Source organism: Rhinoderma darwinii, chromosome 1 (genome assembly GCF_050947455.1).
Source record: "Rhinoderma darwinii isolate aRhiDar2 chromosome 1, aRhiDar2.hap1, whole genome shotgun sequence".
Lineage (NCBI taxonomy): Eukaryota > Metazoa > Chordata > Amphibia > Anura > Rhinodermatidae > Rhinoderma > Rhinoderma darwinii.
Window position 1 is genome coordinate 268,995,232 of NC_134687.1, and position 72,089 is coordinate 269,067,320.

Sequence of the window (72,089 nt, forward strand, 5' to 3'; positions counted from 1 at the left end):
GACATGGTGCCTAAAATATATTAGAATAAATATAAGGCCCCAAAATCCACTAGGTGCTCCTTTGCTTTTGATGCCGGTGCTTCAGTCCACTAGCACGCTACGGCCACATGTGGGATATTTGCTAAAACTGTAGCATCTGGGCAATAAATATTTAGTTGCATTTCTATGGTAAAACTTTCTGTGTTATAAAGAAAATTGGATTAAAAATTAATTTCTGCAAAAAAATATGACATTTGTAAATTTCACCCCTACTTGCTTTAATTCCTGTGAAAAGTTTAAAGGGTTAAGAAATTTTCTAAATCCTGTTTTGAATACTTTGAGGGGTGAAGTTTTCAAAATGGGGTGACTTTTTGGGGGTTTCTAATATATAAGGCCCTCAAAGCCACTTCACAAGTGAACTGGCCCCTGTAAAAATAGCTTTTTAACATTTTCTTGAAAATGTGAGAAATTGCTGCTAAAGTTCAAAGCCTTGTAATGTCCTAGAAAAATAAAAGGATGTTCAAAAAACGATGCCAATCTAAAGTAGACATATGGGGGATGTTAGTTAGCAACAATTTTGTGTGTTATAACTGCCTGTCTTACAAGCAGATACATTTAAGTTGAGAAAAATGCAAATGTTTGCAATTTTTCGCTAAATTTTGGTGTTCTTCACAATTAAATACTGAACATATCCAGCAAATTTTGCCAGTAACATCAAGTCCAATGTGTCACGAAAAAACAATCTCAGAATCGCTTGGATAGCTAAAAGCATTCCGACATTATTACCACATAAAGTGACACATGTCAGATTTGAAAAATGAGGCTCTGTCAGGAAGGTCAAAAGTGGCTAAAGAGGGAAGGGGTTAAGATATTGTATTACGGTCTGTAGCCTTTGGGGGGAATATATTAACCTTTCTACAACAGTTTACTAGCGTAGAAAATTCACAAATTGCACAAATGTCGACATTTTTGGGGGCAAAAAAATGGGCGGGGCTTAGCAGAAATGGCCAACAATTTTACTATCATTTACGCCAGTAACTGATGTAAATTATAGCAGAAATCTATATATATAGTGCGGCCCAGATTTATCTCTGGGGGGTGTAACAAGGCAAAGGTCCGTGCCAGACCCATACCTCCCCCCAATCAGACTGTTTGCCCCCCCCAATCAGACAATAAAATACATTTTAAAAATGTACTTGCCTCACCACTCCGATTCTCCCTCCCGGATTCCCTCAGGCTCTTACAGTAGGCCGCAGCACGTAGAAAGTACTGATGACAGGCCGCGTTGCAGCTAAAAGAGGCAACACATTTATTAAGAGTCGTTCACCTGTTAATAAATGTGTTGCATCTCACTCCAGCAAACTGTTTAATAGGACTGGTGTATGAAACGGCAGTATTAAAGGGAATGTGTCGCTAGAAATTTTATTTTATTTTTTTCAGTTAAACAGTTAGTATGTAAGTGATTACACATTGTTTTAATTTTCAGGAAATACAAATTAGATTCTAATTTATAACATTTCCATGTGCTGGTCACTAGAGGGAGCAATTCCCAAAATTGCTGCATTGGCATGTGGTAAAGCAACCTCATTGCCTTATGCTGCAAATTTGGAGTACACACACTCGCTCTAGTGTCCTCTCAGAATCCCCCCACCTTTATCCTGGCTAGTGCCAGAAGAAAGGAGGGGGTTGAATGTTCAAACCTCCTACACTGTGTGCCGCCATTTTCTGAGCGAATGCACAGTGTAGGAGGATTAGATACAGTGCTCAGCAGACAATATAACACTAACATACATACACATCACATACACAAACATAATTTACCTGTTCCTGCTGCCTCCGCCCTGCCGCTCCTAGTCCTTGCGCCTGCGCTGCCTTCAACATATGGCCGGAAGCCGCGACCGGAAGTCGTTATTTTACTGTCCGGCAGTGGCTTCCGGTCCACATGAAAATGGCGCCGGATGTCGCTTTACCAAAGACCTTCCTTTTGGTCTGTGTGGGAGCGGCGCATTCGCCGTTCCCACACAGACGGCGTACGCTATAGTGAATGGAACGGCTCCCGTTCGCATTCTCTATGGGGATGTATGTGCCGTATTCCATCTCTGTATGTGTCGTTAATGGACAGATACAGAGATGAAAAAAAAATGGCAGCCCCCATAGAGAAGTAAAAGAAAGAAAAAAGTACAACACAAATAAATACAATTTATTTTAATGACATACTAAAAGCAATATTATATAAAAAAATTCGTGACACCTTCCCTTTAAAGGGGTTTTCCACTTTCTGACAACTGATGACCTATCCACTGGATAGGTCATCAGTATATGATCGGTGCGTGTCCGACACCTGGACCCCGCACCGATCCGCCACTCCAGCTGCCTCCGAGCATCGGACAACACTGCCGGAAGCAGATGGCTCCGGTCAAAGAATAGAGGCCGAGCTGCAGTTCTGCCGAACGGCCGCTATGCAGAGGTCGGAGTCATCTGCTTCCGGCAGTGTTGTGCAGTGCCCGGAGGCAGCTGGACTGGCAGATCGGTGCGGGGTCTGGTGTAACGATTGTTTTCCCCCATACATTACCGATGATTGCTTGTTGTGACACGCTGTATCGTCGATTGGCGCTGGTTTTAATGGTCACTATTGGGACGTCTGAAAGGACCTTTATTTCCTGAGACACCACCATCACTAGGCATTGGAACCAACCCTTCCACCTTAGCGGGTAAAGATTAACCATCTAAAAGGTTCACTATATACACATAAGGGCTAAAGGTGAAAACACAGAGGTGCTCACCATATATCCAGCGTATAACTGTGTCCTCCAAATCTTAGGAGTGCACAGAGCAGGAGTTGTTCTAGATTCCTGTTTATATCCCAGACACGTTCATACCATTTTAGACAATGAATCGACATATCGCAAACTTGTGGCGAAACCAAGCACCGCATGTAAAGAATCTTTAAAAAATCTGCTAGAAGAAGGAATTGGATTAGGAGTATTAGCCAAGAAACAGGCAGAATACTTACTGATAGAATTCCCTATTGTTCCCATATTCCATGGGATGCCAAAAATCCATAACTTTGCATCGTCTTGAAGCTTGGGTTATCTGTGACGTAGTTGGCTAGTACCCCTGCAAACAGGCCTGCCATCAGGGTAGTACCGCTGGTACTGCTGTCAGGGGCCTGGCCACAAAAGTAAAATAAAGTGGGCAGCTGCCGCTCATCAAGGTTATTATCAGCGGTAATTGGTTTGTACAAAGGAATGGGACCCATGCAGGGGCCAGAAGCAGGGGCCAGCTCTGCAACTTGGTGAGTGACTCTGTTTTAAAGCAGTAGATTCAGTTTAATTATTTTTTTATGTTGCCCCTTCTCTCCCACCTTCCCACCTGCCTCTCTCCCCTTCCCACCGGCCTCTCTTCCCTTCCCACCGGTCTCTCTCCCCTTCCCCTTCCCCTCAGACCCCGGTCAAGCGTCATATTCACTCTGGCCCAATTCCCGCCTCGTCCACCTTCCGTTCTCTTAGCCTACTCCTCCGCCCGCGCACAGAGTCCCTGGCACTATGTGTCCTACTCCGATCCCACGACTTTCCGTTGCCACCTCTCCAAATCCCCTAATAATGGGGGACCCAGATGTATTTCCTCAAATGAAATTTCACTGACTGTATGAAGCCCAGAAATTTCTGATGGCGGGCCTGCCTGCATACCACATATTCCGGAAATCAAGGCAATGGAATTCCATTTGAGTAAATACACCAGGTATTCCAAATGTCTACAAGAATTTCTTTTAATGTCAGTGGAGTATCTGCGCTCACATAATTACTTCTGCCTTGATAGTTTTATTTTATTGCAGATAGAAGACGCCCTGATGGGGTCAAAATTCTCCCTCTCCATGGACAATTTGTTTATGACTTGGTGGGAGAACAACATTTTTTCAGCCAATAATCCCTTTTACGAGTGGATTGTGTGGGATGAACGCTACATCGATGATCTTTTTTTGTTTAGGAGTCGTGATGTGGCGTCTGTACCACCATTTATGGAATACAATAAAACCAATACATTTAATTTACAATGTTACAGGCTCGGCATTCATGGATTCTGTTACCTTCTTCGAGATTATGTTACAGGGGAATTTTAATACAGAAAAGGAAACATTTTGTGAACCCTCTTCGGGCACTACCATCCTTAATGCTAGGAGCTGTCACCCAGCTCACACCATCTAGGCAATACATACAGGGGAGCTTATAAGAACTAGGGTAGCCTGCTCAAATGACAAGACATGTCACAACCAATGTATAAATATTGACCGTGGATTACATCTTACAGGATATTAACAATGGATGTTAAGAAGGGCATGAAAACAAAGGACACAAGAATCCATCTTGTTTAATAATAAATACTGAAGCACGAGAGATCAATTACCAGTTTCTTCAACGGCATAGAGCCTTAAGTTTGGAGAAATATCAAAAAATTATTCCGAAAAAACGAACCCATGTTAAATCCGGATCCAGTCCTAACACAAATTGTGGGTAAAGGCTGCCCTTGGGTCACCTAGAGGATGAGATCTCTTAGTTACATGTTGTCACAAGTCTTTTCTACAGTGTCGCTAACAACAAAACGTGACTTTTCCAAAAAGTTTTTTCTTTTTTAAAAAGTACTTACGATATTGATGCGTTTATAAAAATTGTACTAAGCATCATGTAATTTATGCCATTAAATGCAAACAATGTGATCGCGTGTATGTATGGATGTAGCCATCTTTATCTTGACTCGAATAACTTGCTGCAGCGTCATATCACACCACAAAAGTCATTAAAAAGTCATTGAAAAAGACTGCCACTGTGTATTTAATGCGTTGAAAGTCAAGATAAAGCTGGCTACATCTGTAGAGCGCACGATTAGAAAGTTCAAAATGCGCAATGTAGAACACATTTCAGATACAAAACAAAAAAAACATTAATGCCTCTCTGGTGCAGAAAAACACTTCTTAGAAACACATAATGGTAATTTTTAAAGCTTATAGGGTAAATGTATTAACCTTTCTACGCCAGTTTTCTAAAAGGGGGCTTCCCGAACGGGGGCGGGGTGACAGCAGCTCAACAAATTTATAATAATTTACACCTGGTGTAAACTACAGTGGAAATCTACACCTGCTAATAATTGGCAAAAATGTCACTATGTGGAGCGTAGCAAGGTAGAGGCCCATGCCAGGCTCCTCTCCGTCCCCTCTATCGGGCAATTAAATAAAAAAATGAATTCTCACCTCACCACTCCCCTTCTGGTCCCCTCATGTTCTCTCCGCAGGCTGCGGCTCATACAATGCAGTGATGACGTTGAGTGCATTGTCGCATATAAAGAACCTGACGCTGCTCGGTGTCAGTGCATTGTATGGGCAGCAGGGAGCCCTAGGGGATCAAGGGGGAAGAAGAGAAGCGGAGAAAAGATTATACTTATTTTTTATTTTACATTATGTCCGATGGGTAGGGGGAATGGATGGAGCATGGCCGCGGTCGCTGCATAACGATTGTGACACAGGAACGGCCAAAAGATGTGACACATTTAATAAATGTATTGCATCTTACTCCAACTTTCTTTATATTAAGACTGGTATATGAAATGCCATCTTAATAAATTCCCCCCCCAATGTTTTTATGGCCTTGAACAAGTGAAGAAACCAAAGACGGGTAGATATTGGAGAAGACACTTCCTGAATAGGGAGGCGTTCTGCGAACTGCAGTTTCATACAAGATTCCCGAAGGGTCTTAATTGGAGGAATGATCTGTTATATGTTTACTTAAGTGGAATAACACTTAATACACAATGTATATATCAACGACATAGCATAACAGTCATTTTTCTCTGATAAAACGCAGTTTGACAACTTTAAGATGGTGATTTGTTTTTTAAATATTGCATATTTAAATATGGTGCTAAACTCCTATTAAATAAAGATTCAGCTTCTCCGCTACTTGAGCTGTGCAGCACCTGCACAAACTTGAGAATTTGCCGCTCTGGTCAGAATGTGATCACAGGTCCTGCACACATAACACAACAGCACTACACAAACTATTTATGCAGTTTGGTCACTAGATGGCAGCAAAGCACTGAAATTATATACACATACATGTTTACATAGGCGTCGTGCTTGGTTCTAAACTTGTAAATAAGAACACAACAATTAAAAGAAACATCAACACATCAACTATAAATTTATAATCCATGCCCACCTGCGGCTGCTGCTACGCATATCCTCACCATTATGGTCGGACAGTCTGAAGGCGACAGTGGAGAGGATTATTTTCAGACACTTCTACACTGGTTTGGACTGGTTCACTGGTTTCCCAGTTTGGTCGGCTGCTTGTCTCATTTGAATTAAAAACCTCCTGAGCTCAGGACAAGGGGCAAATAGCAGAAAAAGTCTTTCTCCACCTCCAGCAAAATGGACAAAGTGGTTCCCCCCATTCCTCACACTGGCCCCAGATGAAACTGCTATGGCGAAACTCCAGTTGGCGACATGTTGTCAGCAATCCTGTATTTAATAGAAGTGCATGTTCAGCACTGTGTGACCGAGGCCTAAATCTTTTCATGCATATTTTGAGCTTTTCTCAGATTTTTCAGGGACAGATTATACGATATGTACCAACGTGGCGTTTCCTTCGAGGATTCTTACAACATTTAAAAAACACAGGGAAATATGCTGTCCAATTATTTATAAAAAAAAATGACATGGGGTCCCCCACATTTTTCATAACCAGATGGTCGGGTACTGGATCGTACCCGGCTCTTCCTGGCACCCCTTGTGGCGGTGGGTACCAGGGTAACAATGGGGGTTAGTGTTAGCCTTTTCACCAGCTAACACTAAGCCCCGCCTTAGTAATGGTCGCTGTCAATCTGTCAGCGGCGATTAGTAAGTTGGCAGTGATAAAGTTAAAAAAAAAATACAAAGACATAGAAAAAATAGATTTATTGAAATAAAACACCCCCACACAACCCTCTTTAACCATTTTATTGAGAATAAAAAAGCCATCATTGAAGTAGTCCTCGAATACGACGTAGTCCAACGACCGAACCTGTAAAAAAAACACTAAAAAAACATTAGTAAGCGCCTGTTCACATCACCGCTGCCCTTCCGTTGATGGGTTCCGTCGGGTTAACCCCTCAACAGAAAGGCAAACTGAAACCTACGCTTCAGTTTCCCTCACCATTGAGCTCAATGGTGACGGAAATGTTGCTAAAGATTTCCGTTTGTCACCGTTGTGGCAGGGTTCCGTTGTTTTGCATTATCGACTGCGCTATTGATTCTGCCAAAACAACGGAACCCGTTCACAACGGTGACAAACGGAAACCATTAGCAAAGTTTCCATCACCATTGAGATCAATGGTGATGCAAACGGAAGCTAAGGTTTCCGTTTGCCTTTACGTTGAGGGGTTAACCAGACGGAACCTCTCAACGGAAGGGCAGCAGTAATGTGAACAGGGACTTAGATACAGGGCTCTAGATACACGGCCCATGTGCATGTATGATACTGTTTGTTGGACCCTGTATCTAAGCCTAATGTAGACTTATATACAGGGTGCAGCAGACAGTATTCTTATGCAGTATAAGCTGGGGCCCTGTATCCAGTGGCCCCCGTTGCCATACAGCATATTTCCTAAATAAATCATCTGTGCCGTGAAGCCGGAACTTCCTGGTTACGGTCACATGGTACACTTAGTGTACCAGGTGACCGTGTTGTCACGTGACACGTCTTCCAGACAGAGCAGTGGAAGAGTTGATGCGGAGGACTCCAGGTAAGCTGCAGTCTGTAATGTAATGTATTGTATTGTAATGTAATGTATTGTGATGCAATGTGTTGTATTGTGCTATTTGCGGTGGAGAGGGGGGGGGGCGTTAAATCACAGCCCCCCCTCCTCTCTCCACCGCAAACTGCACAATACAACACAACACAATACAGTATAGTAACACATGACTATGAGAGCGGGGCTGCGGCTGTGTGATATATGTGTAATACAGTCACTGCCCCGCTCCTCAATGCTGACATGTGCGCGCCGTCAGGATGATGTGATGCGGCCGGCGCTGCACTAATGATCTGCGGCACTGAAGACAGAACATGGCGGGCGCACTACAAAACACCCCCATGTTCTGTCTTCTGTGCCTGAACCGCCACTCATTAGTGCAGCGCCAGCCGCATCACCTCATGCTGATCGTGCGCACTTACTGTCAGGAGCGGGGCAATGGCTGTATTACACAGCCGCAGCCCCGCTCTATGACGGAGGAGATCAGAGAAACCTCTCATCTCCGCCGCTATTCCCGTGAATGCCGCGATCACATCTGACTGCACCATTCAGTGGAAAATGAGAATGGGGATGCCCCTGGATCGTGTCACAGGGAATTCCTGTGACGCGATTAAGGGAAATACCATATATGGGCAGACAGCCCAGGGTCCATTGAAGGACCACAGGACTGTCCTACCATATTTCCTGTTGTTAGGGCATATGGAGGTATGTCCTAACAACTGCCTGTGTACTATCAGTACACAGGCTAATGTACTGGCATATAGATATATGCCAGTACATTAAAGTTTAAAAATAAAGTAAAAACAAAGTAATGTTAAATTAAAAAAAATACACATACACCTTTTTTTACAATAAACATTAAAATAAGTCTCAATACATAAAATATACACATAATCGGTATTGGCGCGGCCGTAATAACCTGCACAACAATTTTTTTGCATCATTTATGATGTGTACGCTGTAAAAAAATAAAACAAAAACTGCTTTCTATCACTTAGGCCCCATTCACACGACCGTGCCGGCAATCATGGCCCGCGATTGCGGGCACGGCCGGCCGCCGACTGCCTCCCGCATTTTCGGGCCGTGCTCCCATACAAAGTATGGGAGCACGGCCCGCAAAATGGAAAAGAACGGACATTTTCCATAATTTTCGGAACATTTCTACGGCACGGACACCCATCCGTAGCGCTACGGAAATGTGTCCGCGCTCAATGAAAGTGAATGGGTCAATTTTTGCGGACCGCAATTGCGGTCCGCAAAAACGGAGGTTATTTACGGTTGTGTGCATGGGGCCTAAGTGTGAGGCACAAGGTGCGATGATGAATTTAACCTCCATGTGCCTCACATTAATAGTAATTAACCGCATCATGTACCTTACATATTAACCCATTATGACTGAGAAACATGATGGGGTTAATTACTATTAGGGGGGATTCACACGAGCGTGTATTCGGTCCGTGCGGGCTGCGTGGTTTTCACGCGGCACGCATGGACCAATACAAGTCTATGGGGCAGTACAGACAGTCCGTACTTTTTGCGCAGCGTTTGTCTGCTGCGCAAAAAGCGCGACAGGTTCAATAACTCTGCGTATTTCGCGCATCACCCATTATGACTGAGAAACATGATGGGGTTAATTACTATTAGGGGGGATTCACACGAGCGTGTATTCGGTCCGTGCGGGCTGCGTGGTTTTCACGCGGCACGCATGGACCAATACAAGTCTATGGGGCAGTACAGACAGTCCGTACTTTTTGCGCAGCGTTTGTCTGCTGCGCAAAAAGCGCGACAGGTTCAATAACTCTGCGTATTTCGCGCATAACGCACCCATTGAAGTCAATGGGTGCGTGAAAATCACGCGCACCACACGGAAGCACTTCCGTGGGACGAGCGTGATTCGCGCAACAGCAGTGAAAAGGATGAATGAAAACAGAAAAGCACCACGTGCTTTTCTGTTTCCAAGCATCCAAACGGAGTGTCTTTGCGAGGAGCGAACCCCGACAACCGAGGCAAACTTCACCGGGTTCGGCCAAACTCGTTTTGGCCGAACCCGGCAAAAAAATTTCCGGTCCGCGACGTCGGGAGAGATTCACTGTGCATGGTGCTGAAAGAGTTAAACTGTTTCAGCACCATGGACAGTGACTTGCGATCCCAAAATACATGCACCTGTAAAAAAAAACGAAGTTCTAACTTACCGATTACTCCTGTCTCCTTCCTGCAGTCCGACCTCCCGGGATGACACTTCAGTTCAAGTGACAGCTCCAGCCAATCACAGGCCAAGCACAGGCTGCAGCCAATCACAGGCTGCAGCGGTCACTTGGACTGCCGCGTCATCCAGGGAGGTGGGGCCCGATGTCAAGAGAGGCGCGTCACCAAGGACGCGTCACCAAGGCAACGGCCGGGAAGTTCTCGGTAAGTAGGAACTTTATCTTTTTTTTTTACAGGTTTTTCGCTGTTGTGTTCGGCATTCACTGTCGAGGGTGCTGAAAGAGTTAGCTCTTTCAGCACCTTGGACAGTGACGGGCGTCGACAAGCCTCATCTCTATGATGCCGGCTGCGCGAAAATCACGCAGCCGCGCATCAGACACGCATGACACACGCAGCTGTCAAATGGTTTTTGCGCTCGCAAAACGCCGCGTTGTTTGCGCGCGCAAAAACGCAACGCTCGTGTGAATCTACCCTTAATGTGAGTCACATTCAAAATTCATCATCACACCACGCGCCTCACATTAGAAAACGAAAGAACTTTTTATTTTTCTTATTACTGTTGGCAAAGTAAACAAAGTATCGGTATCTAAGTCCAAATTTTGGTATCGTGACATCCCTACACTGTGGGTAGCGTCCACCTGGGGGTTCGTGTGAAGATCTCCGGGGGGTCGCGAGTCACTCACCGAGGTCCCGATTCCATTCAATCCCGGAGCAAGGAGCTGACGTCTCCTTGATCCAGCATTCACTGTGCCCTGAGCGGCTCGACGCAGGCAGGAGTGATGGAGCAACATCATCGCGCCTGCCTGCACTGAGTCACTCATAGCACACACCGGAGGAGGGGAAGGATCCTCCACCCGACGTGGGAATGGGGATAGGTAAGTAATTATGCTATTTTTATATTATGCACATATGGGGGCATTATACTGTATTGGGGCTGATATTGCGGGCGGGGGGGGGGGGCATTATACTTCATGGGGGCTGATATGGGAGAATTATACTGTATGGGGAGCATTATACGGTATGGGGCTGTTATGGGGGTCATTATATGTTATGGGGCATTATACTGTGTGGGGGCAGCTATGGGAGCATTATACTGTGTGGGGGCATTATACTATGGGGGCTGTTTGGTAAGGCGTGTGGGCATAGGCGTGCGCAGGGGTCTGATGATGATGGTGGTGTTGGGGAGTGGTAGGGGGGCCCAAGCAGAATTCTTGCACCCGGGCCCATGAGCCTTTAGCTACGCCATTTCCTGTATCTAAGCCGTAGTTAGGCTTTAAAGGCTGTCCAGTCCCTAAACATTGATGGCCTATCTTCAGTATAGGCCATCAATAGCTGATGAGTTGGGGTCAGACACCCTGGACCCCCGCCAATTAGCTGTTTTGAAGGGGTTGCAGCCGCTCGTACGAGTGCTGCTTCCCCTTGCTCACACTGTGAATTGCTGACACGTCCGTTTCGGAGATTCAGTGTGAGAAAGTGACCGAAATGAAGGGGAAGCAGCACTCGTATGAGCGGCTGCAACCCCTTCAAAACAGCTAATTGGCGGGGGTCCCGGGTGTCTGACCCCAACTCATCACCAATACACTAAAATTGAACTTACCTCCTCTTCAGCCGCAGGTCCTCACTCCATGAAGTGCCGGGATGCTGTGCGCGGCGCATAGCATCGTGACGTTATGCGCTTCGCACAGCGCTCGAAAATAAAGAACCTCTGATGCGCTCCAGGAAGAAGGAGGTAAGTACAGTCAGTTACTATAGTAACAGGGGCCCGTGTCGTTTATTACATAGGCCCCAGTTACTATAGTAACTTTTCATTGATGTGGTGCGGGGGGCTGCGGGCCCCCCTGGCTTCTGGGCCCGGTCGCAATTGCGACCGCTGCGACCCCTATAGCTACGCCACTGTTCCCATTAGTGGAATGAAGGGAAAACTTTTTCCATAAGGGAGAGATTTGGGAAGGTTTTTCCTGCTCTCCTCTGATGGGATCAGATACAACAGCGATCAAACTGACCTGACAATACAAGCACGTGAAAAAGCCTGGAAAGGAGAACATCAGTATATTGTAAAGGTTTTTTTTTTTTTTTGTAATGTTTTGTGGCCATATAAACCCATTTAAATGTTCCTGGAAAATTCCTTGAAATATGTAGTAAATTTCATTTAGTGTTAAGTACACTGTATTATTAGGGCGCGGTACTACAGCCAGCGGTATTGTATTGTATGGTGCTAATATTGTCTGACACTTATTTTTGCTCCCTGCAGTGTGTTCGGGTCCGCAACAGGAGCGCCAGACCCAGCAGCACTCCCAGTAACTTTAGAACCTAGCGCAACAGCCCCAGACACCGAACCGTACCACGCCGCCACAGGAGAAGGAGCAAGGGGGACCACAGGTGGTGGGACTTCACGCTGCACCAAAGCCTCTCTAACACCAGCCAGTAATTGGGCCACTACCTGTCCCAAATCAGACGCAGTCAAGCTGGGGGGCTCCTGACTAAGGTGTGAGCAGGGCTCAGGAAGCCTTGACCTCCTAGCTAGTCTTGACTTGGGGATTAGCGGCATATCCCTGAGCACCCCTGATGGTAAGTCTATGACTTAACCTTTACCTAACAATGTCCACCACCCCAGTCTCGTTTGCTCCATGGGATGTTTCTTTCCTCCCTGAGGTCACCTCAGGAGCAGGACGTAGAAGAATATTTCTCACCGCTTAACTGCAGTAACTCTGCTCAATCTTTATTAACACCATAAAGCAGTACAAAATGTAAAAAAAAAAAAAAATGCAGCTCACCAAAAGACAATTAGGAAACAATGAGAAAGGTTAAAACAACAAGCAATAGACAGACGACAATTACAGATAGAGAAGAAAAAAATGGAATGGTCGGGCACTACAGCGAGGTAGCAGAGTGGAGGGAGTTAGCGGTCAACTACTCAGGAAATGCCTGAGATTACTTCAACAATCGGCAGAGTTGCTGGATTCTGAATATCAGTGAATGTGGCCAGACATTTAGATTTGTACCGGGGAATTGTAGACTTCCAATGTCTAGGCACAACCTAGTCTGAATAAATGGAGGAGAACCTTCTTCTGGAAAGAAATAGATCTGGAGAGAATGGAGCGGAGAGGGCATGTTCGAAGAGATCATTTATTGCCAACCAAAATGGTGCGATGTGCCTACAATCCCATTAGATGTCAGTATGTGTACCTACCATTCCCCCACAGATCCAACATGTCTCCAAACACTCCATGGGTAAAGCCCATGGAGGACCACAAGGAGTCCTGAACCAACATGTATGTGAAAGTTTTTCTAGTTTTGCACAATAAAAACACTTTTTAATTTTTTTACAAAATAATTTGTTTTTGTGACGCTGCATTCGAAGATGAACTGCATAGTTTTTCAATGCAACAGCACTTCATAGGGTAGGAAGGGGTTAAAACCCACTCTCTGAAGCCCCCCTTCAAGATACATTTCAACTAATCTGGTCCCCATGGCAGAAATATGTCTTTCCATCTGGCACCTCCAGCAGACTCCTTTCAGTCTAGTTTGATTTCTTTTACCTCAGAGTTCCTCTTTTTACCTTTTTTTAATTTCTTCTCTCCCCCTTTTTTTGACCTATTTCTAACAGGGGCTGTGCAGAATTAGAAAAATATGGCTGCTTTCTTCCAAGAACAGCACCACACCTATCCACAGGTTGTATTTGGTATAGCAGGTTTGATCCATTGAAGTGAATGGTAATGAGCTGTAGTACCACACACAACCTATGGACAGGTGTGGTGCTGGTTTTTGGAGAAAGCAGACAAGTTATCTTATCCTGGAGAACTCTTTGTCATGGATTGTTCTTGTGTGGAGATGCTCCCTGCATTATCCCTTTTCCTTTATGGCCGCTGATATGTTCTATTCAGCTTTATGGCCTCTGTGGTAAGTACACAGTCATTAAAGGGTTAACACTTCAGACCACTGTGGGTGACGTCACAATGAACGTGGCGGCAGTGGTAATAAACTCCTGTAGTAATGATGATGAATGCGCTGATGTCATAAATACAAATGTTTATGACATAAAGAAGATTCCATATTAGAAGTTCTTACTGCCCCGTTCAGCACCATGTTGGATGGGACTGAGGACCTTGAGCTTGACTTCCCCACCAATGCCAACCTGATGTCATTTGTAGGTTTTAGCAGGAAAACCCTTTACCCAAGACCACTTCTTAATCACAGTGATGCCATCCTCTTCATACGGGTTGTCTGTAATAGAGTGGGGTTTCCAGCAGGAGATCCCCCCCTATTAGCCAGAGCGGAGACAGGTGCCACAAGGCGGCATCTGGAGGACCCGTCTCATCCGTGGATCGCCTATTCATTTTAATGGGTGCCAAGGGGGTAAGAAGACATCCGCCTAGCCAACCAGATCAGCCGAATTATGTGTTTTATGTTGTTCGTTCATTGTATTGTCTTTCATTGTAAATCTTATAAAATGTACAAATTCTGTTACAAATTATATTTTGGCACCTTCTAAGCCCAGAGGAAGGCCAATCCTCCAGCCATGGTTTCCCTAGAGGTTTCCCCCACAGGGGGTTTTTCCTTTCCTGCGTGCTGGAGGGTGACTCTTCGTGAGTCGGAGGTTTGCCATTTTCGGTTGGGTCATATAATATAATAAAAGCTTTGACCATTTAACACCCACTAATGGTTTGTGTCTTTATTTTGCATTCTTTGGTGCTTGGGATTCCGGGTCCATCACACATCACAAAATCATAAGGCCAGACATCTGCTTCCCACACAGGAAAATAACCTTCCCCATGGAGGTGTTTTTGGTCCAGTGGTTGCCCCCACACTGACATAGAATGGAGACAAGAAGCGTTGCTGCACAATTAACACTAGTGTATACATCCTTACATTAAGGCCCCATGCACACGACAGTAAAAAACATCAGTTTTTGCGGACCACATAAATGGACCCATTCACTTTCATTGAACGCGGACACCTTTCCTTAGCGCTACGGTTGGGTGTCCGTGCCGTAGAAATGTTACGGAAATTATGGAACATGTCCGTACATTTGCATTTTGCGGGCCATGCTCCCATACTTTATATAGGAGCACGGCCCGAAAATGCGGGTGGTAGTCGGCGGCCGGTCGTGCCCGCGGGCTGTAATTGTGGGCACGGTCGTGTGCACGGAGCCTAAGATATTGTATTACTGTCTGTAGCCTTTGCGGGGGAATATATTAACCTTTCTACGACAGTTTGCTAGCGTAGAAAATTCACAATGCGCAAATGTCGCAATTTTGGGGGCAAAAAATGGGCGAGGCTTAGCAGAAATGGCCAACAATTTTACTATAGTTTACGCCAGTAACTGTTTAATAGGACTGGTGTATGAAACGCCAGTATTAAAGGGGTTTTCCACGTTCTGACTACTGATGACCTATCCACTGGATAGGTCTTCAGTATATGATCAGTGCGTGTCCGACACCTGGACCCCGCACCGATCCGCCACTCCGGGCACTGGACAAAACTGCCGGAAGCAGATGGCTCCGGTCAAAAAATAGAGGCCGAGCTGCAGTTCTGCCGAACGGCCGCTATGCAGTAGTCAGAGCCATTTGCTTCCGGCAATATTGTCCAGTGCCCGGAGGCAGCTGGACTGGCGTATCGGTGCGGTGTCTGGGTGTAGTAACGATTGTTTGGCCCCCCCATACATTACCGACAATTGCTCCTTGTGACACGCGGTATCGTTAATTGGCGCTTGTTTTCATGGTCAGTATAGGGCCGTCTAAAAGGACCTTTACTTCCTCAGACACCACGCTCCAGTCTACAGACACCACCATAACTAGGCATTGGAACCAAACCTCCCACCTTAGCGGGTAAAGATTAACCATCTAAAAGGTTCACTATATACACATAAGGGCTAAAGGTGAAAACACGGAGGTGCTCACCATATATCCAGCGTATAACTGTGTTCTCCAACTCTCAGGAGTGCACGGAGCAGGAGTTGTTCTAGATTCCTGTTTATATCCCAGACACGTTCATACCATTTTAGATAATGAATCGACAAATCGCAATCTTGTGGCGAAACCAAGCACCGCATGTAAAGTATCTTTAAAAAATTTGCTAGAAGAAGTAATTGGATTAGGAGTATTAGCCAAGAAACAGGCAGAATACTTACTGATAGAATTTCCTATTGTTCCCATATTCCATGGGATGCCAAAAATCCATAACTTTGCATGGTCTTGGGTTATCTGTGACGTAGTTGGCTAGTACCCCTGCAAACAGGCCTGCTGGTACTATTGTCAGGGGCCTGGCCACAAAAGTAAAATAAACTGGGCAGCCACCGCTTATCAAGGTTATGATCAACGGTAATTGGTTTGTAGAAAGGAATGGGACCCATGCAGGGGCCAGAAGCAGCGGCCAGCTCTGCAACTTGGTGATGGACTGTTTTAAAGCAGTAGATTCAGTTTAATTATTTTTTTTTTTATGTTGCCCCTCTGCTCCCACCTTCCCACCTTTCTCTCTCGCCTTCCCCTCCCCAGACCCTGGTCAAGCGGCGTATCCACTCTGGACCAACTCCCACCTTGGCCACTTTCTGTTCTCTTAGCCTACTCTTCCGTCCGCTCACAGAGTCCCTGGCACTTTGCGTTCTGCTCCAATCCTACGACTTTCCGTTGCCACCTCTCTAAATCCCCTAATAATGGGGGACCCAGATGTATTGATGTATTTCCTCAAATGGAATTCCACTGACTGTATGAGGTCCAGAAATTTCTGATGGCGGCCCTGCCTGCATACCACATATTCCGGCAATCAAGGCAGTGGATTTCCATTTGAGGAAATACACCAGGTATTACAAATGTTTACAAGAATTTCTTTTAATGTCAGTGGAGTATCTGCGCTCACATAATTTTTTCTGCCTTGATAGTTTTATTTTATTGCAGATAGAAGACGCCCTGATGGGGTCAAAATTCTCCCCCTCCATGGACAATTTGTTTATGACATGGTGGGAGAACAACATTTTTTCAGCCAATAATCCCTTTTACGAGTGGATTGTGTGGGATGGACGCTACATCGACGATTTTTTTTTGTTTAGGGGTCGTGATGTGGCATCTGTACCACCATTTATGGAATACAATAAAACCAATACATTTAATTTACAATGTTACAGGCTCGGCATCCATGGAATCTGTTACCTTCTTCGAGATTATGTTACAGGGGAATTGTAATACAGAAAAGGAAACATTTTGTGAACCCTCTTCGGGCACTACCATCCTTAATGCTAGGAGCTGTCACCCAGCTCACCCCATCTAGGCAATACCTACAGGGGAATTGATAAGAACTAGGATAGCCTGCTCAAATGACAAGACATTTCACAACCAATGTATAAATATTGACCGTGGATTACATTTTACAGGATATTAACAATGGATGTTAACCCCTTAATGACCAAGCCATTTTGCGCGTTAATGACCAAGGATTATTTCTTGTTTTTTCACGGTCGCACTCCAAGAGTCGTAACGTTTTTTTTATTCCGTTGACATAGCCGTATAAGGGCTTGTTTTTTGTGGGACGAGTTGTAATTTGTAATTGTACAATTTTTAGATGCTTATATTGATTAACTTTTATTAACTTTATTTTAGGAGAGTTGAAAATAAGCAGCTATTCCAGCATTGATTTTCACATTATAAATTTACGCCGTTTACTATGCAGCGTAAATAACATGTTAACTTTATTCTACGGGTCGGCACGATTACGGGGATACCAAATATGTAAAGGTTTTATATGTTTTCCTACGTTTGCACAATAAAAAGCCTTTTAGAAAAAAATTACTTGTTTTTGCATCGCCTCGTTCCAAGAGACGTAATTTTTTTATTTTTCCGTCAATGTGGCTGTATGTGGGCTTGATTTTTGCTGGCCAATGTGTAGTTTTCATTAGTACTATTTTGGAGTACATAGGACTTTTAGATTAACTTTTATTAAATTTTTTATGGGGGGAATGGGAGAAAAGGGAGAATTTTGCCGTTGTTTTTTGCGTTTTTTTTGGACGCCGTTCATCCAGCGGTTTAATTAATGTGTTCATTTTATTGTTCAAGCCGTTACGATCGCGGGGATACCATATATGTGTATGTGTTATTTGTTTTGACACTTTTACTAAATAAAACCACTTTTTGGCCCAAAAAAGTAGTTTTATTTGACTTTGACTTTTCACAAACTTTGTTTAACTGATTTACATTTTTTTTTTAGTCCCACCAGGGGACTTCACTATGCGATCTACTGATCGCATATATAATGCTTTGGTATACATTATTGCCTGTCTGTAATGACAGGGGTGGGGAGACAGACAAGTGAGCCCTAAACTACCCACCACTCAGTCCCTGCCTACTTGCAACAACCCGCCCTAGGCGACTGGGTACAACTGGGCGACAGTCCATACGCTCAATAAGTGCACGACAGACAAACAGACAAGGGTACACAGAGCTAGGGGGAGTAAGGGGCAGTTGCCCACGGCAACACCGTGAGCAACAAGAGAAGTGAACAAGCCGAGTCAAACCAGGAGAGTACGAGGTGCCAAACGCAGAGCAGAAGAGTAGTAAACAAGCCGAGTCAAACCAGGAGTGTACGAGGTACCAAACGCAGAGCAGGAGAGTAGTCAGCAAGCCGGGGTCAATATGAAGCAAGGACAATGGTACAAGAAGCTGCAGCAGGGCCAGGAAACCAAACGAGAAGAATCACAAGCAAAGGAGGAACAGGAAAGGCAGGTATAAATAGACAGAGGGCGGGAGCTAGCTCCGTCTGGCCAGGCTGTGATAGGTTCTCCCACTCCTAAGCCTGCCACCCTGAGTGGTGGAAGATGGAGTCAGTCTCACAGACATAGAAGCAGGTGCAGACTGATTATCTATGGGCGTTAACCCCGAAGCTGTGCCTGGCAGATCCTTTACACTGTCAGTGTAAAACTGACAGGCAATCTATTAGGCCATGCCTCCTGCATGGCCTAACAGGAATTTGCTGATGGCAGACCTGGGGGTCTTTGTTAGGCCCCCGACTGCCATGAAACCCTACGGCGACCCGCGGTTTCTTTGCGGGGGCGCCGATGGGGTGACAGAGGGTGCTCCCTCCCTCTGTCAAACACAGTAGATGTCGCTGTCACTATTGACAGCGGCATTTAATGGGTTAAAATGCCGGAATCGGAGTGCGCTTCGATTCCGGCAGTTTCGGCAGGAGCCAGGCTGTGTATAACAGCTATGCTCCTGCCGCTGATCGCGTGGGTACAGTGTCAGTACCCGCGCCATCACAGGACAGATATATCCATCTTCCTGCACGAATTAGCAGTTGCAGAGGACGGATATATCTGTCCTTCAGCGTTAAGTGGTTAAGAACGGCATCAAAACAAAGGACACAAGAATCCATCTTGTTTAATAATAAATACTGAAGCACTACCGAATTTATCCAGTCCCTTCGTGTGGGGGCGGTGACCTGAGTGGCGGTCAATGGGCATAATTCTGCCGCTGTAGATATTTTTAGAGGCACCAAGCAGGGATGCCCCCTGTCCCCCTTCTGTTTAATCTTTCCATAGATCCCTTACTGCGTCACCTTTCCAAAACCTCAACTTTTCAGGGCCTTCTTATACGGGACCTAGAACTAAAAGTAGCTGCTTTTGCGGACGACATTCTGTTGGTAGTTGCGGACCCTAAGCGGACGCTAAACCCCCTTCTTGAGGAACTACATCGGGTGGGCCGACTATCGGGATACTATTTGAATAGGGAGAAGACGGAGGCACTGTTGTTGCGAGGCCCTTCCAGACCTCTTTGGGCGGCCGCCTTTCCATTTAAATGGAACACTCAGGCGATCAAATATTTAGGAGCCCAAATCTCCAGACAGCCTGCTAAACTCTACAGACTTAACATAGCACGTTATATAGAGAAATTAGAAAACACTCTCTCAAATTGGAAACACTTCACCCCCTTTTCATACCTAGGGAAAGCCAATCTTCTTAAGATGACGGAGTTTCCTCGTCTTCTATATATTTTCCATACCCTCCCAATATATCTCACCCCTAAAGATGAAAAACGTATTAACTATTTATATAGGACATTTGTGTGTGGGGGGGGGGGGAGATCCCGCATTGCCTACCAGATTCTACAACAACCAAGAACCAATGGGGGCATTAATTTCCCCGACATTAGGCAGTATAACTTGGCGGCCTTGTTCCGTTATGTTTCGGACTGGCTTGGCAACACCTCGCATTATACTTCGTACACTCTGGACTCCAGATTATTTTCTGGACGGGCTTTGTCGGCTCTTCCGGACCTCCCATATGAGGGATTATCTGTAGAGACTAGAGCTAACCCATTTCCTTTTGCCACTTGGAAAGCCTGGCAGAAGATCCGTCGTCATCACCAGCTTTCTCCTTTGTTATCTCTCCACTTGCCACTAATCTGTAATAATCATTTTCAGTTTGGTAATCCACGGGCAATTTTCCACAGATGGCACACATTGGGAATCACCTCCCTAAAACAGCTGGTACATAAGGATGAACGTCGGGCTCCTACACTTTCAGAACTCCGTACTACATATCCAGAGTTACCCGTTGATCACTTCAGTTTTCTTCAAGTTGACAGTTCTATAAAAAAGGTTTTACCGCAGTTGTCAGGCCTGGAACGGAATCCTTATTATCTCCTAAAATTCTTCAGTCCCAACTCCCCGAAGGACCAAATAACTAGAAACTACCAATTCCTTCATGTTCCCCTTGATTACTCACAATCCCGGACTCCTCTAACTAAATGGCAGGGTGAAGATCAGACTCTGACTCCTACCACGATACTGGCGGCTCTAGAGCAGGCACATAAACTTCTTCCCCCTGCCCGCTTTCTGGAAATGCGACTTAAGCTTGCCCATAGGTCGTATTTGACTCCAAGTGTGGGGTATAAGATTGGTATCTACACATTGTCGTGTTGTTTCAAATGTCAAGCACCCGCAGCCAATCTCTACCATTGTCTGTGGTCGTGCCCGCACATTCGTACATTTTGGTCTCGCATACGCACATTCACTACTACTCACCTCACCAATTTTGTCCCTGATACGATACTGTGGGCGGTGTTTGGGTACATGGACCCTGAAGTTCACGGGTGTTCCCCCGGGGCACACAAATTGTTGCATTATGTGGCGGCGGCGGCGGGAACAAAAGCCATATTACAGACCTGGCTTGCTAATCAGCCCCCACCTTTCAAATTATTCTTGGACAAATTATCCTATCTATTGAAAATGGACTGGGTGGAGGCCTCTCTCCATAAGGAATTACAGGTCCAACAGTTTTTTGAAACATGGGAAACATTCATTGCATTACTTCCACAAAACTTTAAAATACCAATACGGAAAAGCTTTGAACCAACAGTTTGGTTCCACGAACAGGTGCTCCTGGGGAACGCACCCGTGTAAGATATGGTCAGGATCCTGGTGGTTTTCTGGTGTGGGCGAGAGCCATGCTCCTTCATGTCCTTACTATTTCTCCCCTGTCCCCGTATAGATACAATGGGTTCTGTTGGGGTGGATGTGTGTGGTGGGCAGGTTCCCACGGACGCCTCCATCCCTGATTTATCTTTTTCTAGTTCACTGGGATGGGGAATTGTTTACAACTTACAGCAAATGTGAATGTTTCATCTGCATTGTTTCCTTCATGAGCACAGCGAGATAAAAAATTGAAAGTTATTTTGTTTCCCCCCCCCTTCTCTCCCCTCCTTCCTCCACCCCCCCCCACTTTATTTATCGGTCAGTTACGTCAATTTCTTGATTATGTGTAATTTGTGCTACCTAGACATCTAACTGATCCTCTGGACTGTTGATTGTATTACATTGTTTCCCCTCCCTTCTTTCCTTCTGTTTTCCCCACAAACGGAATTGTTTGGAAAAGTGTTCAATAAAAAGAAGTTATAAAAAAAAAATACTGAAGCACGAGAGATCAATTACCAGTTTCTTCAACGGCATAGAGCCAAAAGTTTGGAGAAATATCAAAAAATTATTCAGAAAAACGATCCCATGTTAAAGAGGCTCTATCACCACATTATCAGTGCCCTATCTCCTACATAAGAAGATGGGCACTATAATGTAGGTGACAGCAGTGCTTTTTATTTAAAAAAAACTATCTATTTTTACCACTTTATTAGCAATTTTAGAATTATGCAAATGAGTTGCTTAATGCCCAAGTGGGTGTATTTTTACTTTAGACCAAGTGGGTGTTGTACAGGGGAGTGTATGACGCTGGCCAATCAGTGACCAATCAGCATCATACACTCCTTTCCATTCATTTACTCAGCTCATAGGGATCCTGCTAGATCCTTATGTGCTGTCTTATACTAACACATTAACGATACTGAAGTGTTTAGACAGTGAATAGACATTCCACGGGATCCGGATCCAGTCCTGACACAAATTGTGGGTAAAGGCTGCCCTTGGGTCACCTAGAGGATGAGATCTCTTAGTTACATGTTGTCACCAAGTCTTTTCTACAGTGTCACTACCAACAAAACTTGACTTTCCCAAAAAGTTTTTTATTTTTTAAAAAGTACTTACGATATCGATGCATTTATAAAAATTGCACTAAGCATCATGTAATTTATGCCATTAAATGCAAACAATGTGATCGCGTGTATGTACAGATGTAGCCATCTTTATCTTGACTCAGATAACTTGCTGCAGTGTGATATCACACAACAAAAGTCATTAAAAAGTCATTGAAAAAGACTGCCACTGTGTATTTAATGCGTTGAAAGTCAAGATAAAGCCGGCTACAACTGTAGGGCGCACGATTAGAAAGTTCAAAACGCGCATTGTAGAACACATTTCAGATACAAAAACAAAAAAGACACTAATGCCTCCCGGTGCAGAAAAACACTTCTTAGGCTATGTTCACACGGGGTATTTTGCCGAGTTTTTTGACGCGGAAACCGCGTCGCAAAACTCGGCAAAAACGGCCCGAGAACGCCTCCCATTGATTTCAATGGGAGGTGTCGGCGTCTTTTTCCCGCGAGCAGTAAAACTGCCTCGCGGGAAAAAGAAGCGACATGCCCTAACTTCGGGCGCTTCTGCCTCTGACCTCCCATTGACTTCAATGGGAGGCAGGAGAAAGCGTATTTCTCGCTGTTTTATGCCCGCGGCGTTCAATGGCCGCGGGCGAAAAACGGCGTGCAGGGAGAGGAATATCTGCCTCAAAGTTCCAAACGGAATTTTGAGGCAGATATTCCTCCCCCAAAATACTCCGTGTGAGCATAGCCTAAGAAACACATAATGGTAATTTTTAAAGCTTATGGGGGAAATGTATTAACCTTTCTACGCCAGTTTTCTAAAAGGGGGCTTCCCAAAAGGGGGCTGGGTGACAGTATCTCAACAAATTTATAATAATTTACACCTGGCGTAAACTATAGTGGGAAATCTACGCCTGCTAATAATTAGCAAAAATGTCACTATGTGGAGAGTAGCAAGGTAGAGGCCCATGCCAGGCTCCTCTCCGTACCCTCTATCGGGCAATTAAATAAAAAATTTATTCTCACCTCACCACTCCTCTTCTGGTCCCCTCAGGTTCTCTCCGCAGGCTGCGGCTCATACAATGCACTGATAACGTTGAGTGCTGTGTCGCATATAAAGGACCTGACGCTGCTCGGTGTCAGTGCATTGTATGGGCAGCAGGGAGCCCTAGGGGATCAAGGGGGAAGAAGAGAAGCGGAGAAAAGATTATACTTATTTTTTATTTTACATTATGTTCGATGGGTAGGGGGAATGGATGGAGCATGGCCGCGGTCGCTGCATAACGATTGTGGTGCATGAACGGCCGAAAGATGTGACATTTAATAAATCTTACTCCAACTTTCTTTATATTAAGACTGGCATATGAAATGCCATCTTAATAAATTCCCTCCATGGCCTTGAACAAGTGAAGAAACCAAAGACGGGTAGATATTGGAGAAGACACTTCCTGAATAGGGAGGCGTTCTGCGATCTGCAGATTCATACAAGATTCCCGAAGGGTCTTAATTGGAGGAATGATCTGTTATATGTTTACTTAAGTGGAATGACACTTAACCCCTTAAAGGGAATGTGTTGCCAGCAAAACATGTTTTTTTTTTTTTAGTTAAACAGTTAGTGTGTAGGTGATTAAACATTGTTCTAATTTTTTTTTTTTCACGAGTCAGGAAATATTATAAATTGGATTCAATTTATAATATTTCCCAGCACTGGTCACTAGATGGAGCCATTCCCAAAATTGCAGCATTGCATGTGGTAAAGCAACCACATTGCTTTATGCTGCAAAATTGGGTAAAAATCCCTCGCTCTACGAAACGAGGGGATTGAACGGTCTAACCTCCTACACTGTGTGTCGCCATTTTTTGAGCTAACACACAGTGTAGTAGGTTTACATACAGTAGTAAACACACACTGAAACACGAACATACATAGAAATAACTTACCTGCTCCAGTCGCCGCCGCTCCCTCCGGTCCATCCGCTCCGTCTGCTGCCGCTGCTCCATGTGCACAATTCCGGATGCCGCGACCGGAAGTAGTAATCTTACTGTCCGGCCGCGACTTCCGGTCCACAGGAAAATGGCGCCGGACGGCGCTCATTTCAAATTGAACTGTGTGGGAGCGGCGCATGCGCCGTTCCCACACAGCGGCGTACACGATAGTGGATGTTACGGGCCCCGTTCGCAGTCCCTATGGGACTGGAGCTGCCGTATTCCATGTCTGTATGTGTCGTTAATCGACACATACAGAAATGGAAAAAAAAATGGCAGCCCCCATAGGGAAGAAAAAGTTTAAAAATAAAAAAAAGTAACACACAAACACACAAATTAATCCAAACGTTTTTAATAAAGCACTAACATCTTTAAAATATTAAAAAAAAAAATCTTGGTGACACTGTTCCTTTAATGACCGGGCCATTTTGCACGTTAATGACCAAGGATTATTTTTTGTTTTTTCACGGTCGCATTCCAAGAGTCGTAACTTTTTTTTTATTCTGTCGACATAGCCGTATAAGGGCTTGTTTTTTGCGGGACGAGTTGTATTTTTTCTAATTGTACCATTTTTAGATGCTTATAACATATTGATTAACTTTTATTAACTTTATTTTAGGAGAGAATTAAAAATAAGCAGCTATTCCAGCATTAATTTTCACGTTATAAATTTACGCCGTTTACTATGCAGCGTAAATAACATGTTAACTTTATTCTATGGGTCGGCACGATTACGGGGATACCAAATATGTAAAGGTTTTATATGTTTTCCTACGTTCGCACAACAAAAACCTAGAAAAAAATTACTTGTTTTTGCATTGCCACATTCCAAAAGCCGTAATTGTTTTATTTTTCCGTCGATGTGGCCGTATGTGGGCTTGATTTTTGCGGGACAATGTGTAGTTTTCATTAGTACTATTTTGGGGTACATCGGACTTATAGATTAACTTTTATTTTATTTTTTATGGGGGGAATGGGAGAAAAGAGAATTTTGCGGTTGTTTTTTGCGTTTTCTTTGGACGCCGTTCATCCGGCGGTTTAATTAATGTGTTCATTTTATTGGTCAAGTTTTTACGATCGCTGGGATACCATATATGTGTATGTGTGATTTGTTTTGACAGTTTTACTAAATAAAACCACTTTTTGGGCCCAAAAAGTAGTTTTATTTGACTTTGACTGTAATTTTTTATTTTTTTTTCACAAACTTTATTTAACTGATTTACATTTTTTTTTTAAGTCCCACCAGGACACTTCACTATGGGATCTGTTGATCGCATATATAATGCTTTGGTATACTTCGTATACCAAAGCATTATTGCCTGTCAGTGTAAGGCTGGGTTCACACGACCATGTTACGTCCGTAATGTACGGAACGTATTTCGGCCGGAAGACCCGGACCGAACACAGTGCAGGGAGCCGGGCTCCTAGCATCATAGTTATGTACGACGCTAGGAGTCCCTGCCTCGCTGCAGGACAGCTGTCCCGTACTGTAATCATGATTACAGCTGATGAGTTGGGGTCAGACACCCGGGACCCCCCGCCAATCAGCTGTTTTGAAGGGGTTGCAGCCGCTCGTACGAGTGCTGCTTCCCCTTCATTCCGGTCACTTTCTCACACTGAATCGCCGACACGGACGTGTCAGCGATTCACAGTGTGAGCAAGTGAGGGAAATGAAGGGGAAGCAGCACTCGTACGAGCAGCTGCAACCCCTTCAAAACAGCTGATTGGCGGGGGTCCCGGGTGTCTGACCCCAACTCATCAGCTATTGATGGCCTATACTGAAGATAGGCCATCAATGTTTAGGGACTGGGCAACCTTTAAAGCCTACCATGTGTTAGGCTTAGATACAGGGCCCCAGCTAATACTGCATAAGAATACTGTCTGCTGGACCCTGTATCTAAGCCTACCTTAGGCTTAGATACAGGGTCCAACAATCAGTATCACACATGCACATGGGCCCTCTTCACATCACCGCTGCCCTTCCGTTGAGGGGTCCCGTCTGGGTCGTCATGTGCTCTGGACTGGATGAGGAAGAAAAGGGGAAAAAAATTACTAGAATCTGAGACGTCGTCACCTGTGAGTCACGAGATTTATAGAGAATCTGTCACCTCTCCTGACATGTTTATTATAGGAAATTCTTGTATTTCACAAAAAGTCTTTCTGCAGTCCAGGACTGATAGACAATTCCCCTTGTCAGGGGGATGTGTCTCTGCACAGTGTGATACTGTCAGTATGTAGGGACACAGCCCTGTGACAAGGGGAATCCGTAACACCCATCTGTTAATGCTTGCCCAAAAAGGTAGTGTTAAAAATAGTTGCAGGGCGGCAGTGCGCAAGGGGGGCCCAAGTTTGGGTAAAAGCCCAGGGCCCATCGTCTACTTAATTCGCCACTGGTTCAAGTGCACTCCATCCTCACGCCAAAAATTCTTATCCGAGACGTATAAATCATGATGACGATCAACCACCACCATGCATAGCCACAAAATGCGCTATCTCCCTGTTCACCTGGATACCAGCCTTATTAATCTTGGTGACAGACCTCGCAAATATCCAAACCTTCCTTGCTACCATTCTGACCACCATTCTGAGCACCATTCTGACCACAGACCTGTTAGTTAGCTATCCCACTTCAGATTCTCTAGATCAGCCTATGGCTTTAGCGGTACGTCTTGACCGACGTCTCAGGGAACGACGACTTGAACATTCTGGTGCCTTCACCTCTGGCTCCCCTATGATGGCTCCAGAGGTTCCGTTGCTTCGTTCTTCCATGGAGAACTCTGATGAACAGAAGCAACTCGGGGCCTCCGTGTCTCCCCAACAACTTAGAGATTTCCGCAGGAAGAATGGTCTCTGCTTGTACTGTGGGGATGACAAGCATCTATTGAACTCCTGTACCAGGTGCAAGAATAAGCAGCCGGAAAACTTCCGCACCTAAGTGACCATCGGGGAGGTTGCTTGGGCGCACAGGTATTTCCCGCAAACATGAAGCCTAATAAAATCTTTTGATGGAAGGTCTGCCACCGGCAGTGCCTTTGTGGATTCAGGGTCTGCTACTAATATTATGTCTGTGGAATTTGCTTTGTCTCTAGCTATGCCATTAATTGATTTGCCTAAACCTGTCCCGGTAGTGGGTATTGATTCCACTCCGCTTGCTAATGGTTATTTTATGCAGCATACCCCTGTTTTTGAACTCATTGTTGGCTCCATTCATTTGGAGCTGTGTTCTGTGTTAGTGATGCAGGGATTATCGTCCGATTTGATTTTAGGCCTTCCTTGGTTGCAGACGCATAATCCCACTTTTAACTGGAATACTGGTGATCTTACTAAATGGGGTAATGAATGCATGACGTCATGTTTTTCTATTAATTTGGTTTCTCTCATTGAGGAGGTGAACACTCTACCTGAGTTTATTCAGGACTTCGCTGATGTCTTTTCTAAAAGGGTCTCCGAAGGGATACCTCCTCATAGAGAGTACGATTGCGCAATCGATTTGGTACCAGGGTCTAAGCTCCCTAATGGTAGGATATTTCATCTCTCTTGTCCTGAACGTGAAGCCATGAGAGAATATATCCAGGAAAGCCTGGTCAAGGGTTACATTCGCCCCTCTACTTCTCCGGTAGGTGCTGGCTTCTTCTTCGTGGGGAAGAAGGATGGTGGTCTTAGGCTGTGCATCGATTACCGAAATTTAAATAAGATCACTGTAAGGAACCAATATCCCCTTCCTTTGATTCCTGATCTCTTCAATCATTTTCAGGGGGCCCAATGGTTCTCTAAGTTCGATCTTCGGAGGGCTTATAACCTTATCCGAATCAGAGAGGGGGATGAGTGGAAGACTGCGTTTAATACACCCGAATGTCATTTCGAATATCTCGTCATGCCCTTTGGGTTGTGTAATGCTCCCGCGGTCTTCCAGAATTTCATAAATGAGATTTTAAGAGACTATCAGGGGGTATTTCTTGTAGTGTACCTTGATGATATACTTGTGTTTTCCAAGGACTGGTCCTCCAACATTGAGAATGTCAGGAAGGTGCTCCAGGCCCTTCGGAAAAACAAACTTTTTGCAAAAAACAAAAAATGTGTGTTTGGGGTGCAGGAGATACAATTTTTGGGTCAAATCCTCACTCCTAACTAATTCCGCATGGACCCTGCCAAGGTTCAGGCCGTGCAGAATGGGTCCGCCCTGCCTCCCTGAAGGCCTTACAGTGTTTCCTAGGGTTTGCTAATTATTACAGGAGATTTATTGCTAACTTCTCAGTCATCGCTAAGCCTCTTACGGACCTCACTCGTAAAGGTGCTGATCTCCTCCACTGGCCTCTGGAGGCGGTCCAGGCTTTTGAGGTCCTTAAGAGGTGCTTTGTCTCTGTCCCAGTGCTGATTCAGCCTAACCAAATGGAACCATTCATCATGGAGGTTGACGCCTCCGAGGTGGGAGTAGGTGCTGTCTTGTCCCAGGGTACCAGGTCCCTCACCCATCTCCGTCCCTGTGCCTACTTCTCCAGGAAATTCTCCTCCACGGAGAGAAACTATGACGTTGGCAACCACGAACTCTTAGCCATTAAATGGGCATTTGAAGAGTGGCGTCACTTTCTGGAGGGGGCTAGGCACCAATCTGCCTGGAGGCTAAACCAAAGACAAGCTCGATGGGTGTTGTTTTTTACGAGATTCAACTTTGTGGTTACCTATAGGACTGGGTCAAAAAATATTAAAGCTGATGCTCTGTCACGTAACTTCATGGCCAGCCCTCCTCCTGAGGAGGATCCCGCTTGTATTTTGCCCCAGGTATAATCATATCCTCTGTGGATTCAGACTTAGTCTCCGAAATTTCGGCTTATCAACCTACTGCTCCCGAGAACCTTCCTCAGAACAAGCTATTTGTTCGACCTGCGGGCTTACTATGTTCTTTGCCCATTCCCCAGAGACCTTGGACCCATATCTCCATGGATTTTATCACCGATCTGCCTCCGTCCCAAGGCAGGTCACTGGTGTGGGTTATAGTAGACCGCTTCAGTAAGATGTGTCACTTTATACCCATCAAGAAACTACCCAATGCCAAGACGTTAGCTACCTTGTTTGTCAAACACATCCTGCGTCTCCATGGGGTTCCGTTCAATATTGTTTCTGACAGAGGGGTACAATTTGTTTCATTGTTTTGGAGAGCTTTCTGTAAGCAGCTGGAGATTGATCTGTCCTTTTCCTCGGCCTTCCATCCTGAAACTAATGGCCAAACTGAGAGGACTAATCAGTCTCTAGAACAATACTATCTCAGACTGTCAAAATGATTGGGTCTCCTTCATTCCCCTCGCCAAATTTTCCCTTAATAACCGGGTCAGTAACTCGTCGGGGGTTTCCCCCTTCTTCTGTAATTTTGGGTTTAATCCACGGTTCTCCTCCGTTTCACCTGGTGGTTCCAACAATCCCGAGGTAGATGTCGTTCATCGGGAACTGTGCACAGTCTGGGCCCAGGTTCAGAAGAACTTTGAGGCGTCCCAGAGCATCCAAAAGACTCAGGCAGATAAAAGACGTTCAACTAACCCTCTGTTTGTGGTCGGGGATCTGGTGTTGCTGTCTTCTAAAAATTTGCGCCTTAAAGTTCTGTACAAGAAGTTTGCTCCCCCTGACTCTGCATTCGAAGATGAACTGCATAGTATTTCAATGCAACAGCACTTCATAGGGTGGGAAGGGGTTAAAACGCACTCTCTGAAGCCTCCCTTCAAGATACATTTCAACTAATCTGGTCCCCATGGCAGAAATATGTCTTTCCATCTGGCACCTCCAGCAGACTCCTTTCAGTCTAGTTTGATTTCTTTTACCTCAGTGTTCCTCTTTTTACCATTTTATAATTTCTTTTCTCCCCCCTTTTTTTTTAAACTATTTCTAACAGGGGCTGTGCAGGATTAGAAAAATATGGCTGCTTTCTTCCAAAACAGCACCACACCTATCCACAGGTTGTATCTGGTATTGCAGGTTTGCTCCACTGAAGTAAACGGTAATGAGCTGTAATACCACACACAACCTATGGACAGGTGTGGTGCTGGTTTTTGGAGAAAGCAGACAAGTAACTTATCCTGGAGAACTCTTTGTCATGGATTGTTCTTGTGCGGAGATGCTCTCTGCATTTTCCTTTATGGCCGCTGATATGTTCTATTCAGATTTATGGCCTTTGTGGTATGTACACTGCCAGTCATTAAAGGGTTAACACTTCAGACCACTGTGGGTGACGTCACAATGAATGAGGCGGCAGTGTTAATAAACTCCTGTAGTAATGATAAACCAGAAAAAGAAACAGGTCACGACCAGATTTATAGTTACATAGTTACATAGTTAGTACGGCTGAAAAAAGACACATGTCCATCAAGTTCAACCAAGGGATGGGAAAAGGGAAGGAAAAATGTCTATACATAGGAGATAATACTTTTTTTGTTCTAGGAAATTATCTAACCCTTTTTTAAAGCCATCTACTGTCCCTGCTGTGACCAGCTCCTGCGGTCGGCTATTCCATAGATTCACAGTTCTCACAGTAAAGAAGGCTTGTCGCCTCTGCAGGTTGAACCTTTTTTTCTCCAGACGGAGGGAGTGCCCCCTTGTTTATTGAGGGGGTTTTACATGGAACAGGATTTCACCATATTTTTTGTATGTGCCATTAATATATTTATATAAGTTAATCATGTCCCCCCTTAGTCGTCTTTTTTCAAGACTAAATAGGTTTAATTCTTTTAATCTTTCCTCATAACTTAAATTCTCCATGCCCCTAATTAGCTTATTGCTCTTCTTTGTATTTTTTCCAACTCCAGGGCATCCTTTCTATGAACTGGAGGCCAGAACTGAACTGCATATTCTAGATGAGGCCTCACTAATGCTTTGTAAAGTGGCAATATTACATCCCTGTCCCGTGAGTCCATGCCTCTTTTAATACACGACAATATCCTGCTGGCCTTTGAAGCAGCTGATTGACATTGCATGCTGTTATTTAGTTTATGATTTACAAGTACACCCAGATCCTTCTCAACAAGTGACTCCCCCAGTGTAGCTCCCCCTAGGACATATGATGCATGCAGGTTGTTGGTACCCAGATTCATAACTTTACATTTATCTACATTAAACTTCATCTGCCAAGTGGACGCCCAAACACTTAGTTTGTTTAAATCCGCTTGTAATTCATGACCATCTTCCATAGACTGAACTATATTACATAGCTTGGTGTCATCTGCAAAAATAGAAATAGTGCTTTTAATCCCATCCTCTATATCATTAATAAATAAGTTGAATAATAGTGGTCCCAGCACTGAACCCTGGGGTACACCACTTATTACCGGGGACCATTCAGAGTTGGAATCATTGACCACAACTCTCTGGATACGGTCCTTGAGCCAATTCTCAATCCAATTACAAACTATATTTTCTAAACCTATAGTTAATTAGGCGTCTATGGGGGACAGTGTCAAATGCCTTTGCAAAGTCCAAAAACTTACCTCTTCATAAAAACAGATTAGGTTAGTTTGACAACTTCTGTCCTTAGTAAAACCGTGCTGGCTGTCACTTATAATACTATTTTTTGTCACATAATCCTGTATATAGTCCCTCAATAGCCCCTCAAACATTTCCCCCACGATGGATGTTAAGCTTACTGGTCTATAATTACCCGGGGAAGACCTAGAGCCCTTTTTGAAAATAGGCACCACATTTGCCCTGCGCCAGTCCCTTGGCACTATACCAGTCACTAGAGATTCTCTGAATATTCTGAAAAGGGGGACAGAAATAACTGAACTAAGCTCTTTAAGAATTCTAGGGTGTAACCCATCTGGTCCCGAAGTTACGAACAATCTTTATTAAAGTCAATTAGACACAAGAAATCACATAAAAATAACTATACACAATAAAATAACATAAGCCCTCGTAGAAAGATGGAATCAGAACATAAAAGCAGCGTGGCCCCCCAGATGGTAAAATGGTCATGCGATCACCCAGAGAGCTAAAGTGCATGGATCAATAATTTAAAGCAGGTGCTAGGTATGGTACGTTTGCACAGATAGATAACTATACATGGGAAAGCTGCAAGTGCAATCTTACACAAAAATAACATACAAATGGCAGTATACCTACACCTACACAGTACAAGGATAAACAGGAGATCAGGACCAGGAGGGGGGGACCGCTGCTGGACCCGACGCGCGTTTCGCTGATGCTTCATCAGGGGTTGATATCCAGATCACCCACGCAGCCTTAAATAGTCTCTCCTCTCAAATGGATTCATGTGGATTATCAGCTGTTTCCCATCGGGTGGCTCGGTGTTCGGTGGCGGTCACCAATGACAGACGCCAATACACCCCACCACCCACGATAGCGTCCTATCGTATAGTCCCATGTTTGGAGCCCCCTCCTCCCGTACACGCCTACAGCAGCGCAGCCATGCCAAATAGGCAGGGAGCAGAGGACTCCCCACCCGCCTGACCCGGCGCCGCAGCCTGAGGCAGAAGCAGGGAGTGGAGCAAAAAATAAGACCATATAAAAATCTATGGCAACACAGTGTCATCCTAACCCTGGCCAGAAAAATCGAATCTCCCAAAAAGTATTGCAAAAAATGAAACAGAAGAAATGAATATGCTGTTTAAAAAGAGCCGAGCCCAAGCATCCTGTTGCTAAGCAACAGTCCAGCACAGGAACAGCAGTTGCTGTCCAAAGTGCTGAAGAGAATAGCAGAGCAGTCAAAGCAGAGGGCGCTGTCCAGCGTGCTGAAAGACTCAGCACAGCCGTCACAGCAGAATAACAAGGCAATCAGGGCTGCCGCTGTCCAATTAAGTGTACACATCCTTACATTAAGATATTGTATTATGGTCTGTAACCTTTGGGGGGAATATATTAACCTTTCTACAACAGTTTACTAGCGTAGAAAATTCACAAAATGTTGATATTTTTGGGGGCAAAAAATGGGTGGAGCTTAGCAGAAATGACGAACAATTTTACTATAATTTACGCTAGTAACTGATGTAAATTATAGCAGAAATCTATATGTATAGCGCGGCCCAGATTTATCTCTGAGGGGCGTAACAAGGTATAGGTCCGTGCCAGACCCATACCTCCCCCCATTTAGACTGTTTGCCCCCCCAATCAGACAATAAAATACATTTCAAAAATGTACTTACCTCACCACTCTGATTCTCCCTCCCGGATTCCCTCAGGCTCTTACAGCAGGCCGCAGCACGTAGAAAGTACTGATTACAGGCCGCGTTGCAGCTATAAGATGCGACACATTTATTAAGAGTTGTTCGCCTGTTAACAAATGTGTTGCATCTTACTCCAGCAAACTGTTTAATAGAACTGGTGTATGAAACGCCAGTAATAAAGGGGTTTTCCACGTTTTGACAACTAATGACCTATCCACTGGATAGGTCATCAGTATATGATCAGTGCGTGCCCGACAAACGGACCTCGCACCAATCTGCCACTCCACCTGCTTCCGGGCACCGGACAACACTGCCAGAAGCAGATGGCTCAGGTCAAAGAATAGAGGCCGAGCTGCAGTTCTGCCGAACGGCCGCTATGCAGTGGTCGGAGCCATCTGCTTCCTGCAATATTGTCCAGTGCCCGGAGGCAGCTGGACTGGCATATCGGTGTGGTGTCTGGGTGTAGTAACGATTGTTTGCCCCCCCCCCCCCCCATACATTACCGACGATTGCTCTTTGTAACACGATGTATCGTCAATCGGCGCTTGTTTTCATGGCCAGTATCGGGCCGTCTAAAAGGACCTTTACTTCCTCAGACACCACACTCCAGTCTACAGACAACACCGTAACTTGGCATTGGAACCAACCCTCCCACCTTAGCGGGTAAAGATTAACCATCTAAAAGGTTCATATATACACATAAGGTCTAAAGGTGAAAACACAGAGGTGCTCACCATATAACCAGCGTATAACTGTGTCCTCCAACTCTCAGGAGTGCACGGAGCAGGAGTTGTTCTAGATTCCTGTTTATATCCCAGACACGTTCATACCATTTTAGACAATGAATCTACATATCGCAAACTTGTGGTGAAACTAAGCACGGCATTTAAAGTATCTTTAAAAAAATCTGCTAGAAGCAGGAATTGGATTAGGAGTATTAGCCAAGAAACAGGCAGAATACTTACTGATAGAATTCCCTATTGTACCCATATTCCATGGGATGCCAAAAATCCATAACTTTGCATGGTCTTGGGCTATCTGTGACGTAGTTGGCTAGTACCCCTGCAAACCGGCCTGCTGGTACTACTGTCAGGGGTCTGGCAACAAAAGTAAAATAAAGTGGGCAGCCGCCGCTCATCAAGGTTATGATCAGCGGTAATTGGTTTGTAGAAAGGAATGGGACCCATGCAGGGGCCAGAAGCGGTGGCCAGTTCTGCAACTTGGTGAGTGACTATTTTAAAGCAGTAGATTCAGTTTAATTATTTTCTTTATGTTGCCCCTTCTCTCCCACCTTCCCACCGGTCTCCCTCCCCTTCCCCTCCCCAGATGCCAATGTGTAGTTTTCATTAGTACTATCTTGGAGTACGTAGGACTTATAGATTAACTTTTATTTAATTTTTTATGGGGGGAATGGGAGAAAAGAGAGAATTTTGCAGTTGTCTTTTGCGGTTTTTTTTTGGACACCGTTCATCCGGTGGTTTTATTAATGTGTTCATTTTATTGTTCAAGTTGTTACGATCGCGGGGATAACATATATGTGCATGTGTTATTTGTTGGCATAATTATTATTATTTTTTTTCACAAACTTTATTTAGCTGATTTACATTTTTTTTTTTAGTCCCACCAGGGGATTTCACTTTGCGATCTGCTGATCGCATATATAATGCTTTGGTATACTTAGTATACCAAAGCATTATTGCCTGTCAGTGTAAAACTGGCAGGCAATCTATTAGGTCATGCCTCCGGCATGGCCTATCAGGCATTTGCTGGAGGCAGACCTGGGGGTCTTTGTTAGGCCCCCGGCTGCCATGGAAACCCGACGGCGACACTCGATTTCTTTGCGGGGGCGCCGATTGGGTGACAGAGGGAGCTCCCTCCCTCTGTCAAACAGATTAGATGTCGCTGTCACTATTGACAGCGACATTTAACGGGTTAAACTGCCGGAATCGGAGCGCGCTTCGATTCCGGCAGTTGCAGCAGGAGCCAGGCTGTGTATAACAGCCGTGCTCCTGCCGCTGATCGCGTGGGTACAGTGTCAGTACCCGTGCGATCACAGGATGAATATATCCGTCCTCCTGCGCGAACTACCAGCTGCAGAGGATGGATATATCCGTCCTTCGGCGTTAAGAGGTTAAAGAGGCACTTTTTGAACACTTTTTGAAAATTGACAATACATTTGCTATGTGCCAGTCCTGTGGAACAGATGCTGTCATGATAATTCTCAAATATTAGAAATAAGGGTTTATCAAGGTACCCCTTAAGGACGCAGCCTAGTTTTGGCCTTAAAGAGGCTCTGTCACCAGATTTTGCAACCCCTATCTGCTATTGCAGCAGATAGGCGCTGCAATGTAGATTACAGTAACGTTTTTATTTTTAAAAAACGAGCATTTTTGGCCAAGTTATGACCATTTTTGTAGTTATGCAAATGAGGCTTGCAAAAGTCCAAGTGGGTGTGTTTAAAAGTAAAAGTCCAACTGGGCGTGTATTATGTGCGTACATCGGGGCGTTTTTAATACTTTTACTAGCTGGCCGTTCTGATGAGAAGTATCATCCACTTCTCTTCAGAACGCCGTGTTCTCGAGAGATCACGCTGTGTCGTCACTCACAGGTCCTGCATCGTGTCAGACGAGCGGGGACACATCGGCACCAGAGGCTACAGATGATTCTGCAGCAGCATCGGCGTTTGCAGGTAAGTAGCTACATCGACTTACCTGCTAACGCCGATGCTGCTGCAGAATCAACTGAAGCCTCTGGTGCCGATGTGTCCGACACGATGCAGGACCTGTGAGTGACGTCACAGATCTGCACTGCCAGAAGCTGGGCGTTCTGAAGAGAAGTGGATGATACTTCTCGTCAGAGCGCCCAGCTAGTAAAAGTATTAAAAACGTACGCACATAATACACGCCCACTTGGACTTTTACTTTTAAACACACCCACTTGGACTTTTGCAAGCCTCATTTGCATAACTACAAAAATGGTCATAACTTGGCCAAAAATGCTCGTTTTTTAAAAATAAAAACGTTACTGTAATCTACATTGCAGAGCCTATCTGCTGCAATAGCAGATAGGAGCTGCAAAATCTGGTGACAGAGCCTCTTTAAGAAGGGCATCAAAACAAAGGACACAAGAATCCATCTTGTTTAATAATAAATACTGAAGCACGAGAGATCAATTACCAGTTTCTTCAATGGCATAGAGCCAAAAGTTTGGAGAAATATCAAAAAATTATTCAGAAAAACGATCCCATGTTAAATCCGGATCCAGTCCTGACCCAAATTGTGGGTAAAGGCTGCCCTTGGGTCACCTAGAGGATGAGATCTCTTAGTTACATGTTGTCACCAAGTCTTTTCTACAGTGTCACTAACAACAAAACTTGACTTTCCCAAAAAGTTTTTTATTTTTTAAAAAGTACTTACGATATAGATGCATTTATAAAAATTGTACTAAGCATCATGTAATTTATGCCATTAAATGCAAACAATGTGATCGCGTGTATGTACGGATGTAGCCATCTTTATCTTGACTCGGATAACTTGCTGCAGTGTGATATCACACAACAAAAGTCATTAAAAAGTCATTGAAAAAACACTTCCACTGTGTATTTAATGCGTTGAAAGTCAAGATAAAGCTGGCTACAACTGTAGGGCGCACGATTAGAAAGTTCAAAACGCCCATTGTAGAACACATTTCAGATACAAAAACAAAAAAGACACTAATGCCTCCCGGTGCAGAAAAACACTTCTTAGAAACACATAATGGTAATTTTTAAAGCTTATGGGGAAATGTATTAACCTTTCTACGCCAGTTTTCTAAAAGGGGGTTTCCCAAAAGGGGGCGGGGTGACAGCAGCTCAACAAATTTATAATAATTTACACCTGGCGTAAACTATAGCGGAAAAATCCGCCTTCTAATAATTGACAAAAATTTCACTATGTGGAGCGTAGCAAGGTAGAGGCCCATGCCAGGCTCCTCTCCGTCCCCTCTATCGGACAATTAAATAAAAAAAATGAATGCTCACCTCACCACTCCTCTTCTCCCCTTCTGGTCCCCTCATGTTCTCTCCGCAGGCTGTGGCTCATACAATGCACTGATCACGTTGAGTGCTGTGTCGCATATAAAGGACCTGACGCTGCTCGGTGTCAGTGCATTGTATGTCCAGCGGGGAGCCTTAGGGGATCAAGGGGGAAGAAGAGAAGCGGAGAAAAGATTATACTTATTTTTTATTTTACATTATGTCCGATGGGTAGGGGGAATGGATGGAGCATGGTCGCGGTCGCTGCATAACGATTGTGGCGCACGAACGGCCGAAAGATGTGACACATTTAATAAATCTGTTGCATCTTACTCCAACTTCCTTTATATTAAGACTGGCATATGAAATTCCCCCCAATGTTTTTATGGCCTTGAACAAGTGAAGAAACCAAAGATGGGTAGATATTGGAGAAGACACTTCCTGAATAGGGAGGCGTTCTGCGATCTGCAGCTTTATACAAGATTCCCGAAGGGTCTTAATTGGAGGAATGATCTGTTATATGTTTACTTAAGTGGAATAACACTTAACCCCTTCCCGCACCTTGACGTAACTGTACGTCGAGGTGTGCATTAAGTTCGCGCACCTTGACGTGCAGTTACGTCTGTGCTTTGACAGTTAACCGCCGCGCGGCGCTGCACCGCAGCGGCTGTTAACTGTGCAGGGCGTCTGCCCTGCATTCCCCGTTGCCGATCAGCGGCCTATCGCCGCTGATTTCGGCAGTTAACCCCTTAATTGCGGCGTTCGATTTGAACGCCTCAATTAAGGTGTTTAGCGCCGATCGGCAGCCCCCATGTGAAATCACGGGGGCTGGCGATCGTACCCATGGCAACCGGACGCCAGCCAATGGCTTCCGGGTTGCCATGTACAGAAGCCTATGAGGACCACCCGGAGGGTGGTCGTCGTAGGCTTCCTGTCAGTGTGACTGTCACGTTACAATGACAGTTGGAATGCATTACACTACGTAGGTAGTCTAATGTATTCCAGCAGCGATCAGAGCTGCAAGTCTAAGTGTCCCCTAGTGGGACAAGTGAAAAAAGTTAAAAAAAGAATAAAAATGTTTTAAACAAAAGTGTAAAAATAAAAGTTATAGGTGATATAAACAAGAACTGCTTTTTTTCCTATAAGTCTTTTATTATAGGAAAAAAAATGAAGACGTAAAAAAAAAGTACACATATTTGGTATCACCGCGTTCGTAACGACCCCAACTATAAAAATATAATATTATTTTTCCCGCACGGTGAACACCGCAAAAAAAATAAATTAAAAACAAAGCGAGAATCACTATTTTTTGGTCACCACCCCTCACAAAATATACAATAAAAGGTGATCAAAAAGTTGCATGTACGCCAAAATTGTACCGATAAAAACTACAACCCGTCCCGCAAAAAACAAGCCCTTACACAGCTTTTTTGACTGAAAAATAAAAAAGTTACGGCTCTCAGAATATGGTGACACAGAAAATAAATTATTTTCTAAATAAGTTATTTTATTGCGCAAACGCTGCAAAACATAAAAAAACCTAGATACATACGGTATCGCCATAATCGTGCCGACCCGCAGAATAAAGTAGAACGGTCATTTATAGCCCAGGGTGAACGCTGTCAAAAATAAATAAAAATCATTGTCAGAATTGATGGTTTTTGATCACCTTGCTTGCCGAAAAATGGAATAAAAAGTGATCAACAAAATCGCGTGTACCCCAAAATGGTACCAATGAAAATTACAGATTGTCCCGCAACAAATAAGCCCTCACACAGCTCTGGTGGTGAAAAAATATAAAAGTTCCGGCTTCCAGATTATGGCGATGCAAAATGTGCAGAGCGTTCCAAAAGCGGATAAGATCGGGCGCCATTTATAATATAACACTGGCCACATATCTGCGGATTATTATTTATTTACCCCATTATTATACCCTCTTATTATGCCCTGATATACTCTGCCCAGCCTACATTTGCCCCCACATTATAAACTGAAATACCAGCAAAACGCCAGAGCTTCTACCAAGCAAAATCTGCTCTCCAAAAGCCAAATAGCATCCCTCCCTTCTGAGCCCTACAGTCTGCCCAAACAGCCATCTATGTCCACCGATATGGCATCGCCATACCCGGGAGAACCATGTTAATATTTTATTTGTGGTATTTGTGGCACAAACTGGGCACAACATATAGTGCACTAAAATGGCACATCAGTGGAAAATTGTAATTTTCACTTTCCACCATCGACTGCGAATTAAACCCTTCGCACACCATGACTTAATAGCATGTCGTGGTGTGGGGGGTGATATATGGAGCGTCTCACGCACTGAGCCCGTGCCATACGCTGCGGGTGTCCGCTATGTATTACAGCTGATACCCGGGACTAACGGACAGAAACCGCAATCGCGCTGTTACTGGAGCATGTAAAAATGACAATATACTGCAATACATTAGTATTGCAGTGTATTCTACCAGTGATCTAACGATTGCTGGTTCAAGTCTCCTATGGGGACTAATAAAATATGTAAAAACAAAAGTAAATAGTTATTGTTAGTGGAAAAAATTAAATAAATATTTAAAGTCCAAAAATAAACCCTTTTCATATTTTTTCTCTAAAGTAATGTCAAAAAATTAAAAAAATACACCAAATTGGTATCGCTGCGTCCGTAAAAGTCCAAACTATTACAATATACCATTATTGAACTCGCACGGTGAACGCCGTGAAAAATAAAAAGTTTTAAATGGCAAAATCGCAGTTTTTTGGTCACCTTCACTCTACCAAAATTTTTTATAAAAAGTGCTGAAAAAGTCTTATGTACCAAAAAATGGTACCAATAAAAACTACAGCTCATCCCGCAAAAAATAAGCCCTCATACCGCTCTATTGACGGAAAAAGAAAGACGTTGTGGCTCTCGGAAAGCGGGGAGGAAAAACGAAAAAGAAAAAGCAAAACATGGATCAGTCCGGAATGAGTTAATTTATTTTCTAATGAAAAAACATTTATGACCACATGTGGGGTCTAGCCGTACTCGGGAGAAATTGCTTTACAAATGTTGGGGTGCATTTTCTCCTTTATCCTTTGTGAAATTGAAAAAATTCAACATTTTAGTGGAAATAATGTTGATATTAATTTTCACGGCCTAATTCTAATAAATTCTGCAAAAGACGTGTGGGGCCTAAATGCTCACTATACCCCTAGATAGATTCCTTAAGTGGTGTAGTTTCCCAAATGGGGTTACTTTTGGGAGGTTTCCACTGTTTTAGTACCTCAGGGGCTTTGCAAATTCGACATGACACCCAAAAACTATTCCAGCTAAATTTGAGCTCCAAAAGCCAAATGGTGCCCCTTCCCTTCTAAGCCCCGGTGTGGGTCCAAACAGCAGTTTATTACCACATATGGGGTATTTACGTAATCAGGAGAAATTGTTTTACAAATGTTGGGGTGCTTTTTCTCCTTTATTCCTTGTAAAAATTACAAATTTCTAAGTTCTTACAGAAAAAAAGTAGATTTTTACCTTTACAGACTAATTCCAATGACTTCAGCAAAACAACTGTGGGGTCAAAATGCTAACTTTACCCCTAGAAAAATTCCTTGAGGGGTGTAGTTTCCAAAATGGGGTCACTATTGGGGGGTTTCCACGGTTTTCATCCCTCCAGTGCATTGCAAACGTGACACGGCACTAAAAACTATTCCAGCAAAATCCAAAATCCAAATGGTGCTCCTTCCCTTCTGAGGCCTGCTGTGGGTCCAAACAGCAGTTTATTACCACATATGGGGTATTGCTATAATCGTAAGAAATTGCTTTACATATGATGGGGTGTTTTTCTACTTTATTCCTTGTAAATATTTAAAATTTTTACGTTTTTTCACAAAAAAAGTAGATTTTCATCTTCACATACTAATTCAAATAAATTTAGCAAACAAACTGTGGGTTCAAAATGCTAACTATACCCATAGATAAATTCCTTGAGGGGTATAGTTTCCAAAATGGGGTCACTTTTTGGGGGTCTTTACTGTTTTGGTACCACAAGACCTATTCAAACCTGACATGGTACCTAAAATAGATTCTAAAAAAAGGAGGCCCCAAAATCCACTAGTTGCTCCTTTGCTTCTGAGGCTGGTGCCTCAGTCCATTACCGCACTAGGACCACATGTGGGATATTTCTAAAAACTGCAGAATCTGGGCAATAAATAATGAGTTGCGTTTCTCTGGTAAAACCTTCTGTGGTACAGAAAAAATGTATTACAAATAAATTTTCGAAAAAAAATTACATTTGTACATTTCACCTCTACATTTCTTTAATTCCTGTGAAGCGCCTAAAGGGTTAAAACACTTTCTGAATGCTGTTTTGAATACTTTGAGGGGTGCAGTTTTCAAAATGGGGTGATTTATGGGGACTTTCTATTATATAAGGCCTTCAAAGCCACTTCAGAACTGAACTGGTCCCTGAAAAATAGGCTTTAGAAATTTTCTTGAAAATAAGAGAAATTGCTACTAAAGTTCTAAGCCTTGTAACGTCCTAGAAAAAGAAAAGAATGTTCAAAAAACAATGCAAACATAAAGTAGACATATGGGAAATATAAAATAACTATTTTGTGTGGTATTACTAGCTGTTTTACAAGTAGATGCATTTAAATTAGGAAAAATGCAAATTTTTGCTAATTTTCTCTAAATCTTGGTGTTTTTTACAAATAAATATTGAATTTATCGAACAAATTTTTGCCCTAACATAAAGTACAATATGTCACGAGAAAACAATCTCAGAATCACTTGGATAGGCAAAAGCATTCCGGAGTTATTACCACATAAAGTGACACATGTCCGATTTCAAAAATCGGCTTCGTCCTGAAGGCCAAAACAGGCTCAGTCCTGAAGGGGTTAATACACAATGTATATATCAACGACATAGCATAACAGTCATTTTCCTCTCATAATATGCAGTTTGACGACTTTAAGATGGTGATTTGTTTTTAAAATATTGCATATTTAAATATGGTGCTAAACTCCTCTTAAAGAAAGATTCAGCTTCTCCCCTACTTGAGTAGCTGTGCAGCACCTGCACGAACTTGAGAATTTGCCTCTCTAGTCATGTGATCACAGGTCCTGCACACATAACACAACAGCACTACACAAACTATCTATGCAGTTTGGTCACTAGATGGCAGCAAAGCACTAAAATTGATATACACATACATGTTTACATAGGCAGCATACATGTTTACATAAGCGGCATACATGTTTACATAGGCGGCATACATGTTTACATAGGCGGCGCGCTTGGTGTTAAACTTGCAAATAAAAACACATCAAAAGAAACATAAACACATCAATTATCAATTTGTAATCCATGCCCACCTGCGGCTGCTGCTACGCATATCCTCACCATTATGGTCGGACAGTTAGAAGGTGACCGTGGAAAGGAATTTTTTTCAGACACTTCTACACTGGTTTGGACTGGTTCACTGGTTTCTCAGTTTGATCGGCTGCTTGTCTCATTTGAATTAAGAACCTCCTGAGCTCAGGACAAGGGGCAAATAACAGAAATAGTGCCAGAAAAAGTCTCTCTCCACCTGCAGCAAAATAGACAAAGTGGTTCCCCCCATTCCTCACACTGGCCCCAGATGAAACTGCTATGGCGAAACTCCAGTTGGCGACATGTTGTCAGCAATCCTGTATTTTTTTTAAATCAGATATTTTTTATTGAAATTTCAAAATTAGACAATACAAAACACACGATACAAACCCTTTCCCTAACCCTCCCCCCCAGGCACCATAAAAAATTACAGAAATAAAAGACGAGGCGAGACATATTCCAAATGTCGAATAAGTAATTCACCTGTAAACAAGTACAATACAAATGTAAAACAGACATAGGATTCTCTTAATCCCCCCTCTCCTCACTTCCAGGATAGAAATGTAATCCAAGTACAGTAGAGAAGCTGACCGCCAGAGAGAATCCACAGGCACAGTTTATGATACAGATTCCGATACACCTAGCCATGGTCCCCATATGGAATCAAATTTTTGTGTCCCCTTGTTGTGCCTTGGCCACCATTGCCAGCATATGGCCAGCCTTCTCTCCTTCTTCAAAAGCATTCTGCGCATAAAACTGACGTTTTCTACTGCTAAAAGATGTAAGTTTAATGCGTCTTGCACATGTCGTAAACTGGTTTGATGCACCACAGTTGGGTTTGAAATAAATCCCGCCTCTGACCTACGCATTTCTTCATGCAATCTCGCATCCTCCGCCCTGGTAGCCGTTTTGTGCCTACTTATTGCCTGCATAAACAGGTGTAAAGGATCTGCCAGACACAGCTTCTGTGTCGACGCCCGTGGTTAGTTAGTCTGCACCTGCTCCTAAGTCTGGTCGAGTGACCCCTCCTTCTACCAATCAGGCTGGGAGGTTTCGGAGTGGGAGAGCCTATCACAGCCTGGCCAGACGGAGCTAGCTCCCGCCCTCTGTCTATTTATACCTTCACTTCCTGCTCCTCCTTTGCCTGTGATTCTGTCTGTTTCCTGGCTCTGCTGCTGCTGCTTGTACTTTTGTCCTCTGCTCCATATAGACCCTGGCTTACTGACTACTCTCCTGCTCTGCGTTTGGTACCTCGTACACTCCTGCTTTGACTCGACTCGTTCACTACTCTCCTGCTCTGCGTTTGGTACCTCGTACACTCCTGGTTTGACTCGGCTCGTTCACTACTCTCCTGTTCAGCGTTTGGTACCTCGTACACTCCTGGTTTGACTCGGCTCGTTCACTACTCTTGTTGCTCACGGTGTTGCCGTGGGCAACTTCCCCGTTCCCCTAGCTTCTGTGTACCCTTGTCTGTTTGTCTGTCGTGCACATAGTGAGCGTAGGGACCGTCGCCCAGTTATATGCCGTCGCCTAGGACGGGCCGTTGCAAGTAGGCAGGGACTGAGTGGCGGGTAGATTAGGGCTCACCTGTCTGTCTCCCTACCCCAGCATTGCATAATCACAGGCCCATATACTTTTTCTACCCTGGTCCCTGACACAACTATGGACCTCCTTGAGACCCTGGCTCAGCAAATGCAGGGCCTCTCCCTACAGGTCCAAGCCCTGGCTCAGAGGGGCGACCAGCATGATGCTACCCTGGTAGTGCCCCCCACCTCACCTCTTGAACCCCACCTCAAGTTGCCTGACCGGTTCTCAGGGGACCGGAAGACCTTTTTCTCCTTTCAGAAGAGTTGTAAGCTCTATTTTCGTCTAAAGCCCCACACCTCAGGTTCTGAGAGCCAGCGAGTGGGTATAATTATGTCCCGGCTCCAGGACGGGCCCCAAGAATGGGCCTTCTCCTTGGCTCCCGACGCACCTGAACTTTCCTCTGTTGACCTTTCTTTTTCTGCTCTCGGGCTCATATATGACGAGACTGACTGGACTGCCTTTGCCGAGAGTCAGCTGGTTACCTTACGTCAGGGTAAGAGACCCGTAGAGGAGTACTGTTCGGACTTTAGGAAGTGGTGTGTAGCTTCTGGAATGACCCTGCCTTGAGGTGCCAGTTTAGATTGGGTCTGTTGAACGCCCTGAAGGACCTGTTAGTTAGCTATCCCTCTTCTGACTCTCTAGATCAGGTTATGGCTTTAGCGGTACGTCTTGACCGACGTCTCAGGGAACGACGACTTGAACATTTTTGTGCCTCCTCCTCTGGCTCCCCCATGATGGCTCCCTAGGTTCCGTTGCTTTGTTCTTCCACGGAAAACTCGGATGAACCTATGCAACTCAGGGCCTCCGTGTCTCCCCAACAACGTAGAGAGTTCCGCAGGAAGAATGGTCTCTGCTTCTACTGTGGGGATGACAAGCATCAAGTGAACAACTGTCCTAGGCGTAAGAATAAGCAGCCGGAAAACTTCCGCACCTAAGTGACCATCGGGGAGGTCACTTGGGCGCACAGGTATTTCGCGTGAATATGAAACCTAATAAGATCTTGCTTCCCTTTCAGGTCTCTTTTGGTGGTAGGTCTGCTACCGGCAGTGCCTTCGTGGATTCAGGGTCTTCTGCTAACATTATGTCTGTGGAATTTGCTATGTCTCTAGCTATGCCATTGATTGATTTTCCTAAACCTGTTCCGGTAGTTGGTATCGACTCCACTCCTCTTGCTAATGGTTATTTTACGCAGCATACCCCTGTTTTTGAACTCCTTGTTGGCTCCATGCATTTGGAGCAGTGCTCTGTACTGGTTATGCAGGGATTATCATCCGATTTGGTTTTAGGCCTTCCCTGGTTGCAGTTGCATAATCCCACGTTTAATTGGAATACTGGGGATCTTACCAAATGGGGTAATGAATGCATGACGTCATGTTTTTCTGTTAATTTTATTTCTCTCCCTGAGGAGGTGAACACTCTACCTGAGTTTATTCAGGACTTCGCTGATGTTTTTTCTAAAAAGGCCTCTGAAACGTTACCTCCTCATAGAGAATACGATTGCGCAATCGATTTGGTACCAGGAGCTAAGCTCCCTAAGGGTAGGATATTTAATCTCTCTTGTCCCGAACGTGAAGCCATGAGAGAGTATATCCAGGAATGCCTGGCCAAGGGTTACATTCGCCCCTCTACTTCTCCGGTAGGTGCTGGCTTCTTCGTAGGGAAGAAGGATGGTGGTCTTAGGCCGTGCATTGATTACCGAAACTTGAATAAGGTCACTGTTTGGAACCAGTATCCCCTTCCTTTGATTCCTGATCTCTTCAATCAGGTTCAGGGGGCCCAATGGTTCTCTAAGTTTGATCTTCGGGGGGCTTATAACCTTATCCGCATCAAAGAGGGGGATGAGTGGAAGACTGCGTTTAACACGCCCGAAGGTCATTTCGAATACTTCGTCATGCCCTTTGGGTTGTGTAATGCTCCTGCAGTCTTCCAGAATTTCATAATTGAGATTTTAAGAGACTACCTGCGGGTATTACTTGTCGTGTACCTTGATGACCTCCTAGTGTTTTCCAAGGACTGGTCCTCCCACATTGAGCATGTCAGGAAGGTGCTCCAGGCCCTTCGGGAAAACAAACTGCTAAAACCGAAAAATGTGTGTTTGGGGTGCAGGAGATACCATTTTTGGGTCAAATCCTCACTCCTCATGAATTCCGCATGGACCCTGCCAAGGTTCAGGCTGTGGCGGAATGGGTCCAACCTGCCTCCCTGAAGGCGTTACAGTGTTTCCTGGGGTTTGCTAATTTTTACAGGAGATTTATTGCTAAATTGCTAAAGTCATCGCTAAGCCTCTTACGGATCTCACTCGCAAAGGTGCTGATCTCCTCCATTGGCCTCCAGAGGCGGTCCAGGCTTTTGAGATCCTTAAGAAGTGCTTTATCTTGGCCCCAGTGCTGATTCAGCCTCACCAAATGGAGCCATTTATCGTGGAGGTTGACGCCTCCGAGGTGGGAGTAGGTGCTGTCTTGTCCCAGGGTACCAGGTCCCTCACCCATCTCCGTCCCTGTGCATACTTCTCCAGGAAGTTCTCACCCACTGAGAGTAACTACGACATTGGCAACCGCAAACTCTTAGCCATTAAATGGGCATTTGAAGAGTGGCACCACTTCCTGGAGGGGGCTAGGCACCAGGTTATGGTCCTTACCGACCACAAGAATCTGGTTTTCCTAGAATCTGCCCGGAGGCTAAACCCGAGACAAGCTCGATGGGCGTTATTTTTTACCAGATTCAACTTTTTGGTCACCTATAGGGCTGGGTCTAAAAATATTAAGGCTGATGCACTGTCGCGTAGCTTCATGGCCAGCCCTCCTTCGGAGGAAGATCCTGCTTGTGTTTTGCCCCCAGGTATAATCATTTCCTCTGTTGATTCTGACTTAGTCTCCGAAATTGCGGCTGATCAAGGTTCAGCTCCCGGGAACCTTCCTGAGGACAAGCTGTTTGTTCCCCTGCAATTCCGGCTAAGGGTACTCAGGGAAAATCATGACTCTGCACTATCCGGCCATCTAGGCATCCTGGGTACCAAGCACCTCATTGCCAGAGACTATTGGTGGGCTGGGATGCTTAAAGACGTTAAGGCCTACGTCACCGCTTGTGAAATTTGTGCTAGGTCCAAGACTCCCAGGTCCCGACCAGCGGGCTTACTATGTTCTTTGCCCATTCCCCAGAGACCTTGGACCCATATCTCCATGGATTTTATCACTGATCTGCCTCCATCTCAAGGCAAGTCGGTGGTATGGGTGGTAGTGGACCGCTTCAGTAAGATGTGCCACTTTGTGCCCCTCAAGAAACTACCCAAAGCTAAGATGTTAGCTATCTTGTTTATCAAACACATCCTGCGTCTCCATGGGGTTCCTGTCAATATTGTTTCTGACAGAGGCGTACAATTTGTTTCATTGTTTTGGAGAGCCTTCTGTAAAAAGTTGGAGATTGATCTGTCCTTCTCCTCTGCCTTCCATCCTGAAACTAATGGCCAAACTGAGAGGACTAATCAGTCTCTAGAACAATATTTAAGGTGTTTTATCTCTGACTGTCAATATGATTGGGTCTCCTTCATTTCCCTCGCTGAACTTTCCCTTAATAACCGGGTCAGTAACTCGTCAGGGGTCTCCCCCTTTTTCTGTAATTTTGGGTTCAATCCACGATTCTCCTCCGGTTCACCTGGTGGTTCCAACAATCCTGAGGTAGATGTCGTTCATCGGGAACTGTGCACAGTTTGGGCCCAGGTTCAAAAGAATCTAGAGGTGTCCCAGAGCATACAAAAGACCCAGGCAGATAGAAGACGTTCTGCTAACCCCTTGTTTGCGATCAGGGATCTGGTGTGACTGTCTTCAAGAAATTTGTGCCTTAAGGTCCCGTCCAAAAAATTTGCTCCCAGGTATATAGGGTCGTACAAGGTCATTGACGTCCTTAACCCTGTCTCCTTCCGACTGGAGTTACCCCCATCTTTTCGAATACACAACGTCTTTCATGCCTCCCTCCTGAAACGCTGCTCCCCGTCCTTGGCTCCCTCGAGGAAACCTCCGGTCCCTGTTCTCACCCCTGAATGGGTAGAATTCGAGGTGGCCAAGATTGTGGACAGCAGGATAGTCCAAGGCTCTCTCCAGTACCTGGTCCATTGGAGAGGATACGGGCCTGAGGAGAGGACTTGGGTACCCGCCCGGGATGTTCACGCTGCAGTATTGCTCATGAGGTTCCATCTTCGGTTCCCCTATAAGCCAGGTCCACCTAGAAAGGGTCCAGTGGCCCCTCATAAAAGGGGGGGGTACTGTAAAGGATCTGCCTGACACAGCTTCTGTGTCGACGCCCGTGGTTACTCACTCTGCACCTGCTCCTAAGTCTGGTTGAGTGACCCCTTCTTCCACCAATCAGCCTGGGAGGCTGAGGAGTGGGAGAGCCTATCACAGCCTGGCCAGACGGAGCTAGCTCCCGCCCTCTGTCTATTTATACCTGCATTTCCTGCTCCTCCTTTGCCTGTGATTCTTTTCTGTTTCCTGGCTCTGCTGCTGCTACTTACTACTTGTCTTCTGCTTCATATTGACCCTGGCTTGACTGACTATTCTCCTGCTCTGCGTTTTGTACCTCGTCCACTCCTGGTTTGACTCGGCTCATTCACTATTCTCCTGCTCTGCGTTTTGTACCTCGTCCACTCCTGGTTTGACTCGGCTTGTTCACTATTCTTGTTGCTCACAGGGTTGCCGTGGGCAACAGCCCCATTTCCCTTAGCTTCTGTGTACCCTTGTCTGTCGTTTGCTCTTGCTCTTTCTTCATCGGGCATAGCAGCCACGTTGTTGCCTGGAGGCAAAACCGCCCGTACAATGTTCAAGATCCCGATTGACTTGAATCTTATGGAAAGCCCAGTCTGTAATGTTTCTAGAAACTGCAACAAAGCAAGGGTTCTAAATAATTGCTGCTTCGTAATATGGGACGAGTGCACTATGGCAAACCGTTAAGCGGTAGAAGTGGTAGATAGAACCTTGCGAGATATCACACAAAATGACCGGCCGATGGGTGGTATGACAATGCTTTTCTGTAGTGACTTTGCCAGTCATACCACGAGGAACGAGGGCAGATGAAGTTAGAGCCTGCCTAAAGAGCTCAAGTCTGTGGCACAACGTTATACCGATGCATTTAACAATAAATATGCGGGGGGGGGGGGGGCGAACAGGAGGCAACCCAAATGCACAAGAGTTTTCAGATTTATTACAAAAAAATGGTGACGGCACATATCCGCAAGAAGAGGGGAAAGTTATTTTGCCTGATGATTTATGTTGTACTGTACCATCACTGCAAGACCTCTTTTTTTGTGTATGGTGACCCAACGCAAATAACAAATCATGAATACTGTTGGCTATGCGAAAGAGCTATTTTGACCCCTCGCAATGACCAGGCAGCAGCAATAAATGCTGAAATATTGACGTGTGTTCATGGGGAAAGTGCAGAATATATCTCTATCAACAGTCATTGAACAAGAAGACGCTACCAACTATCCGGTGGAATTTTTAAATTCCCTAAGCACACCCGGTCTTCCGTCACACAAAATTAATTTTAAAGTCGGTGTCCCCATAATTCTCCTTAGTTATTTAAGGCCACCAAAACTATGTAACGGCACCTGGCTAAAAATCACAAATCTACAACAAAAGTGATAGAAGCTGAGATTTTAACAGGATGCGACGCAGGTGATAACGTTTTTATACCCCGAATCCCCCTCATTCCAAATAATTTTCCCTTCAGTTTTAAACGTGTACAGTTTCCTGTCAGCTTATGTTACGCTATAACCATCAAGAAAGTGCAGGGCCAAACTCTGCGTGTTGCGGGCATGGACCTCAGTGTCAGCTGCTTTGCGCATGGCCACCTCTATGTGGCTCTCCCCCGTGTTAGCAACTCCACCGTTCTTTATTCACACATCCCTGGTGGTTCTACTGCTAACATTGTTTACAGGGAAGCGTTGTCATAGTGAACCTGACTACTGAAAGAAAACAATTTTTAACCCCTTAATGGCCGCTGATACGCCTTTTAACGGCGGTCATTAGTGGGCTTTATTCTGATGTAATAGCCTTTTCACGGCGCTGCATCAGAATAAATAAACCGAGCAGGGAGCCGTTAAATATCCCTGCTCTCAGCTACCAGAGGGCTGGGGGTATCGATCTCACCCGTTTAACCCCTCAGATGCGGTGCTCAGTAGCGAGCGCCGCATCTGAGTGGTTTTGGAGAGAGGAAGGGAGCTCCCTCTCATCCCACCGACACCCGGCGATAAGATCGCTGATTGTCTATGTCTCCGATGGGAGCCGGGGGCCTAATAAAGGCCCCCAGGTCTGCCTGTACTGTATGCCTGCTAGGCTATGCCAGAGGCATGGCCTAGCAGATGCCTGTCTGTTTGAAACAAACAGGCAGTAATACACTGCAATACAAAAGTATTGCAGTGTATTATAAAAGCGATCGGATGATCGTATACTAAAGTCCCCTAGTAGGACTAGTAAAAAAATGTTTAATAAAGTTAATAAAAGAAATGTGAAAAAAAACTAATTAAAAACCCACTTTTTACCCTTACAAAATGCTTTACTATTAGAAAAAAACTAAATAAAGCAAAAAAGTTACTGTAAAGGATCTGCCAGGCACAGCTTCTGTGTCAACGCCCATAGGTAATCAGTCTGCACCTGCTTCTATGTCTGTGAGACTGACTCCATCTTCCACCACTCAGGATGGCAGGCTTAGGAGTGGGAGAGCCTATCACAGCCTGGCCAGACGGAGCTAGCTCCCGCCCTTTGTCTATTTATACCTGCCTTTCCTGTTCCTCTTTGCTTGTGATTCTTCTCGTTTGGTTTCCTGGCCCTGCTGTAGCTTCTTGATCTATTTGACCCTGCTTCATATTGACCCTGGCTTACTGACTACTCTCCTGCTCTGCGTTTGGTACTTTGTACTCTCCTGGTTTGACTCGGCTTGTTCACTACTCTCCTGCTCTGCGTTTGGTACCTCGTACACTCCTGGTTTGACTCAGCTCGTTCACCACTCTTGTTGCTCACGGTGTTGCCGTGGGCAACTGCCCCATTTCCCTTAGCTTCTGTGTACCCTTGTCTGTTTGTCTGTCGTGCACTTATTGAGCATAGGGACCATCGCCCAGTTGTACCCCGTCGCCTAGGGCGGGTCGTTGCAAGTAGGCAGGGACTGAGTGGCGGGTAGATTAGGGCTCACTTGTTTCCTTACCCCCATCATTACAGTTACACATATTTGTCATTGCCACGTCCGTAACGACCCCGACTATAAAGCTATTACATTATTTAATGCGCACGGTGAACACCGTAAAAAAAACAAAAAGAAAACACTGAAAAATAGCTTTTTTCTGGTAATCCTAACTTTAAAAAAATTTGATAAAAAGTGATCAAAAAGTCGCATCTACTCCAAAATGGTACCAATAAAAACTACAAGATGTCCTGCAAAAAAAAATCCCTCATACAACTGCATCGGCGGAACAATAAAAAAAGTTATGGCTCTTCATGCACACATGCGCGCTCTCCTCTTCAGCTCTTGCACTCTTGCGAGAGATCACAGTCTTGTACTTTTGTCTGCTGAACTGGAAAGGGGGCGTGTCACTGCTACGGACAGTGTAAGAGCTGGAGTGAGGAGCGCGCACATGCACATGCTCTCCTCTCTCCTGGCTCTTGCTGTAACCCGCCTCCTTGCCATTACATGCCCCATTGACAGTTCAGGGGGTTATTTAAATATCAGGTGCAAATTATAACGGCACCGATATCTAAATGACGGAGGAGGGTAGAAAAATAATTAAAGTGCCCCAGGGTTTGTGCAGCTCTGCCCATTACATGCTGCACTCAGCTGCACTTGTATGGGCAGGTGAAAGGTTCTCTTTTAGCTCAGTATTGGACAAACCATTGTATCTCATCTTCTTAGAATCTCTTGTACCAGGATCAGTGCAACAGGATTGGTGGACGGCTGATGTTGTAACAATATTTAAGAAGGGTAAAAAGGTGGAACCGAGTTTCGACCGTCCAGTAAGTTTGATATCTGTGGTATGTGAAGTATTTGAGGGTATTCTAAGAGATGAACTACGAAAGTATATAGCAGAGAAAAGTCTTATTACTAATAACCAGCATGGATTCATGAAAAACAGGTTGTGCCTAACCAACATGTTCGGTTTCTATTGGGAGGTAAGTGAAATCTGGATGTTAGTCATGCGACTGATGTGATTTACTTGGATTTTGCAAAAGCTTTTGATACTGTGCCCCAGAACAGTGTTGTTCTGAAGCTACAGACACAGGGACTGGGGGAACATGTATGCAAGTGGGTAAAGAATTGGTTAAAGGACAGAAAACAAAGAGTTGTTATAAATGGAACTTACTCAAAATAGGTAGAAGTCAGCAGCGGGATACCCCAAGGATCGGTGTTAGGCCCAATTCTTTTTAATCTCTTTATTAATGACCTTGTGGATGGGATTGATAGCAAGTTGTCAGTTTTTGCTGACGATACACAACTTTGTAGGATACTTAATACTCAGCTTGCCTATAAAAAATTACAGAAAGACCTAGATAAGCTGGCAGCATCTGCAAAAAACATGGCAGATTAAATTTAATGTTGATAAATGTAAAGTAATGCACTTAGGACGCAATAATAGCATTATTTCATATACAGTACATTAAATGGAATATAACTGGGGATAACGGAAAAAGAGAGGGACCTGGGTATTCTGGTAACAAATAAGCTAAGCAGCAGCACTCTATGTCAGGCAGCAGCTGCTAAAGCAAATAGGATTTTGAGGTGTATAAAAAAAGAGATAAAAACCCGGGATTCAAATATAATTTTACCTTTCTATACATCCCTTGTAAGGCCACATCTAGAATATGAAATTCAGTTTTGGGCTCCACATTGTAAAAAGGACATAGTAGAACTGGAGAGGGTTCAAAGGCGGGCAACGGGATTATTAAATGAGATGGGAGGTGTCGCTTACAATGAAAGGCTACAAAAATTGGGCTTGTTCAGCTTGTAGAAAAGACATCTTAGAGGGGATCTTATTAATATGTATAAGTATATGTGTCGTCAATACAGAGAACTATCACATTATCTGTTCTTTCCAAGGACGCTACAAAGAACAAGGGGACACCCATTGCATATGGAAGAAAGGCATTCCAGACATCAATATAGAAAAGTGTTTTTTTTATTGCTAGAGTGGTCTAGCTATGGAATGCCCTTCCCCAAGAGGTAGTGATGGAAGATACTATGTAAGCATTTAAAAAAAGGCTAGATGCCTATTTATTTACGAATGGCATTGAGGTTTATAATTAATCAAGCAATGAATGACGGGTCATTTATTAAGAAAGGTTGAACCTGATGGACCTATGTCTTTTTTCAACCTATGTAACTATGTAACTAGTATAGGCTCTGCTCCGGAATTATGGGGAAGCCCCTGACAAGAGCTAGTAGCGCTCTTCCTGGGACTCCAGCTCTGCTCCTGACATCACTCTCCATATATGCACAGTAATGTCAGGGGCAAGCCCAGAGAAAGAGTCTCTGGCAGAGCGCTACTAGCATATAGACAGTGATGTCATGGGCAACCACAGAGCTGGAGTCCCGGGCAGAGCGCTAGTAGCGTTCTTCCTGGGTCTCCAGCTCTGCTCCTGACATCACCCTCCATATATGGACAGTGATGTCAGGGGCAAGCTCAGAGCCAGAATCCCGTGCAGAGCGCTACTAGCGTTCTGCCTGGGACTCCATCTCTGCTCCTGACATCACTGTTGATATATAGACGGTGATGTCAGCGGCTGCCCCAGAATCATGTCACGGTGATGTCAGCGGCTGCCGGAATCCCGGATCAGAGCCGCTTCTAGCACTCTCACTGAGACTCCAGCTCTGCTCCTGACATTACAGTCCATATATGGACAGTGATGTCAGGGGTTTCCTCAGAGCAGGAATCCCGGAGCAAAGCGCTAGTACAAGCTCTGCTCTGGGACGTCATGAAGAAGCACAGGCGCACTCCTCCTACAGCCTGCTCTCTCCTCTCCCGAGGGAGCTACGGTGCCCTGCGGACTGCAGATGACAGCATCAGGGGTCGTGTGTTTGATATCCCTGGCCTATAAAATCTTTTGTATTATTATGTTGGTGTTAGTGTCTAGGGGTAACAACAGCTCATACAAGAAGCGGTGCACCACACAAACTCACAGAGTAGGATCGCCACGTTCTGATGCACATGGCGCGTAAAAATAGCTTATCCTCTGTTGCATCTTTAACTACTCAGTTCCAAACTGCTTCTGGAAGTGACAGCAGCATGAGAACTGTGCATCATGAGCTTCATGAAATGGGTTTCCACGATTGAGAAGCTGCACACAAGCTTCAGATCAATAAAGCACAATACCAAGCTTCTGCTGGAGTGTTGTAAAACATACCACCTCTGGACTCTGGAGCAGTAGAAACATGTTCTCTGGAATGGTTGATCACATTTCACTATCTGCCAGTTTAATTGACATATCTGTGTGTAACGTCTATGGCCGCGGACCGTCGTTCAGACTTACCTTCTGACTGCCCCGGCCATGAGTGTCTGTGTTCTCGGCGGCATCTCCCTCCAGGGAGACGCCGGCACTCACTTCCGGGTTCTGAGAGTGCGTACACGGCCTTAAAGAGCCAGTACGCGTCCAGTTGTTAATAATCAGTAATTAGCCCACAATGCTTCTGGACTATAAAAAGGGCTCTGCCCACTTGATCCTTGATTGGGCGTTGTTGTATACCTAAAGTTTGTCTTTCAAATAGTCTCCTAGTGCTTTCCAGTTCCCAGTGTTACCTGTTCCTGCTGCCTGTACCCTGTATCCCGTGCTACCATGCCTCTGTGCCATCTACAATGAAAGTCACATCGTGTCTTCCGCTGCATCTACTGTGCCATCTACAGTGAGAGTCAAGTCGTGTCTTCTGCTGCATCTTGTGTCACCGCTACTGTCAACATTGCCTCAGGTACCCTTTCTGGACTATAAACATTGTATTGTACCTAGTTGGCCAGCTGCTATCCCGCTACGCAGTATGGCCCAGTGGGTCCAGACCCCGCGCCTTGACACTGTGTTTGGCGGTTGCCAAGAGAAAGCTACATATGGTCATGCCTAGTGCCTGCTATAAAATTTGGTGGAGATAAAAACTCGAGTGGTCTGCACAGAGCCCTGATCTCAACCCCCTTTGGGATGAATTGAAACACTGATTTCAAGCCAGACCGTCTTGTCCAACATAAATGCCTGACGTCATAAATGCTCTTTTGGCTGAATGATTACAAATTCCCACAGACACACTTCAAAATCTTATGAAGAACCTTCCAAGAAGAGTGGAGGTTGTTATAGCTGCAAAAGGAGACCCAATTCTATATTAACACCCATGGTTTTGGAATAGGATGTCCAACAACCTCATATTTATGTGATGGTCAGGTGTCCACATACTTTTGGCCAGATAGTGTACCTATCTAATGTGTATGACTAACTTTAGGGCCAATACTCTAAAGTAGTTACGATCATCATTGGGGCGGTTTGGGTGGCCGCTCCTAGGGGGCCCATGGCCGCTCCGAACCGCAAGGGGCCCGCTCATGCTCGGTGGCGTCGCTAGCACTTTAGGGGGCCCCGCTGCTAGCAATAGTCACATTCACTTGTATCTGCAACCTCAGGATGCAGATACAAATTAATACTATAGGCTGCAGGCCACGTTAGGCCTGCAGCCTATTAGGCGCTGGGAAGACTCCCTGCGCAGGCCGGCCTGATGTCATCACTGCTGTAATGTCCGTGGCTGCGGGCTGTCAGCTCCAACCTCCCCCTGACAGCCGCAGCCACACCAAGAGAGTGAGAGGAAAGACTTTTTATTTGGTGGATTGGAGTGGGTTTTGTCCTGAAGAGAGGTCCTGGGAGCCAGAGGAGATCCTCAATGCCCCTACTCTTCTGAAGAAGTTTCTCTTTCGCTCTGGTCCTAAGAAGAGGGAGCGTAAGAGGGGGATACTGTAATGTCCGTGGCTGCGGCCTGTCAGCTCCAACCTCCCCCTGACAGCCGCAGCCACGAGTCTGCAAGCGCTGGCCCCGGCCTCCTCCTCAGTAGACGCCAGCGATCGCGTCCAATCACCTCAGCCGGATCCCGTAGGGTGCGTGCGCACGCTCGTGCCCGCTCTTAAAGGGGCAGTACGCGCACCGGACCTCGTTGATGAACTTTGACCCGTGAGTACCCTGGACTATAAGAGGGGTCCAGCCCCCTAGTTCTATGCCTGAGCATTGTTGTGTTCCCTAGTTTGTCTTTGTGATGGCCTCCTAATGTATTCCCTGCTCCTGTCCCTGTACCTGTTCCAGTTCCTGTTCCTAGCATTTCATACATTCCCGGTCTAGCACTGAGCTGTGCCAAAGTCGTGCCGTGCTGCATCCACGTCTGATCTGCTTCACCTCGCCTGACGTCTACCTGCTGCCTAGTCCCAGCCTAGCCTGCCCTGCCACTGTCTGAATTTCCACAGGTACCTATAGAACTATAGACTCTCACCTGCTCCCTGTTGGTCAGCTGCCTTACCACCAAAGCGGTATGACCCAGTGGGTCCACAGACCCTTCGTGACAGTACGCTCAGGCCATGGACCCCGCTGGTCGATTCAAGACTATGACGACGTCACAGGAGATGCGAGCGGCTATGCTGGACCTCCGGTCTCGACAGGACCAACTCCTCCAGGCGTTTAACATTCTTGCACTTCGGCAGGAGGCACAAGCTGCCGTTCCTCCTACTACACCTCCTGGCAATGTTTATCCTCAGACTACACCTCTTGGCAGTATTGACCCACGTGTTTCTTTTCCACTTCCTGACCGCTATGATGGAGAAGCAAGTACCTGTCGTGGTTTTCTTAATCAATGCCAGATCCACTTCAGCCTGTATGCTAGGACATTTTCATCTGATAGTGCCAGGGTCACTTTTATCATCTCTCTCCTCACTGGCAAGGCTCTCGCATCGGCGAACCCTATCTGGGAGAGACAAGGACCAGAGACCCGTGACTTCCCTGCCTTCCTCCGGACTTTTCGCATGGTGTTTGAGGAGCCTGGACGGGTCTCATCTGCAGCGGCCTCTTTGATTAACCTGCACCAAGGAGACACCTCCGTGAGTGAGTACGCCATCCACTTCCACACCCTGGCGGGAGAGCTGTTATGGAACAATGAGGCTCTGAGGCACTGTTGGCTGCATTCTGGCATGGACCATATTCCAGAATTAAAGATGAACTTGCCGCCAGGGATCTGCCGTCTACCCTGGATGACCTCATCCTTCTGTCTGCCCGGATTGATATATGGATCCGTGAACGCCTCCAAGAGGTTCAACGGGAGGGAGCCCTTCCTAGTCTGGTCCCTACTTTGCAGCAACCCCTGCTGTCCTCAGATGTCGATGTTCCTAAGGAGTTTCTAATAACGGACCAGTATAAGTTATCTACCCAAGAGAGACAACGCAGACACACATCTGGACTCTGTCTTTATTGCGGTCTCGATGGCCATCTTGTGTGTCTGTGCCCCCAAAGTTCCCAAAACCTAGGGTTGCTTGGAGTGACGACCTTGGGTAAAGATGGACTTCCGTCTAAATTGTCCATACCTGTGACCATAGTGTCCGGCGAAAAAACGCATCAGGTCTCTGCGGATCAAAATAGCAGCAGATCCAGATATGCAGAGATCTGGTGGACCTTCTGCAATTACCCACCACCCCTCTGGAGAGCCCGTTGAGAGTTGCCTCAGTGAATGGTCTACCTCTGCCGGACCCAGTTATAGCTGTGACCAAGCCGCTGAGGCTCCAAGTGGGAGCCCTTCACTCCGAACTTTTGTCGTTCTATGTCCTGCCCAAAGCTGAGAGCCCTGTGTTACTGGGCCTGACTTGTCTACAACTGCATGCCCCAGTTCTGGACTGGAATTCTGAAGAGGTTCTCCAGTGGGGCCCTGAGTGTCAAGGTCGTTGCCTGGTGCGGATTCGTTCAACTCAGCCTTCGCTGCCTCGATCATTGGCAGGATTGCCGGGTCATTATGCTGCCTTTTCGGACGTCTTCAGTAAGAGGGAGGCGGAGACATTGCCCCCGCATCGGGCGTATGACTGCCCTATTGAACTGATTCCTGGTGCATCCCTTCCCCGTGGTAGGGTTACATAGTTACATAGCCCTCAGGTGTAAATTTTTACTAAATTTGTCATTGATGACTTTAAAAAGTTATCTACAGGGTGGGCCATTTATATGGATACACCTAAATAAAATGGGAATGGTTGGTGATATTAACTTCCTGTTTGTGGCACATTAGTATATGGGAGGGGGGAAACTTTTCAAGCTGGGTGTTGACCATGGCGGCCATTTTGAAGTCGGCCATTTTGTATCCAACTTTAGTTTTTTCAATGGGAAGAGGGTCATGTGACACATCAAACTTATCGAGAATTTCACAAGAAAAACAAAGGTGAGCTTGGTTTTAACGTTACTTTATTCTTTCATTAGTTATTTACAAGTTTCTGACCACTTATAAAATGTGTTCAAAGTGCTGCCCATTGTGTTGGATTGTCCATGCAACCCTCTTCTCCCACTCTTCACACACTGATAGCAACACCGCAGAAGAAATGCCTCCCGATCTGACCCCCTTAGACTTTTATCTTTGGGGTCATCTGAAGGCAATTGTCTATGCTGTGAAGATACAAGATGTGCAGCAACTGAAACTACGGATACTGGAAGCCTGTGCTAGCATTTCTTCTGCGGTGTTGCTATCAGTGTGTGAAGAGTGGGAGAAGAGGGTTGCATTGACAATCCAACACAATGGGCAGCACTTTGAACACATTTTATAAGTGGTCAGAAACTTGTAAATAACTCATGAAAGAATAAAGTAACGTTAAAACCAAGCACACCATTGTTTTTCTTGTGAAATTCTCGATAAGTTTGATGTGTCACATGACCCTCTTCCCATTGAAAAAACTAAAGTTGGATACAAAATGGCCGACTTCAAAATGGCTGCCATGGTCAACACCCAGCTTGAAAAGTTTCCCCCCTCCCATATACTAATGTGCCACAAACAGGAAGTTAATATCACCAACCATTCCCATTTTATTTAGGTGTATCCATATAAATGGCCCACCCTGTACTTACAGGACTAATGATAATTTAACATTAGATCAAAGGAATGCACTGAGGAAACTCCAATCACTTGATGATGTAGTAATTAAAGATGCGGACATGTGGGTAATGTTGTGGTTTGGCCAATAGCAAAATATGAGAAAGAGGCGTTTAGACAGGCGTCTTGTATCAATATCTGTCGGGCAACTAACTTTTAGTCAGTTGATGGAACGAGGCATTTTGAGATCAAAGAATATATCTCATGTAGTACGACACGTGGTATATTATGCCACATGTGGGTGTCCCAAAGTTTACATTGGGCTTACCTCTAGGGAGTTGAGAATCCGCACGAGAGAGCACGTACGTGACATTATGGGGGCCAGTGAGATTGAGGATTTAACAGTTAAAGACGTTGCCCAGACATTTTAAATTATATAATGGCTGCAATCCCAGAACGCTATCAGTGTGGGGGATTGACAAAATACATTGTGGCATCAGGGGTGGCAATGTGAAGAGATTTTGGGCACAGAAAGAGAGCAAATGGATTGTCCTGTTTGGATCAATGAAGCCCTATGGACTTAACGTAAAACGTAGTTTTGTTCCATTTTTATAATCTCTGCTATCTATGCTTTTTTACTAATTGTGTTCTGTATTGTAATGTTATTTTTAGGTATTTTTTATTTAATCCTCTCTTCATGTCCGATTTCCTGAATAGTGGAGATTGGATCTTACATAGTTTGTACGGTTGAAAAAAGACACATGTCCATCAAATTCAGCCAAGGGATGGGAAAGGGGAAGTAAAAAATTTCTACACACAGGAGCTAATATTTTTTTGTTCTAGGAAATTATCTAAGCCTTTTTTGAAGCCATCTACTGTCCCTGCTGTGACCAGCTCCTGCGGTAGGCTATTCCATAAATTCACCGTTCTCACAGTAAAGAAGGCTTGTCGCCTCTGCAGGTTGAACCTTTCTTTTTCCAGACGGAGGGAGTGCCCCCTTGTTTTTTAAGGGGGTTTTACATGGAACAGGATTTCACCATATTTTTTGTATGTGCCATTCATATATTTATATAAGTTAATCATGCCCCCCCTTAGTCGTCTTTTCTCAAGGCTAAATAGGTTTAGTTCTTTTAATCTTTCCTCATAACTTAGATTCTCCATGCCCCTTATTAGCTTTGTTGCTCTTCTTTGTATTTTTTCCAACTCCAGGGCATCCTTTCTATGAACTGGAGCCCAGAACTGGACTGCATATTCTAGATGAGGCCTCACTAATGCTTTGTAAAGTGGTAATATTACATCCCTGTCCCGCGAGTCCATGCCTCTTTTGATACACGACAATATTTTGCTGGCCTTTGAAGCAGCTGATTGACACTGCATGCTGTTATTTAGTTTATGATTTACAAGTACACCCAGATCCTTTTCAACAAGTGACTCCCCCAGTGTAGCTCCCCCTAGGACATATGATGCATGCAGGTTGTTCGTACCCAGGTGCATAACTTTACATTTATCTACATTAAACTTCATTTGCCAAGTGGACGCCCAAACACTTAGTTTGTTTAAATCTGCCTGCAATTCACAAACATCTTCCATAAGTACATCATCTATCCTTGCCAGAGACTCTGTCCATGTCCTAGTATGTGAAAGAGAACTTAGAAAGGGGCTTCATACAAAAGTCTTCCTCCCCGGTAGGAGCTGGGTTCTTCTTCATCAAAAAAGAAAGATGGCTCTCTTCGTCCTTGCATCGACTACCGTGGTCTCAACCAGATCACGGTGAAGAATAAATATCTGTTGCCATTGATCTCTGAACTGTTTGATCATATACGTGGTGGAATTTTTTTTTCTAAACTAGACCTGCGTGTGGCTTACAACCTTGTCCGGATTCGCCAGGATGATGAATGGAAGACTGCATTTAACACCCGTGATGGACACTATGAGTATCTAGTAATGCCCTTCCGCCTGTGCAATGCTTCCGCGGTCTAACAGGAGTTTGTGAATGACATTTTCCGTGACCTCCTCTTTGTTTGTGTTGTAGTCTACCTTGATGAGATCTTGATTTTCTCTTCAGAACCTATGACGCACCAGAGACATGTCCGTCAGGTTCTGCTAAGGTTAAGAGAGAATCGTCTGTACGCCATGTTGGAGAAGTACGTGTTTGACAAGGATACTCTACCCTTCCTGGGCTACATCGTCTCGAATCGTGGTCTTGAGACGGATCCTGAAAACGTAAAGTCTGTCCTGGAGTGGTCACGCCCTCAAGGCTTAAGGGCCATATGGCGCTTTTTCGAAATTGCTAATTTTTACAGGCAGTCCCAAACTTCTCCTCACTGACTTCTCCTATCTCTAACCTTACTAAGAAGAGTATGAACGTCAAGGTGTGGACTCCCGGGGCAGAGTCCACATTCAATAGCCTGAAGAGTGCCTTCACGTCAGCCTCTATCCTCCATCATCCGGATGTCTCCCTGCAGTTCTCGTTGGAGGTGGATGCGTCCTCTGTCGGTGCTGGTGCACTCCTGTTCCAGAGAGGTCCCAAGGGCAAGTCAAGCCAAGCTCTTCTCTTCCGCAGAACGCAACTACTCGACTGGGGATTGGGAGTTACTGGCCACCAAGTTGGCTTTGGAGGAGTGGAGACATCTACTAGAGGGCGCAGCTCATCCGATCTTGATTTTTACGGACCACAAGAATCTGACCTACCTCCAGACGGCCCAACGGCTGAACCCTCGTCAGGCCAGGTGGTTACTGTTCTTTGCAAGGTTTCAGTTTGAGCTTCATTATCGCCCGGCCGACAAGAATGTGAGGGCCGATGCCTTGTCCAGGTCTTTTTGAGACAGAAGACACCATAGAGAGTCAACAGAAAATTATTGATCCATCTTGCATTGTCTCGGTCAATCCCCTGCAAACTGGGGACATTCCTCCAGGGAGGACTTTTATGCGCCTGGCTGATCGTGAAGAATCCTCCACTGGGGACAATCCTCTAGACTGGCAGGTCAAGCGGGGTTACGTAAGACCCGGGATTTGATTGCTCATAATTTCTGGTGGCCCACACTGCCCAATGATATTATGGACTTTGTTTCTTCCTGTGCTGTATGTGCAGCCAACAAGGCCACCCACTCCAGACCTGCTGGTCTGCTCCAGCCATTGCCTGTGCCCAATGCTCCCTGGCAGCATATAGCTATGGGCTTTATCAGGGACCTGCCTCTCTTTACTGGATGCAGTGCTGTCTGGGTGGTGGTGGACCGATTTTCGAAGATGACCCACTTCGTTACTCTGACTGGTCTTCCTTCTGCTCCTCTGTTGGCCGAGTTATTTATCCAACACATCTTCTGCCTGCACGACTTGCTGCAGCATATTGTGTCAGATCAGGGGGTTCAGTTTACCTCGAGGTTCTGGAGAGCCCTCTGTGGACTTCTTGGCATGAAGTTGGACTTTTCCTCTGCCTACCATCCTCAGTCTAATGGTCAGGTTGAAAGGATCAACCAGATTTTGGAGAACTACCTACGCCACTTCATCTCCAAGCAGCATGATGACTGTGTGCAGCTGCTCCCATGGGCGGAGTTCTCCTACAATAATCACGCCAGCGAGTCTACTAGGAATACACTGTTCTGCATTGTCTACGGCCAGCACCCACAAATTCCTCTCCCGGTGCCTGATACTTCTGGGGTACCTGTAGCTGACTCCATGTTTAGAGACTTCTTGCAGATCTGGCAGCAGACTCGATCCTCCATCCTAATGGCAGTGGACCACATAAAACGGAAGGCTGACACAAGGAAAAGAGATCCTCCTCGGTTTCTTCCTGGCACTAAGGCCTGGCTGTCGTCCAGGAATATCCGACTGAGGGTACCGTCATGTAAATTTGCCCCCAGGTTCCTCGGACCATTCGTGCTCCTGCAGCATATCAACCCTGTCGCCTACAAGCTTTGGCTGCCTCTTACCCTCAGGATTCCAAACTCCTTCCATGTCCCCCTCCTGAACCAGTGATACTAAACCGCTATTCCAAGATTTCCAGCCCTTTGGTTGCTTCCAGCGGCCCTTCGGACATCTTTGAGGTCAAGGAGATCTTGGAGTGAGAGGAAATACTTTTTATTTGGTGGATTGGAGGGGGTTTGGCCCATTAGAGAGGTCCTGGGAGCAAGATGAGAACCTCAATGTCCCTACTCTTCTGAAGAATTTTCTCTCTCGCTCTGGTCCCAAGAAGAGGGAGGGTAAGAGGGGGATACTGTAATGTCCGTGACTGCGGCGTGTCAGCTCCAACCTCCCCCTGACAGCCGCAGCCACGAGTCGACAAGCGCTGGCCCCCCAGTCTCCTCCTCAGGGGACGCCAGCGCTCGCGTCCACTCACCTCAGCCGGATCCCGTAGGGTGCGCGCGTACGCTCGTGCCTACTCTTAAAGGGGCAGCACGCGCACCGGACCTCGTTGATGAAATTTGACCCATGAGTACCCTGGACTCTAAGAGGGGTCCAATAAGGGGGGCTGTGTGGCACTATATACAAGGGTGGCTGTGTGGCACTATCTACTAGGGGGGGCTGTATGGCACTATTTACAAGGGGGTGAGCTGTGTGGCGCTATCTACAGGGGTCTATGTGTGGTGCTATCTACTAGGGTCTGTGAGTGGCGCTATCTACTAAGTGGGGCTATATGGCACTAATTACAAGGGGAGAGGGCTGTGTGGCGCTATCTCCAGGGGCCCTTGTTTGGTGCCATCTACAGGGGTCTGTGTGTGGTGCTACTAAGGGGGGTTTGTGTGACACTATATACAAGGGGGGCTGTGTGGCACTATATAAAAGATGCGGACTGTGTGGCACTATCTACTAAGGGGTGCTGTGTAGCACTATCTACTAAGGGGGGCTGTGTGGCACTATATACAAGGGGATGACTGTGGCACTATCTACAGGGGGTCTGTGTGTGGTGTTATCTACTAAGGGGGGGCTGTGTGGCACTATATACAAGGGGGGCTGTGTGGCACTATATACAAGAAGGGGCTGCTTGTCATTATATACAAGAGGCGGGCTGTGTGGCACTATCTACTAAGGCGGGATGTGTGGCATTATCTACTAAGGGGGGCTGTGTGGCACTATCTACTAAGGGAGGCTGTGTGGCACTATATACAAGGGGGAGGACTGTGGCGCTATCTACAGGGGGGGGGTGTAGCGCTATCTACAGGGGGTTGTATGCGACGCTATCTACAGGGGGTTGTGTGTGGCGCTATCTGCAGGAGGCACAAAGGGGGCACAATTACTGATGAAGCACTTTTAATGTGTCGAGCACTAAGGGATAATTATTATAATCTGGGGAAGGAACTGTGGATTAGAAGTTTGTTTAGAGGATGGGGTATAAGTTGGGTGGATGCTGGAAAAGCAAGAAACCAACCTGTCTGCGTGTCAAATTCTGCAGAGACAAGTCATTGCTGGAATAAGTCGTCACAGTGGTTTGAGCTGGATAGAGAAAAAAAGGGAAAGTGAACGACTAATCAGAGAAGACATCAACTTTGAATCACTAGATATAAATGTGCTGTAATCACTTATATGGTCTGCAGAGCTCCTGTGTATAACTGGAATCTTTCACTATATGGTCACTTCATGGTGGTATATTGGCCTTTGTATAGTGGTTTTTATTCAGTAACAGTATGGGGGTATTATTCAGTCACTGGTGATGGTGTGCCAGTATTGTTTGGACCCTATAATACATAGTTATATAGTTACATAGGTTGAAAAAATGACATAGGTCCATCGGGTTCAACCTTTCTCAATAAATTACCTGCCATTCATTGCTTGATTAACTATAACCCTCAATGCCATTCATAAATAAATAGGCATCTAGCCTTTTTTTATATGATGACATCGTACCTGCCATCACTACCTCTTTGGGAAGGGCATTCCATATATTGACCACTCTAACAGTAAATAACCCTTACCTATAGTGATGTCTGAAACGTCTTTCTTCCACACACAATGGATGTCCCCTGGTCCTTTGTAGAGTCCTTGGGAGGAACAGATCATGTGCTAGTTCTCTGTATTGACCACACATATACTTATACATATTAATATCTCCTCTAAGACATATTTTTCCAAGCTGAATGTAAAGGGAAGTGTCCCCTAATATATTTATATATTAAATATAATATATTTAATGGGCTGCATGGACTTTTTCCCTCATTAATCCATCATGAATTAAGCAGGTAAAAGGTCTGGAGTTGATTTCAGGTGTGCCATTTGCATTTGGAAGCTGTTGCTGTGAACCCACAACATGAGGTTAAAGGAGCTCTCAATTCAATTGAAACAGACCATCGTTAGGCTGAAAAAAAAAAATGAAGAAATCCATCAGAGAGATAGCACAAATGTTAGGAGTGGCCAAATCAACAGTTTGGTACATTCTTGAGAAAAAACAGCGCACTGGTGATCTCGTGAACTCCAAAAGGCCTGGACGTCCGCAGAAGACAACAGTGGTGGATGATCACAGAATCCGTTCCATGTTGAAGAAAAACCCCTTCACAACATCTATCCAAGTGAAGAACACTCTCCTGGAAGTAGTTGTATCAGTATCTAAGTCTACCATAAAGAGAAGACTTCATGAGAGCAAATACAGAGGGTTCACCACAAGGTGCAAACCATTAAACAGCCTCAAAAACAGAAAGGCCAGATTAGACTTTGTCAAAAAACATATTAAGAAGCCAGCCCAGTTCTGGAACAGATGAAACTAAGATCAACCTGTACCAGAATGATGGGAGGAAGAAAGTATGGAGAAGGCTTGGAACGGCTCATGATCCAAAGCACACCCCATCCTCTGTAAAACATGGTGGAGGTAGTGTGATGGCATGGGCATGCATGGCTGCCAAAGGCACTGGGTCACTGGTGTTTATTGATGATGTGACTGAAGACAGAAGCAGCCGGATGAATTCTGAAGTGTTCAGGGATATACTTTCTGCTCAGATTCAAACAAATGCAGCACGGTTGATTGGACATCGCTTCACAGTACAGATGTACAATGACCCAAAACATACTGCAAAAGCAACCCAGGAGTTTATAAGGCAAAGAAGTGGAATATTCTGCAATGACCCAGTCAATCACCAGATCTCAACATGATAGAGCATGCATTTCACTTGCTTAAGACAAAACTTAAGGCAGAAAGACCCACAAACAAGCAACAACTGAAGACCGCTGCAGTGAAGGCCTGGAAAAGCATCACAAAGGAGGAAACCCAGCGTTTGGTGATGTCCATGGATTCCAGACTTCAGCCAGTCATTGTCTGCAAAGGATTCTCTACAAAGTATTTAAAAAAAACATTTTATTCATGGTAATGTTAATTTGGCCGATTACTTTTGAGCCCCTGAAATCAGGAGGCTGTATAGAAAAATGGTGGCAATTCCTAAACGTTTCACAATATATTTTTGTCCAACCCCTTGAATTAAACCTGAAAGTCTACACTTCAATTACATGTTGTTTCATTTCAAATTCAATGTGGTGGCAGCAGAACCCAAATCATGAAGATTGTGTCACTGTCCAAATAATTCTGGACCTAACTGTATAGTTATTAGTTATTGTCCTGCTTTGTTTGGAAGCGATCGAGACAGGAGATACTACTTTGATCTCCTGTCTCCATTTAAAATTCCCGCTCGCGCGGAAGCTCTCTCGCCCGCGAGCTCTTGCAGTATTTGGCGTGGGCGCTCATGAGTTGGCTGGTGATGTGTTATCACCGTGCCGACCCATGTTAACCGGGGCGAGCGCCACTCGCCCCCATTTACAAGCGTACTGACAGGGTTTAAATATCCCTGTGTCTGTACGCTCAGGGGAGCAGCCTTCCTCCCTCACCACTCCACCGACGAGGAGCAGCTGAGTTCTGCTTCCCACACCACCAATGGAGCTTACCTCTGCAGTGGGACCTTACCCTTAACCAACGACCTGCTCCTGTCTTCTGCTCCGACTCCTTCCTCACCACAATGACACGCTAAGTATCAAGTGTAGCCACAGCTACACTTTAAACCTCTCAGTCTCTCCCTGTCATCCCCTGAGTACATCCCTAGTAAACCCTTGCTGCCCCTGGTTAACCCTTGCTCCCCCTGAGTCTGCCCCAGAGTGAACCCTTGCTACCCCTGAGTCTGACCTGCACATCCCCTGATGCATATCCCCTGGTTAACCCTTTACCACCTGACTGAACCCTTTACCTACCTGCACATCCCCTGGTACACATCCCTTGTTAAACCCTTTACCACCTGCCTGCACATTCCAATTGTTAAGCCTTTACCTGACTTCCCTGGTAACCCTTTATCTTTCAACTCTCTTGTTAGCCTTAGTGTACGGGGACAGTTATTTAGTAGGGAGTGGGACAGAAATAGTGAGTGTGTGAGAATTACAACGTAACTTATGTTTATGTATTGTAACGCAATGTATATATATGAATGTCTAGGTAAATGGTTGGTGGTATAGATTAGGATTGTGATACCTTGTTTATACTGTACCATGTGTAGTGTTAATGTATTCAATACATATTAAGTTATTATGTGTATTGGGATACACTGATACTATACTGTGACTATTTACTGTGTTTGGTGTATTTTTATATCTAATTGTGATTACTGTTGTATTAAAAAATATTACCTTTATTTACTTACAATCGTATTCCCTTAATTAGTAGCAAAGCAATTATATTAACGTTAATATAAGAAAAAGGTATGTGAACTAGGCATAACCCTAGTGACCCTGTTATAAAGGAGGTAGTAGTAGTGGGCGACACTAGCAGGTGAACCCCACTAATACCCCATGCCCTTTTACATTGATGAGCCAGCCCAAACAGTTTTACATTCATATCTGTGTTTTGTACAATAAAATTGTGTTAAAATGTGAACTGCAGATAGGCGGAGAGGCGTGGACAGGTATCGTACATACATGGTGTAGTGTTGGGTTATACTGTGCGCCTAGAGCTTTTGAAGTTCAGACGAGTAACACACTTTTATTTAAGGCTTAATACAGGATAGAATTGATAACAGCATACCTAATACTATTGATTTTTTTCCTAAGTTTTAAACGTCTTTTATTTTGCTTTGTGGCGTGCTGCTCTACATCGACGAATCGTCAGGCGATTGTGCAACACATACAAAAGAGTATGCAGCAGTATCAATGTCTGTGTTCTTCCGGTGAAGTACAGCCGATCGGGAAAAGGCATTTCGGAAGAAAATAACCTTTTTCAAAACAGCGGGGGACAAGGAGGACAACGCAGACTGAGATGACTTCTGGAACAGTGAGTATGGATTTTTCCACACTTAAACACCTCACCAAAAACAGTACATTCAATCCAGTAACACCCACGACATACAAGTCAGCAGGAATGCGGTGGTCCACTCTGCTGGATGAGATTTATGCACATGACAAGATGTGCATTAGCAAGAAGAGCGTTTTTAATAAAACCTCTAAACGGCTCCACATGCTCGTTAAACTCATCTGTGTTTATAAAGAGATGTGGAAGCCTGAAAACAGAGAAACAAAGAGCGATTTTGTCTTATATATTAGAAACCCCCATAAAACACCACATTTTGAAAACTGCACCCCTCAAAGTATTGAAAACAGCATTCAGAAAGTGTTTCAACCCTTTAGGCGTTTCACAGGAATTGAAGGAATGTAGAGGTGAAATGTTCAAGTTTCATTTTTTTTTACAAAATTCATTTGTAATACATTTTTTTCTGTAACACAGAAGGTTTTACTTGAGAAATGCAACTCAATATTTATTGACCAGATTCTACAGTTTTTAGAAATATCCAACATGTGGCCCTAGTGTGGTAATGGACTGAAACACAGGCCTCAGAAGCAAAGGAGCACCTAGTGGATTTTGGGGCCTCCTTTTTTTAGAATATATTTTAGGCACCATGTCAGGTTTGAAGAGGTCTTCTGGTGCTAAAACAGTGGAAACACCCAAAAGTGACCCCATTTTTGAAACTACACCCCTCAGGGAATTTATCTAGGGGTATAGTTAGCATTTTGACCCCACAGGTTTTCCGCTAAATGTATTCGAATTAGTCTGTGAAAATGAAAATCTACTTTTATTCTGGAAAAACTTAGAATTTTCGAATTTTTGCAAGGAATAAAGGAGAAAAAGCACCCCAACATTTTTAAAGAAATTTCTCCCGATTACGAAAATACCCCACATGTGGTAATAAACTGCTGTTTGAACCCACGGCAGTGCTCAGAAGGGATGGAATGCCATTTGGATTTTGGAGCGCTGATTTTATTGGAATGTTTTTCGGTAGCGTGTCGCGTTTGCAACGCCCTGGAGGGACCTAAACAGGGGAAACCCCCCAAAAGTGACTCAATTTTGGAAACTATGCCCCTCTAGGAATTTTTCTAGTGGTATAGTTGGCATGTTGACCCCACAGGTTTTTTGCTGAATTTATTAGAATTATTTTTATAAGGAATAAAGGAGAAAAAGCACCTCAACATTTGTAAAGCAATTTCTCCTGATTACGGCAATACCCCATATGTGGTAATAAACTACTGATTGGACCCACGGCAGAGCTCAGAAGGGACGGAGCACCACTTGGATTTTACAGCTCAGATTTTGCTGAATTGGTTTTTGGGAGCCATGTCACATTTGCAGAGCCGTTGAAGTACCAGTATAGTAGAAATTCCCCAGGTGTGATCCCATTTTGGAGACTATACCCCTCAAAGAATTAAATTAGAGGTGTAGTGAGCATTTTGATCCCTCAGGTGTTTTATAGATTTTATTAGAATTGGGCCGTGAAAATGAAAAAATATTTTTTTTCCAATAACCTATAGATTTAGCTCATAATTTTTCATTTCCACAAGGAATACAGGAGAAAAGGCACCCCAAAATGTGTGACAAATTTTCTCCTGAATAGGGAAGTACCCCATATGTGGTTGTAAACTGCTATTTGGACACACGGCAAGGGTCTAAAAGGAAAAAGCGCAATTTCATTTTTGGAGTGGAGATTTTACAAAATGTTGCATACCAGTACAGTGAAAACCCTTGAGATGTGACCCCATTTGGGAAACTACACATCTCAAGGAATTCATCTAGAAGTGTAGTGAGCATTTTGACCCCAAAGGTTTTGTAGAAATTAGTACACAGTGGATGTTGCAGATTTAAAATTGCCATTTTCCACAGATATGCTATTTCAGTGCCCAATGTGTTGTGCCCAGCTTGTACCACTGGAGACACACACCCCATAAATTATTGTTAAGCGGTTCTCCAGAGTACAGTAATACCCCATATGTGGTCATAAACTGCTGTTTGGGCACACTGCCAGGCCCAGAAGGAGCGCCATTTGGCTTTTGGAGCGCAGATTTTGCTTGGTAGTAGTTTTGTTTAGTGTTTTACCGGTGTTTCAGCTTATAATGTGGGGGCATATGTAAGCTGGGCGGAGTACATCAGGGTATATGTAAGCTGGGCGTAGTGCATCAGGTCATAATAGGATGATGTAATAATGGGGTAAATGAATAATAAAATGAATTATCCATGGATAGTGACGTACGCTTTCAACCAATCCTTTATGCACAGGCTGTATTTAAGGGTGCAGGAGTCGCACTTCCAATGGGTGTCCTTGGTATTGTACAAAATATCCAAACTCCAGCATTGTCTAATCTTTGACTTCTTCACTAGCCCCACATGTAGCACAGACTCCAAAATGTCATAGTTTCCGCTGCATTTACAGGGTCTACCAGTGGGGGCTAGAAAATGATGACGTGGGGGTTTTAGGTGAAGAACCGCTGCACATATAAATTAGTCTGGGCCGTAGTTTTGCATTATTGCCTTCCAAGAGTCATAACTTTTTCTTTTTCAGTTGACGAGCTGTGTGAGTGCTTGATTTTCTGAGTAACCCCTGCTGACCTGCACATCCCCTGGTACATATCCCCTGGTTAACCCTTTACCACCTGCCTGAACCCTTTACCTACCTGCACATCCCCTGGTACACATCCCTTGTTAATCCTTTCTCACCTGCCTGCACATTCCCATTGTTAACCCTTTACCTGACTTTCATGGTAACCCTTTATACTCCACCTCTCTTGTTAACCCTTAGTGTACAGGGACAGTTATTTAGGAGGAAGTGGAACAGAAATAGTGAGCGTGTGAGAATTACAACTTAACTTATGTGTATTTAATGTAACGCAACGTGTGTGTGTATATATATATATATATATATATATTTAGGTAAGTGGGTGGTGGTAAAGATTAAGATTGTGATACCTTGTTTATATTGTACCACGTGTAGTGTTAGTGTATTCAATACATATTAAGTTATTATGTGTATTGGGATACACTGATACTATACTGTGATTAATTACTGTTACATAGTTACGTAGTTAGTACGGCTGAAAAAAGGACAAATGTCCATCAAGTTCAACCAAGGGATGGGAAAAGGGAAGGTAAAAATGTCTACACATAGGAGCTAATATTTTTTTGTTCTAGGAAATTATCTAAGCCTTTTTAACCCCTTAATACTCAGCGACATAATATTCTGTCGCGCTGACCGCCCCGTTCGCGCTCAGCGACGGAATAGTACGTCACAGGAGG